At 42.7% G+C, this 66,781-nt stretch overlaps 1 protein-coding gene across 1 annotated transcript; it reads right to left on the bottom strand.

Annotated features, from left to right (window-relative positions):
* Positions 1–39,166: 39,166 nt before the first annotated feature.
* Positions 39,167–66,453, bottom strand: TMEM143 (transmembrane protein 143). The gene is made up of 8 exons (XM_075276797.1): positions 66,419–66,453; positions 50,121–50,341; positions 47,496–47,603; positions 45,214–45,411; positions 44,506–44,642; positions 43,992–44,271; positions 41,466–41,655; positions 39,167–40,305 (listed from the first exon to the last, which is right to left on the bottom strand). Exons 2-8 carry the CDS (start codon positions 50,316–50,318, stop codon positions 40,133–40,135), a joined length of 1,284 nt encoding a protein of 427 aa, XP_075132898.1. The 5' UTR covers positions 50,319–50,341; positions 66,419–66,453; the 3' UTR covers positions 39,167–40,132.
* Positions 66,454–66,781: the final 328 nt, after the last annotated feature.

Genomic DNA, 66,781 nt, shown 5'->3' with positions numbered 1-66,781 from the left:
TGCACAGTGACACCATCTGCAGCAAGATGATGCTGCAGCTCTTTGGAGGTGGTCTGTGGATTGTCCTTGACTGTTCTCACCATTCTTCTTCTCTGCCTTTCTGATATTTTTCTTGGCCTGCCACTTCTGGGCTTAACAAGAACTGTCCCTGTGGTCTTCCATTTCCTTACTATGTTCCTCACAGTGGAAACTGACAGGTTAAATCTCTGAGACAACGTTTTGTATCCTTCCCCTGAACAACTATGTTGAACAATCTTTGTTTTCAGATCATACTTTTGCACCGGTCAAATTTTGGTTTAATGCATATTGCACATTTTCTGTTAGTACAATAAACCTCATTTCAATCCTGAAATATTACTGTGTCCATCAGTTATTAGATATATCAAACTGAAATGGCTGTTGCAAACACCAAAATATTTAGAACAAAAAATGATTAAGATTAATAGGGGTGCCCAAACTTTTTCATAGGACTGTATATAGAATACAGAACAGAATACAGGGCCTTTCTATACACATATTAATTGTGGCTTTTTTACCCGTTGCAGCACTATTGAGACTTCTCTATTCCAGCAGATTATACACCCGCTGAAGTTGCTCATTCCAATGCGACCTCCACGCTTGTTGTTTGACATGTTGTTTTTAAATGTTTTTATGTGTTTGTGTTTTCCTGATACCATCATGTTTAATATTAAAAACTTTGTAACAATAAATTATTTAGATTTAATACAATTTTTTTGTGTTCATACAATGCTTTGAGCTTGGAGCTTTGAGTTCGTGTTGTGTATCTATGTGTTTTACCTAGTATTGAGATTGCTTTGGGTTTGCCATGGATTTACATAATTATTAGAGATGAGCGAACAGTGTTCTATCGAACTCATGTTCGATCCGATATTAGGCTGTTCGGCATGTTCGAATCGAATCGAACACCGCGTGGTAAAGTGCGCCATTACTCGATTCCCCTCTCACATTCCCTGGTGCCTTTTTTGCTCCAATAACAGCGCAGGGTAGGTGGGACAGGAACTACGACACCGGTGACGTTGGAAAAAAGTAGGAAAAACCCATTGGCTGCCGAAAACATGTGACCTCTGATTTAAAAGAACAGCGCCGCCCAGGTTCGCGTCATTCTGAGCTTGCAATTCACCAAGAACGGAGGCTTCAGTCCATTTAGCTAGGACTTAGATTCTGGGTAGGCAGGGACAGGCTAGGATAGGAAGGAGAAGACAACCAACAGCTCTTGTAAGAGCTAAATTCCAGGGAGAAGCTTGTCAGTGTAACGTGGCGCTGACGGGCTCAATTGCCGCAACCCAGCTTTCCCCGGATCATGAATGGAATACACTGACAGTGTATTCCCGTATACCCTATATATACACCCGATCCCCATTCCAATGGTGTGCCCCCCCACCTTCACCCCAGAAATACACTGCAAGTCCCCTAGCAATAGAATTGGGGCTATATACACCCACTATTTTTGCTACTGCCATATAGTGCCAGTTTCTGACTGGGAATTCAAAGAATATATTGGCGTTACAAATACCTTCAAGTCCTGCCACTGCCATATAGTGCCAGTTTCTGACTGGGAATTCAAAGAATATATTGGGGTTACAAATACACTCAAGTCCTGCCACTGCCATATAGTGCCAGTTTCTGACTGGGAATTCAAAGAATATATTGGTGTTACAAATACCTTCAAGTCCTGCCACTGCCATATAGTGCCAGTTTCTGACTGGGAATTCAAAGAATATATTGGTGTTACAAATACCTTCAAGTCCTGCCACTGCCATATAGTGCCAGTTTCTGACTGGGAATTCAAAGAATATATTGGTGTTACAAATACCTTCAAGTCCTGCCACTGCCATATAGTGCCAGTTTCTGACTGGGAATTCAAAGAATATATTGGGGTTACAAATACACTCATTTCTTGCTACTGCCATATAGTGCCATTGTCTGACTGGGAATTCAAAGAATATATTGGTGTTACAAATACCTTCAAGTCCTGCCACTGCCATATAGTGCCAGTTTCTGAGTGGAAATTCCCCAAATAATTTGGGGATTCAGTCACCCTACATCTCAGGTTCTTTCCATATTCACCCAGGTTGTCAGTGCTGCACCAGCTCGTTCCCAGACAGCTCGGCCCGAAAAACACATTACCTATATAGAGGATTTGGGCAATGAAGACAACATGTTCTAAATCTAATGTCTGCACCTTCTCCAGAATTAAAATGAAGGCAGCTATTAACTTTCAAATAGCACTGCACAAAGGAAGATCTTATCAGCTTGTCTCATGACATGCTACTAAGAAGTGTCATTTGTGTATCTTAATGTAAATATAGTTGTATAAGCTTGTTGGGTTTTAGGCACTGCCAAGTTATTTATTACTACCCGCTCCCTTATAATGATGATGCCAAAGTCACTGTGGGTGTTCAGAGCTCACAGCTTTGGTTGACATTTGTCTTGCTCTCTGTCGGTACCAGCTGTCTTTTTGGATACTGTAAAGTTATGTTGACTTTATTAACAGCTATGGAAGCTTTAGTCAGGTTGTGACTGTGTGTAACCCTAACAACATTAAGTGGGATACACATTAATAGTCAGTCTATGTACGCTTAGACCTAGACCGTGGTTCGAGGCTTGTAAAAATCCAGTATTATTTGTTCTCCATGATGTGAAATATGCGTTAGACTCTTGAAAAAGCAACCCAAGATGAAGTCAGCCATGTGTGCCAGTGTGTTACTTGGCATGCCTTTGCTGGCCCCAACTGTAAGGGTCACTCTCCATTTCCTCCATTTTCCACTCCCCTTCACACCATTTGTGGTGAAGCAATGGGATGCACTGAAGTGCACCCTCTAGCCTCGTGTGGGACAGGGACATCAGATGCCACTCCAACCCCCTCGTCTTCCTCCGCCAGCCAACGGTGCGAAGATGAGAGGAGTGTGCTCTGAATGTTTTCTGCCTAGCAGAGGCTAGTTCTCACTTACAAAAATGGCCCCACTTTGACCTGTATATCAGGCACAATGGTGTAGGTTTCAAAGAAACATGGCACCAACAAGTTGAAAACGTGGGTCATGTGTGGACCGTGTTTGAGTCTGGCAAGCTCCAGATCTGCTACCAGGTTCCAGCCATTATCACAGGTGCAAAAATGCCAGGTCCCAGGTGTAGCAGGGAAAAAAAAATGCCATCTCAGCCAGGATGGCATCCCTGACCTCGGAGGCACTGTGCTGTCTGTCCCCCAAGCTGATCAGCTTCAGCACGGCCTGCTGACATCTCCCCACGCCAGTGTTACAGCGTTTACCGCTAGTAGCTGGGGTGGAGGTTGCAGCGTCGTAGGGTTTCAGTCTACTCCTGCCATGAATTTTGGCCTGGGAGAGGAGATAGGCCACCCCAGTTTGCACCCGGGGACTAGACTCCACCACATTCACCCTGCCTGTCATTAAAGATAAGCACTGCAGCATCCCTGACCACAGGCGCTTGTCCATGTGTCGGTGGTCAAGTGGACCTTGCAGCAAAGCGCAGAACTCTGGGCCCGACTGATGTTATGGGACACATGCAGGTGCAAGGCAGGGACAGCACACCAAGAGAAGTAGTAACGGCTAGGCCCAGCATAGGGAGGTGCCCCAGCTGCCATCTGCTGACGGAAGGCCTGGGTATCCAGAAGCATAAACAAACACCAACATCTCCAGGGCCAGCAGTTTATCGATGAGGCTGTTAAAGGCTTGGGCATGGGGGTGGGTTGTGTTGTATTTCTGCCTGCAATGAAAAGCTTGGGAGATGTGGAGTGGCTGGGAAGAGGCGCATGATGGTGCAGGCCAAAAGGGCGCAGGAGGGTGAACTCCCCAATGTGTCAGAGATAGGTGTGTAGGTGTCCTTGCATCATATACTTGCACCATACTTGGCTTTGGAATTTAATTTTGTGCCAAAAAGTGGTTAAGACAGCGATCCCTCAGCTACTCCCGTTACACTGTCTATTGACAACTCCAGCACTGAAGTTACCATCTCTTAAAGTGGACCACCACTTCTGAGATCCCAAAGGAAGTAGGCAAGAGATGTGCAGTGCAGAAAAAAAGATGAGAAAATAAGTGTAGGCTGTAGAGCACAGAGGGATCGGAGAGGACAGAGCTGGTGTCGGCCAGGTATTCCCACAACATGCGCCTATACTTGTCCCTCCTGGTGACACTAGGCCCCTGAGTGGCAGTAATTTGTCCAGGGGGGCCATTAACGTGTTCCAGACCTAGGAATAAGTCTTCCAACAGGGTAGAGTTTTGCATGCCTTTGCTTCTACCCACTGTTTTTGCTGCTTAGCTTCCCTCCACATCTACACTGCTTTCGCCCCTAAGCATCACCCCAGTTTATGCATCTGCTTCTACCCTGTTTTTTTGTTGAATTAGCTTCCCTCCACATCTACACTGCTTTAGCCCCTAAACATCACCCCAGTTTATGCCTTTGCTTCTACCCAGGTTTTTTGTTGATTTAGCTTCCCTCTACATCTACACTGCTTTAGCCCCTAGACATCACCCCTGTCCATGTGGGGTCGGTGGCCTCGTCATCCACCAACTCCTCTTCCAATTACGCACTGCCCCCTTACTGCAAACCGCACATGACCACAGCTTGCCCTGATGGCAACTGTGTCTCATGATCCCCACTGAGGTCCAGACAAGTCGGTGGCGGGTCCAAAACCCCAAAATTGGAAGGAAATGGCGGATGCTGCAGTATTTCTAACACCTGTTCCTGGTGCTCGGGCCTGGTCTATGTTGTACCCTGCACCCTGCTTAACGCAGCTGCCATATCCGGAGTTGTGATGAGCGCATGCTAATGTTTTGTGTCCAGTGCAATGGATGGGATTTCACATAAGTCTGCCACCCATGGCCACTCATGGTTGAGCAACTGAGGGAGTTGACTTTGACGAACCCGAGGGTTTTGGAGTTGGAACTACATCAAAGGTCTGTGCTGCTCACACACTCTGCTCAACACATGATATGTTTAGTGCCAGCAGTGTGGAGACGTCGCACAACAGCCGTTGTTCCAGCAGGTACAGGCGTTGTAGGAGTGCATAGAGGCTAGCAGCGGCAACTATAGACTTTAAAAACTATCCGCACAAGCGCCACACTTTCACCAGTAGCTCAGGAACATTGGGGTATCTTTTTAAAAAGATTAGCAGCAATGAGTTAAAAATGTGGCCCAGGCATGGAATATGTTGTAGGCTGCCAAGCTACAGAGCCGATCCCAGGTTACGGCCATTATCACACATGACAACATGCCTAGGCCCAGGTGCAGTGGCAAAAACCACATTGCCGTCTCATCGAGGATGGCATGACTCACTTTGTAGGCAGTGTGCTGTCTGGCCCCGAAGCTGATGAGCTTCAGCATGGCCCGCTGACGTCTCCCCACACCAGTGTTGCAGCGTTTCCAGCTCGTAGCTGGGGTCAATCTAACAGCGGAGGAGGAGGAGGGTGGTGTTTCAGCCCTCCTCCCAGGAATGTTGTGTGGGGAGACAAGTCAGGAAAATTCTTGAAACAGGGGAGAGTTTTGCATCTTTGCCCTTGCTGCCTATGGACATCCCTTTGCCTCTAGCCACCATTTTCCCTGCTTTGCTTGCCTCCACATCCACACTGCTTTTGCCCCTAGACATCACCCCAGTCCATGCCTCTGCTTTTACCCCCAGTTTTTTATGCTTAGCTTCCCTCCACATCAACAATGCTTGCGCCCCTAAACATCACCCCAGTTTCTGCCTGTGCTTTTCCCCAGCTTTTTTTGTTGATTTAGCTTCCCTCCACATGCACACTGCTTTTGCCCCTAGACATCACCCCAGTCCATGCCTCTGCTTTTACCCCCAGTTTTTTATGCTTAGCTTGCCTCCACATCCACACTGCTTTTGCTCCTACACATTACCCCTATCCATGCCTGTGTCTCTAGCCATAACTCTGCCACCCATGGAAACTCATGGTGCAGAAACTTTGGGAGCTGACTTTGAGGAACCCTTGGGTTTTGTAGATGGAACTCCATCAAAGGTCTGTGCAGCTCACACACTCTGCTCAAGATATGGTATTGTAATGTTTCAGCGTGTGTGAATGACGGACAACAGCCTGTGTGTGGACAGATGTAGGACTTGCTAGAGTGTTTTTAGGCTAGCAGCGGCTAGTGTAGACTTGTGAAAGTGGGTGTCCAAGCACCGCACTTTCACCCTTAGCTCAGCTAATTTGGGGTATGATTTGAAAAATCGTTGCACCACGACATTGAACACGTGGGCCAGGCATGGAATGTGTTGGAGGCTGGCAAGCTCCAGAGCCCTCCAACAAGACAAAAAAAGCCTGGCCCCAGGGGCAGCGGGGATAAAAAAAAATTGCCATCTCATCCAGGATGGCATCCCTGACCTCAGAGGCAGCGTGCTGTCCGTCCCCCAAGCTGATGAGCTTCAGCACAGCCTGCTGACGTCTCCCCACACCAGTGTTGCAGCGTTTCCAGCTCGTAGCTGGGGTCAATCTAACAGCGGAGGAGGGTGGTGTTTCAGCCCTCCTCCCAGGAATGTTGTGTGGGGAGACACTGTGCCAAAATTGAAAGGTAGCGTCCCTGTCCGCATGCACTTGTCCATTCGTACCTGGTCACGTGGAACTCTTGGGCTAAGCGCTGAATTTAGGGACTGCCTCATGTTTGGGGGAAAGTGCTGGTGTGGACGGCACAGTGCAGTGGCGCAGTAGACACTCTGCCCAAAAAGGGCAGAGTGTCCCCCAGCCGGGACTCCAACATCTCCTGGGCCAGATTTCTTGAGATGAGGCCGTTGAAGCCTTGGGCATGTGGGTGGGTTGCGCTGTACTTTAGCATGAAATGAAAGGCCTGGGAGATGGGGAGTTGCTGGGAAGAGGCGCATGATGGCACGGGCAAAAGGAGAAGTGGCAGGAAAAGGGGAGGATGAGGGTGAACTCCCCAAAGTGTCAGAGGCAGATGTGGAGGTGTCCTGACTGCTGGTCTGGACTGCAGCGCCAGCCCTGTCAACAGTGGGAGAGGCAGTGGCCGCAAGGCCAAACGACGATTATCCTGCGCTTGCTCTCACCCACTGAGCCCAGGGCTTGCCTTCCAAATGATGGCACCCGCAAGAGGTGGTGAGATTCCTCTCTGCAGATCTCCAACCCATCTTGGACTTGCAAAGTGCACTAAATTTGTCATGTAACTGACATGTATATGATGAGTCTATCCATTGTCTGTTCATTTTGGTGAAAGTCAGCCTGTCAGCTGACAGACAGCTGTGCTTGTCAGTGATGATGCCACCGGCTGCTTGAACCCCCAGTTTTTGCTGCTTAGCTTGCCTCCACATCCACACTGCTTTTGCCCCTACACATCACCCCTATCCATGCCTGTGCCTCTAGCTATAAGTCTGCCACCCATGGAAACTCATGGTGCAGAAAGTGAGGGAGCTGACTCTGAGGAACCCTTGGGTTTTGTAGATGGTACTCCATCAAAGGTCTCTGCTGCTCACACACCCTGCTCAACATACGGTATCTAGGGTTTGAGCGTGTGGTGACCTCGCACAACAGTAGGTGCTTCAGGCAGATGTAGGCCTTGCTGGAGTGTATTGCGGCTAGCTCCAGGTACTGTAGACTTGGGAAAGTGGGTGTCCAAGTGCCGCACTTTCACCCTTATCTCTGCTAATTTGGGGTATGTTTTTAAAAATCGTTGCACCACTACATTGAACACGTGGGCAGGCATGGAACGTGTTGGAGGCTGGCAAGCTCCAGAGCCCTCCAACAAGACAAAAAAGCCTGGCCCCAGGGGCAGCGGGGATAAACAAATTGCCATCTCATCCAGGATGGCATCCCTGACCTCAGAGGCAGTGTGCTGTCCGTCCCCCAAGCTGATGAGCTTCAGCCCGGCCTGCTGATGTCTCCCCACATCAGTGTTGCAGCGTTTCCAGCTCGTAGCTGGGGTCAATCTAACAGCGGAAGAGGAGGGTGGTGTTTCAGCCCTCCTCCCAGGAATGTTGTGTGGGGAGACAAGTCAGTCTACCACATTTTGCGACCCGGTCCATGCCTCAAGTACATTCAACCACTGTGCCAAGATTAAAAGTTAGCGTCCCTTTCCGCATGCACTTGTCCATTCATAGCTGGTCACGTGGAACTTTTGGGCAAAGCGCTGAACTTAGGGACCGCCTCATGTTTGGGGAAAAGTGCTGGTGTGGACGGCACAGTGAGGTGGCGCAGTAGCCAGCAGGCCCAAAAAGGTGTCGGTGGTCAAGTGGACCTTGCAGCAAAGCGCGGAACTAAGGGCCCACCTGATGTTGAGTGACACGTGCTGGTGCAAGGCGGGGACGCCACACCGGGAGAAGTTGTGACGGCTAGGGACGGCATAGTGAGGTGCCACAGTTGCCATCAGGTCCGGGAAGGCGGGAGTTTCAACAAGCCGGAACGCCAACATCTCCTGGGCCAGCAGTTTAGCGATGTTGGTGTTCTAGGCTTGCGTGGGTGGGTGGGTGGTTAGCGGTGTATTTCTGCCGGCGCTCCAATGTCTGAGAGATGGTGGGTTGTTGTAAAGAAGCGCCTGATGGTGCCTTTAATGGTGCAGGAGAAGGAGATAAGACAGAAACAGGGGAGGATGAGGGAGAAGTCAACAAAGTGGCGGAGGCAGATGAAGTGATGTCCTGGCTCGTCCTCTGGAGTGCATCACCAGCACTGTGAGCAGAGGCAGTGGCATGAACGGCGGGCGACGTTTGTCCTGCCGTTGCTGCCTGCCACTGATTCCAGTGCTTGGATTCCAAATGACGGTGCATTGAAGTGGTGGACAGGTTGCTCTTCTCAGGGCCCCTACTCGATTTCGAGAGGCAAATTGTGTAGACGACACTATATCTGTCCTCGGCGCATTCCTTGAAAAAACTCTACACCTTCGAGAAACGTGCCCTCGATGGGGGAGTTTTTCTGGGCTGGGTACAAAAGGGAACATCTTCGGACATTCCGGGTCTGGCCTGGCTTCGGCGAAGTTGTTGACCTCTGCCTCTAGCTACCCTTTTTGGTGCTGCACCTGCCTCAACATCCACACTACTTTCCCAGCTTGACATCCGCCTTGTCCAGGTGGGGTCGGTGTCCTCGTCGTCCACCACCTCCTCTTCCAACTCCTGTCTCGCCTCCTCCTCCTGCACAATGCGCATGTCAACTGGCTGCCCTGACAGCAACTGCATCTCATCGTCGTCGATGAGGGTGGGTTGCTGGTCATCCGCCACCAAATCGACCGGAGATGGAGGAGACTCTAGTGTTTGAGCATCTGGACACAGATACTCGTCTGTTAGGTCCGTGGAATCGCGAAATGGAGGGGCAGGTTGCGGTACAGTCAAAGGAAGGGAGAACAGCTCTGGGAAGCAGGGACAGTTGGGGTTATTGTTCTGGGAAGATTGAGAATTTTGGGTGGAAGGAGGACAAGACTGTTGGGTAAGAGGAGGAGAGGAGGTAGAGGCTGACTGGCTGGTGGACAATGTGCTTTAAGCGTTATCCGACAGCCATTGCAAGACCTGTTCCTGGTTCTCGGGCCTACTAAGGCTACTAAGGTTAATGTTGAACTTTTGTGCAAAGCGCAGAACTTAGTGCCCGCCTGATGTTAAGGGACACACGCTGGTACAAGGCTCAACTCACCCTAAGGGCCAAAAACACTGCTGGTGCAAGGCTCTACTCATGCCAAGGGCCTCAATCTCTACTGGTAGCTCAGCTTAAGGTCCTGTAACTTTGTTTGGAAGGGCTCATGTTAAGGGCTAGAAAAGTCAATTTTGGAAGGTCTTACCACATCACACACACACACACACACACACACACACACACACACACAATGACAGTTGTGGGTGAGGACTAAAGGATTTCCCATTGCCTATTTAATCTGTGGTTGATAGAGGTTTTTTTGAATGTGGAAAGTGTGTAGTTGTTAGGCTGTGATAGTGGGGTAATAGAGGGTCTTTGGTGTGTTAGATGCCCCCAGACATGCTTCCCCTGCTGTCCCAGTGTCATTCCAGAGGTGTTGGCATCATTTCCTGGGGTGTCATAGTGGACTTGGTGACCCTCCAGACACAGATTTGGGTTTCCCCCTTAACGAGTATATGTTCCCCATAGACTATAATGGGGTTCGAAACCCGTTCGAACACACGAACAGTGAGCGGCTGTTCGAATCGAATTTCGAACCTCGAACATTTTAGTGTTCGCTCATCTCTAATAATTATGACTATTTCTAATCCTACCATCTGCAAATGCCTCCATATGTACAGTATATATATATATATTTTAGTAAAAGATAAAACCTGGTTAGTTAAATGTTTATAAGCATAGCATTATTGAATTAAAGGAAATTTGTTATTTTAGTTTTCATTTAACCATATGGATGGATATGAATTGTGTCCCCAGTTCTGAACAGAGCGGGAATGGGCAGCGTGTTACACTGGGGGCCTCCATATGTTGCAGCATATGTGCAGGTGTCACTGCATGACACATACATAGATGCTATATGTCGTACATAGCTCATAGGAAAGCAGAGGCTACTGTAAACCCTAACTCCAATGCTTGAGCCATAGTAGCTGTAAACTATGCATGTTCAATGACACACACAGCTCACAAAAATGGTGGAATGCTAGGGGTTGGCAATTTTAGTATGAAACCCAGAAGCCAGTGCCCTGAATGCAGGAATGATGACCTAAGTGCAGAAGAGAGAGAAGACTGTACTGCTGGGTCTGTGAAGACACTACAGCAGATGGAACAGGAGGATGGAGCTCCAAGGAACTTCAGGGCATGGGTTTCCATAGCTGAACATCTGTATGCAGGCTTTACAACACCAATCATAATACATGAAGTATCAGAAGGAAAGGTGTAAAGCACTTCAACAGCATTAGTGATAATCATGTCCCTATAATGCTCTTATTTGGAGTTATTTGTTCTTTATACTCCCATGCATATATTTTGTTTTCATAGATATCTGGCTGAATCACCATTGTTAGTGGTGCTCATACTCATTCCTCCCAGTATAGTATTAATGCATGTTGTATAGAGATGAGCGAACACTAAAATGTTCGAGGTTCGAAATGCGAATCGAACAGCCGCTCACTGTTCGTGTGTTCGAACGGGTTTTGAACCCCATTATAGTCTATAGGGAACATATACTCGTTAAGGGGGAAACCCAAATCCGTGTCTGGAGGGTCACCAAGTCCACTATGACACCCCAGGAAATGATGCCAACACCTCTGGAATACAACTGGGACAGCAGGGGAAGCATGTCTGGGGGCATCTAACACACCAAAGACCCTCTATTACCCCAACATCACAGCCTAACAACTACACACTTTACACACTCAATACCACCTCTCAGACAGTAGGAAAACACCTGGAGTGAGAAGAGCATGTCACCAGCAGTGAATTTGGCCCTTGTAGTAAGTTGAGGGTGGCACCAACATTTGTTTTGAAAATCAGGGTGGATTGAGCCTCTAACCAGCAGAGTTTGGGCAAATTCATGGTGGAGGGAGCCTCTAAAAACCCCAGTTTGGACCAATTCATGGTGGGGGGAGCCTCTAAAAACCCCAGTTTGGACCAATTCATGGTGGAGGGAGCCTCTAAACAGCCAAAATTTGGGAAATTCATGGTGGAGGGAGCCTCTAAAAACACCAGTTTGGACCAATTCATGGTAAAGGGAGCCTCTAAACAGCCCAGTTTGGCCAAATTCATGGTGGAGGGAGCCTCTAACCAGCCCAGTTTGGACCAATTCATGGTGGAGGGAGCCTCTAACCAGCCCAGTTTGGACCAATTCATGGTGGAGGGAGCCTCTAAAAACCCCAGTTTGGCCCAATTCATGGTGGAGGGAGCCTCTAAACAGCCAAGTTTTGGGAAATTCATGGTGGAGGGAGCCTCTAAAAACCCCAGTTTGGACCAATTCATGGTGGAGGGAGCCTCTAACCAGCCCAGTTTGGACCAATTCATGGTGGAGGGAGCCTCTAAAAACCCCAGTTTGGACCATTTCATGGTGGAGGGAGCCTCTAACCAGCCCAGTTTAGACCAATTCATGGTGGAGGGAGCCTCTAAAAACCCCAGTTTGGCCAAATTCATGGTGGAGGGAGCCTCTAAACAGCCAAGTTTTGGACCAATTCATGGTGGAGGGAGCCTCTAACCAGCCCAGTTTGGACCAATTCATGGTGGAGGGAGCCTCTAAACAGCCAAGTTTTGGGAAATTCATGGTGGAGGGAGCCTCTAAAAACCCCAGTTTGGGCAAATTCATGGTGGAGGGAGCCTCTAAAAACCCCAGTTTGGACCAATTCATGGTGGAGGGAGCTTCTAAAAACCCCAGTTTGGCCAAATTCATGGTGGAGGGAGCCTCTAACCAGCCCAGTTTGGACCAATTCATGGTGGAGGGAGCCTCTAAAAACCCCAGTTTGGACCAATTCATGGTGGAGGGAGCCTCTAAACAGCCAAGCTATGGGAAGTTCATGGTGGAGGGAGCCTCTAACCAGCCCAGTTTGGACCAATTCATGGTGGAGGGAGCCTCTAAAAACCCCAGTTTGGACCAATTCATGGTGGAGGGAGCCTCTAACCAGCCCAGTTTGGACCAATTCATGGTGGAGGGAGCCTCTAAACAGCCAAGTTTTGGGAAATTCATGGTGGAGGGAGCCTCTAAAAACCCCAGTTTGGACCAATTCATGGTGGAGGGAGCCTCTAAACAGCCAAGCTATGGGAAGTTCATGGTGGAGGGAACCTCTAAAAACCCCAGTTTGGACCAATTCATGGTGGAGGGAGCCTCTAACCAGCCCAGTTTGGACCAATTCATGGTGGAGGGAGCCTCTAACCAGCCCAGTTTGGCCCAATTCATGGTGGAGGGAGCCTCTAAACAGCCAAGTTTTGGGAAATTCATGGTGGAGGGAGCCTCTAAAAACCCCAGTTTGGACCAATTCATGGTGGAGGGAGCCTCTAACCAGCCCAGTTTGGACCAATTCATGGTGGAGGGAGCCTCTAAACAGCCCAGTTTGGACCAATTCATGGTGGAGGAAGCCTCTAAAAACCCCAGTTTGGACCATTTCATGGTGGAGGGAGCCTCTAACCAGCCCAGTTTAGACCAATTCATGGTGGAGGGAGCCTCTAAAAACCCCAGTTTGGCCAAATTCATGGTGGAGGGAGCCTCTAAACAATCAAGTTTTGGACCAATTCATGGTGGAGGGAGCCTCTAACCAGCCCAGTTTGGACCAATTCATGGTGGAGGGAACCTCTAACCAGCCCAGTTTGGACCAATTCATGGTGGAGGGAGCCTCTAAACAGCTAAGTTTTGGGAAATTCATGGTGGAGGGAGCCTCTAAAAACCCCAGTTTGGGCAAATTCATGGTGGAGGGAGCCTCTAAAAAACCCCGTTTGGACCAATTCATGGTGGAGGGAGCCTCTAAAAACCCCAGTTTGGCCAAATTCATGGTGGAGGGAGCCTCTAACCAGCCCAGTTTGGACCAATTCATGGTGGAGGGAGCCTCTAAACAGCCAAGCTATGGGAAGTTCATGGTGGAGGGAGCCTCTAACCAGCCCAGTTTGGACCAATTCATGGTGGAGGGAGCCTCTAAAAACTCCAGTTTGGCCAAATTCATGGTGGAGGGAGCCTCTAACCAGCCCAGTTTGGACCAAATCATGGTGGAGGGAGCCTCTAAACAGCCAAGTTTTGGGAAATTCATGGTGGAGGGAGCCTCTAAAAACCCCAGTTTGGACCAATTCATGGTGGAGGGAGCCTCTAAACAGCCAAGCTATGGGAAGTTCATGGTGGAGAGAGCCTCTAAAAACCCCAGTTTGGACCAATTCATGGTGGAGGGAGCCTCTAACCAGCCCAGTTTGGACCAATTCATGGTGGAGGGAGCCTCTAAACAGCCAAGTTTTGGGAAATTCATGGTGGAGGGAGCCTCTAAAAACCCCAGTTTGGAGCAATTCATGGTGGAGGGAGCCTCTAAACAGCCCAGTTTGGACCAATTCATGGTGGAGGGAGCCTCTAAAAACCCCAGTTTGGCCAAATTCATGGTGGAGGGAGCCTCTAACCAGCCCAGTTTGGACCAATTCATGGTGGAGGTAGCCTCTAAAAACCCCAATTTGGCCAAATTCATGGTGGAGGGAGCCTCTAAAAACCCCAGTTTGGGCAAATTCATGGTGGAGGGAGCCTCTAACCAGCCAAGTTTTGGGAAATTCATGGTGGAGGGAGCCTCTAATCAGCCCAGTTTGGGCAAATTCATGGTGGAGGGAGCCTCTAACCAGCAGAGTTGTGGGAAATCAGGGTGGAGGGAGCCTCTAACCAGCAGAGTTGTGGGAAATCAGGGTGGAGGGAGCCTCTAACCAGCAGAGTTGTGGGAAATCAGGGTGGAGGGAGCCTCTAACCAGCAGAGTTGGGGGAAATCAGGGTGGAGGGAGCCTCTAACCAGCAGAGTTGGGGGAAATCAGGGTGGAGGGAGCCTAGTATTAGCAGAATTGTGCAACGCTTATGGTGGATGAGTATGAGGATGCGGAGGAATTGGAGAGGTTGAGCACAGACATGGAGTTTCATGTTGGGGTGCTTTACACAGGTGGGCACGAAAATGAAGGCTCTATCCAGTGGTGGTTCATTTTTATCAAAGTGAGCCGGTCGGCACTCTCAGCTGACAGACGGGTGCGCTTGTCAGTGATGATGCCACCGGCTGCACTGAACACCCTCTCAGATAGGATGCTGGCGGCAGGACAGCACCTCCAAGGCATATAGGGCAAGTTCAAGCCACAGGTCCAACTTCAACACCCAATACGTGTAGGGCGCAGAGGGGTCGGAGAGGACAGGGCTGTGGTCGGAAAGGTATTCCCGCAACATGCGCCTATACTTCTCACGCATGGTGACACTAGGACCCTCCGTGGTGGCACTTTGGCGAGGGGGTGCCATCAAGGTGTCCCAGACCTTAGACAGTGTGCCCCTCGTTTGTGTGGACCGGTGAGAACTTGGTCACCTACTGGAGGAACTGCCCTCCCTGCCGCCAACGTCACATGCTGGAAACATCTCCATCATATTCTGCACCAATTGCTTGTGGCAAGCATTGATGCGATTGGCCCTCCCCTCTACCGGAATAAAAGACGAGATGTTGTTTTTATACCGGGGGTCAAGGATAGCAAAGATCCAGTACTGGTTGTCCTCCATGATTTTGACAATACGCTTGTCGGTTGTAAAGCACCCCAACATGAACTCAGCCATGTCTGCCACAGTGTTAGTTGGCATGACTCCTCTGGCCCCACCGGAAAGTTCAATCTCCATTTCCTCCTCATCGTCCATGTCTACCCATCCGCGCTGCAACAATGGGACGATTCGAAGTTGCCCGGAAGCCTCCTGTATCACCATCACATCATCGGACAACTCTTCTTCTTCCTCCTCCTCCTCCATTAAACGCGATGAAGCGGACAGATGTGTGAACCTACTCTCCAGCTTTGACGGATCGGATGCTATCCCTGACTCCTCTGTGTGATCTGAGTTATCCCTGATGTCAATCAGGGATTCTCTCAGAACACACAAGAGCGGGATTGTAAGGCTCACCATCGCATCCTCAGAGCTCACCCTCCTTGTGGACTCCTCAAACACCCGTAGGATGTCACAAAGGTCTCTCATCCATGGCCACTCATGGATGAGAAACTGAGGCAGCTGACTTTGTGGCACCCTAGGGTTTTGTAGCTGGTATTCCATCAAAGGTCTCTGCTGCTCAACCACTCTATTCAACATCTGAAACGTTGAGTTCCAGCGTGTGGGGACGTCGCACAAAAGCCGGTGTTGTGGCACATGCAGGGGTTGCTGGAAAGATTTTAAGCTAGCAGCGGCTACTGTCGACTTGCGAAAGTGGGCGCACATGCGCCGCACTTTCACCAGTAGCTCTGGAACATTGGGGTAGCTCTTTAGAAAACGTTGCACCACTAGGCTGAAGACGTGGGCCAGGCATGGAACATGTTGGAGTCCGGCAAGCTCCAGAGCTGCTACCAGGTTCCGGCCGTTATCACAAACGACCATGCCTGGGCCCAGGTGCAGCGGCTCAAACCATATTGCTCACCTCGGAGGCAGTGTGCTGTCTGTCCCCCAAGCTGATCAGCTTCAGCACGGCCTGCTGACGTCTACCAACGCCAGTGCTGCAACGTTTCCAACTCGTAGCTGGGGTCAATCTAACAGCGGAGGAGGAGGCGGTGGCGGAGGAGGAGGTGGTGGAGGAGGAGGAGGAAGGGGGTGTTCTTCTCGTGTCCCTGCCAGGAATGTTAGGCGGGGAGACGAGGTACACCGGGCCAGTTTGGGAAGCTGTCCCAGCCTCAACTACATTCACCCAGTGTGCCGTCAGTGAAATGTAGCGTCCCTGTCCGCATGCACTTGTCCACGCGTCAGTGGTCAAGTGGACCTTTGTGCAAAGCGCGGAACTAAGGGCCCGCCTGATGTTGAGTGACACGTGCTGGTGCAAGGTGGGGATGGCACACCGGGAGAAGTAGTGACGGCTAGGGACGGCATAGCGAGGTGCCGCAGTTGCCATCAGGTCCAGGAAGGTGGGAGTTTCAACAAGCCGGAACTCCAACATCTCCGGGGCCAGCAGTTTAGCGATGTTGGCGTTCAAGGCTTGCGCGTGTGGGTGGTTAGCGGTGTATTTCTGCCGCCGCTCCAATGTCTGAGAGATGGTGGGTTGTTGTAAAGAAGCGCCTGATGGTGCCTTTGATGGTGCAGGAGAAGGAGATAAGACAGGAAGAGGGGAGGATGAGGAAGAAGTCAACAAAGTGGCGGAGGCAGATGAAGTGGTGTCCTGGCTCGTCCTCTGGAGTGCATCGCCAGCACAGTCAGCAGTGGCAGTGGCGGAGGCAGTGGCGTGAACGGCTGGCGGCCTTTGTCCTGCCGTTGCTGCCTGCCACTGATTCCAGTGCTTGGATTCCAAATGACGGCGCATTGAAGTGGTGGACAGGTTGCTCTTCCCAGAGCCCCTAATCAATTTCGAGAGGCAAATTGTGCAGACAACACTATATCTGTCCTCGGCGCATTCCTTGAAAAAACTCCACACCTTCGAGAAACGTGCCCTCAAGGTGGGAGTTTTTCGGGGCTGGGTACGAACTGGAACATCTTGGGAGATTCCGGGTGTGGCCTGGCTTCGCCTAAGCTGCTGACCTCTGCTTCTGCCTCTAGCTACCCTTTTTGGTGCTGCACTTGCCTCAACATCCACACTACTTTCCCCGCTTGACATCCCCCCTGTCCAGGTCGGGTCAGTGTCCTCATCATCCACCACTTCCTCTTCCAACTCCTGTCTCATCTCCTCCTCCCGCACAATGCGTCAACTGGATGCCCTGACGGCAACTGCGTCACATCGTCGTCGATGAGGGTGGGTTGCTGGTCATCCACCACCAAATCGAACGGAGATGGAGGAGACTCTAGTGTTTGAGCATCTGGACACAGATGCTCCTCTGTTAGGTCCGTGGAATCGCGAAATGGAGGGGCAGGTTGAGGGACAATGAAAGGAGCGGAGAACAGCTCTGGGGAGCAGGGACAGTTGGGGTTATTGTTCTGTGAAGCTTGGGAATTTTGGGAGGAAGGAGGACAAGACTGTTGGGTAATAGGAGGAGAGGAGGCAGAGCCTGACTGGCTGCTGGACAATGTGCTGTAAGCGTTATCCGACAGCCATTGCAAGACCTGTTCCTGGTTCTCGGGCCTACTAAGTTTTGTACCCTGCAGTTTAGTTAATGTGGCAAGCAACCCTGGCACTGTGGAGTGGCACAATGCTTGCTGCCCCACAGGAGTAGGCACGGGACGCCCTGTGGCTTCACTGCTACCTTGCTCCCCAGAACCATTCCCCCGACCTCGCCCACGGCCTCGTCCACGTCCCTTTCCGGGAGCCTTGCGCATTTTGAATTCCCAGTCAGAAACTGGCACTATATGTCAGTGGCAGGACTTGAAGGTATTTGTAACCCCAGTATATTCTTTGAATTCCCAGTCAGACAATGGCACTATATGGCAGTAGCAAGAAATGAGGGTATTTGTAACCCCAATATATTCTTTGAATTCCCAGTCAGAAACTGGCACTATATGGCAGTGGCAGGACTTGAAGGTATTTGTAACCCCAATACATTCTTTGAATTCCCAGTCAGAAACTGGCACTATATGTCAGTGGCAGGACTTGAAGGTATTTGTAACCCCAATATATTCTTTGAATTCCCAGTCAGACAATGGCACTATATGTCAGTGGCAGGACTTGAAGGTATTTGTAACCCCAATATATTCTTTGAATTCCCAGTCAGACAATGGCACTATATGGCAGTAGCAAGAAATGAGGGTATTTGTAACCCCAATATATTCTTTGAATTCCCAGTCAGAAACTGGCACTATATGGCAGTGGCAGGACTTGAAGGTATTTGTAACCCCAATATATTCTTTGAATTCCCAGTCAGACAATGGCACTATATGGCAGTGGCAGGACTTGAAGGTATTTGTAACCCCAATATATTCTTTGAATTCCCAGTCAGACAATGGCACTATATGGCAGTAGCAAGAAATGAGGGTATTTGTAACCACAATATATTCTTTGAATTCCCAGTCAGACAATGGCACTATATGGCAGTGGCAGGACTTGAAGGTATTTGTAACCCCAATATATTCTTTGAATTCCCAGTCAGACAATGGCACTATATGGCAGTGGCAGGACTTGAAGGTATTTGTAACCCCAATATATTCTTTGAATTCCCAGTCAGAAACTAGCACTATATGTCAGTGGCAGGACTTGAAGGTGTTTGTAACCCCAATATATTCTTTGAATTCCCAGTCAGACAATGACACTATATGGCAGTAGCAAGAAATGAGGGTATTTGTAACCCCAATATATTCTTGGAATTCCCAGTCAGACAATGGCACTATATGGCAGTAGCAAGAAATGAGGGTATTTATAACCCCAATATATTCTTGGAATTCCCAGTCAGACAATGGCACTATATGGCAGTAGCAAAAATAGTGGGTGTATATATCCCCAATTCTATTGCTAGGGGACTTGCAGGGTATTTCTGGGGTGAAGGTGGGGGGGCACACCGTTGGAACGGGGATCGGGGGTGTATATATAGGGTGTACGGGAATACACTGTCAGTGTATTCCATTCAGGATCCGGGGAACGCTGGGTTGCGGCGATTGAGCCCGTCAGTGCCACGTTACACTGACAAGCTTCTCCCTGGAATTTAGCTCTTAGAAGAGCTGTTGGTTGTCTTCTCCTTCCTATCCTAGCCTGTCCCTGCCTACCCAGAATCTGATCCCTAGCTAAGTGGACTGAAACCTCCGTTCTTGGTGAATTGCAAGTTCAGAATGACGCGAACCTGGGCGGCGCTGTTCTTTTAAATTAGAGGTCACATGTTTTCGGCAGCCAATGGTTTTTTCCTACTTTTTTCAACGTCACCTGTGTCGTAGTTCCTGTCCCACCTACCCTGCGCTGTTATTGGAGCAAAAAAGGCGCCAGGGAAGGTGGGAGGGGAATCAAGTAATGGCGCACTTTACCACGCGGTGTTCAATTCGATTCGAACATGCCGAACAGCCTAATATCCGATCGAACATGAGTTCGATAGAACACTGTTCGCTCATCTCTAATGTTGTATGTTAAGGCTAAGGCCTCACTGGGCAGAAACGCAGCAAAAAAAAAAACAAAAAAAAACGCAGCATTAAAAACTGCAGAGAAGACTCTTCGTTTTCTGTCGTGAAAAAAAAAAAGCACATGTACAGTTTTGCATGTATCACATTGAAAGCAATGCGGTAAAAAGCCTCCCATTGATTTCAATGGGTAGCGCACGTATGCCGGCACCCATTCAAGTCAATGGGAGCTGGTTTTTACACGCTCATTCTGAACGACTTTTTACGCTCAGAATGAGCGGAGCGTAACTCCGTGTGAAGGCTCTCTTGTGCCGCAGAAATTCATGAGTTTTCTGTTGAGTTTTTCATCGCGTTTTTGCTGTCATCTTGCCCTAGCCTCAACCAAGCAAAACAGTGAGTTTTTGTCTGCGGATTTTGATGCTTTTCCGCAGCGTTTCTGTGGAGTTTCCGCAGCACATTTATCATGCTGCGTTTTTGCTGCGGTTTCCACACTTTCCATAGAAATCTATAGATGGAAAAACTTAGCGTTTCCGCAATCATAATTGACATGCTGCATTTTTCAAAGTTTGTATGTGTATTTGTATGTGTTAATTGGCTCTCCAACACCGATTCCAGCACAGTTGGAAATTTCCCCCTTGGGCCCACCATTCCCCAGGAATCAGTGCAGTTAGTTTTGGTATCTGATATGAAATTTAGGCTATCATCAGGTGGGTGGGGCCAGGAAGGAGCATGTACAGAGCTCAGATACTGTCTACTTTTAAATGAACGGTGTCAGAAAGCTCTGCCCATTTGACTGCTCTGGCCCCAAACCATCCACTTAACAGAACAAGCCTAATTGGCTTATCAGGTACTAAAACTAAATACAGTGCCCTCTCACAATTACGGTAAACCAGTGAAAAAGTTCTAACTACTCTGAAATCATGAAATGTGACTAAGGACACATAGAGATGAAATTGTTGGAGGTTGTGAACCGTCTTTTTTAAGCTTCAGGTGGGGAGGGGGGGGATTTAATCTGTTTGAACAGGAACCTAGGTACACTTCTATTCCAAGATCAGAATGGAAATCTTAAGTCATTATGTTAATAACAATAATACATTACTTTGTCTACATAGTCTTTATTGAACAGAATAATACACATTGGAAACACAGTTGACTATGGCAGACCAACTATTTTTTTTTAATATCTGCAATAGTTTTTATGCATGATGCCTTTTGGTTTGGTCAAATACTCAATGGGGGCACAGGAAAAACTATGCTCGATATTTTATTATTTCATTAATATGGGAGACAATATAATTTACTTCATTTCATTGAAACAGTCAATAATTTACAGACCATATTTGGGTTTAGCAACCAGTCATAGCTGCCCATGACACAATTTGCTTGAGGACATAACCCATGAATGCAAAACTATTGTCCTATAAATACCTTAAAGAGGCACCTTCTAAAAATAAAGCAGCATTGTAAAGAAGCCAAGTGTCTATTAAAAGGCTCCTTTCTTGGGGAAGGATTGGTAGCTGGGGAAAACCAAACAAGACATAGAGAAGGTGCGATCCATCTTCTGTTATGCTGCTAGGATAACTGATATCAAACTGAAGGTTTTCTCCCATAGTTCGGGGCTTTTGGTTGAATTATACATTTTATTATTTTAACAGAATTAAAGCTTTGTTATATTGTTTCCCAGACTGGTCCTCACTTATAATGTGCATTTGGATCTGATGTCTATTAAAACTCATGAAAAAATATATTTTTCACATCCAGTTAAGAAAAAAAAAAAAAAAAGAGGTCAAATTCAGTGAAAAAGGTCACCTGGATGCCAAAATGCAATTGTCTAGCAACAGACTGTGAAAAACAGACAGCACATAGATCTCATTCAAGTGTTATGTTTTTCACAGACTCATTGATTGCAATGGGCATGTGCTGAAAGAAAACGTTAAATATAGCACAGGCTTCATTTTTTTTCTACTGAACAGATAGTGAAAAACAAAACAAAAGTCTGAGCAAATATCAACCAATAGGTCCATGATCAGCCCATGATCTGAAAAAACTGACTGATGTATGAATAAACTCCGTGTGAGTGACGGTGTGACTAATCGCCAGCAGTAACTGGGATTGGAACCTGTGAAGATCCTGTACTGAATGTCTCAAGAATTGAGATTGTGACTTTGCAGCATACAGACAGGCATATTAATCTTAGGTCAGTATGAGATCACATGACCCAACTGAAGCAAAGATCCCACAAATTTTCAGATAGCAAAGAATAATTAAATAAGGTAATGCTAACTAAGTTGATACATAATAAAGGAAGAAAAAAAATATATAATCGGAGTGATGTTTTAATGTTAGATTATCCCCTTCAAGACATAGTGTCGCATTAAATAGGACCTTTCACCACCTCCACCAGTTCAAGCTCTTTCCAAGCCTTAATATATGTTCCTCCACAGATTTCAGAATAATTGGAATTTTTTCTCTAGCCCCCACTGTTTCTGAGTGCTCAGTGCAGTTAGTCTTGGTGCATTATATGCTAACTGGACTTTAATGTCAAATGGGTGAAGAAAAGAAGGAGCAGGAAAGGGGCATAACCAGGGGCATAACTACCAGAGTAGGTAGCAGCGATAGCCGCTGCCAGAAGGCCCAGGACATTAGGGAGCCCAGCAAGCCCTTAGTTATTTATTTTTTAATAAGTCGTTACCAGCTGGAGTAACTCCAGCAGGTAACGGGCCCTATTATTTACCAATCCTCATTCCTGCTCACAGCCGCCTGCACTTCCCCTTCTGTAGAGGTGGCTGTGAGCAAGAGCCGCGATCGGTAAGTAAGGCCATGGGCCTGCAAACCCTACAAACACAGCTATTATTATAGTCAGGGGTCTTTTCGAATATAATGATCAGAGGGATAGGAGAGTTGAGGGAACATAAAAAACAATGTTACTTACCTCTCCTGCACTCTGGCAGGCTTTGGGCCTACTTGGTGACGTCCTAGACGTCACATTGGCTGGGTTTGCGTCCTTATGCATCGCAAGCCTGGCTTAAGTGACGTCTCTTCCAACATCAGCAGGGAGTATGCCAGAGACTTTTGTTGATTGTTTTATATAAGACCTAGGGAAAAGGGGTGACTCATTGATTGATTTACATTTTTCATGTTTTTTGTTACATTTATTTTAGTCCTTCTAGGGGTTTGATTGCTCATACAATGTACCGCAATATTTCTGTATTGAAGTATATTACATATGCACTGCTCAAAAAAAATAAAGGGAACACTTAAGTAACACAATGTAACTCCAAGTCATTGACACTGAGGCAATACTGAATGTGAATGAAAGGAGAAAATGCATCTCGCCGTTTGTTATGCATGGAGGTACGCCACACGGTAGCACGTGGAAGGGAAGGCGCGACACTGGGCGTTTGATAGTTTGCTGGAATAATTTGCATGTGCAATGTCTCATTTGCAAATCCCTTACAGTACCAATACAATGGAAACCTCCTAAAAGTGACCCCATTTTGGAAAATACACCAAAAAAAGTATTTATCAAGCATTGAGCATTTTGTTCCCACAGCCATTCCACAGATTTTATTAACATTGCCATCAGTGGTGAACCTCGCCTCTCTGCTGCCTGAGGCAGACGATCAAAAGACCCCCCCCCCCCCCGATTGTCCTCCTCAGACAGTAGTGTGTGTGGGGGGGTGTTGGCGGTAACGATACAATAGATACAATGCAGTAATATTCACAGGGGACGTCTTCCCACATTTCCCGTCTCTTCCCTTTGGGCCGCCATGACCACTTCCTCCAGCTGTGACTTGACTCTGTGAAGTTTGAAACACAGACATCTTTGACTCCTCACTTCTCCACGCACCCAACCCCTATATATATATATATATATATATATATATATATATATATATATATATATATATATATATATACCACAGCGGCCCCTGCAACCTACACTCACTGGCCACTTTATTAGGTACACCTGTCCAACTGCTCGTTAACACTTAATTTCTAATCAGCCAATCACATGGCGGCAACTCAGTGCATTTAGGCATGTAGACATGGTCAAGACAATCTCCTGCAGTTCAAACCGAGCATCAGTATGGGGAAGAAAGGTGATTTGAGTGCCTTTGAACGTGGCATGGTTGTTGGTGCCAGAAGGGCTGGTCTGAGTATTTCAGAAACTGCTGATCTACTGGGATTTTCACGCACAACCATCTCTAGGGTTTACAGAGAATGGTCCGAAAAAGAAAAAACATCCAGTGAGCGGCAGTTCTGTGGGCGGAAATGCGTTGTTGATGCCAGAGGTCAGAGGAGAATGGCCAGACTGGTTCGAGCTGATAGAAAGGCAACAGTGACTCAAATAGCCACCCGTTACAACCAAGGTAGCCAGAAGAGCATCTCTGAACGCACAGTACGTCGAACTTTGAGGCAGATGGGCTACAGCAGCAGAAGACCACACCGGGTGCCACTCCTTTCAGCTAAGAACAGGAAACTGAGGCTACAATTTGCACAAGCTCATCGAAATTGGACAATTGAAGATTGGAAAAACGTTGCCTGGTCTGATGAGTCTTGATTTCTGCTGCGACATTCGGATGGTAGGGTCAGAATTTGGCGTCAACAACATGAAAGCATGGATCCATCCTGCCTTGTATCAACGGTTCAGGCTGGTGGTGGTGGTGGTGTCATGGTGTGAGGAATATTTTCTTGGCACTCTTTGGGCCCCTTGGTACCAATTGAGCATCGTTGCAACGCCAAAGCCTACCTGAGTATTGTTGCTGACCATGTCCATCCCTTTATGACCACAATGTACCCAACATCTGATGGCTACTTTCAGCAGGATAATGCGCCATGTCATAAAGCTGGAATCATCTCAGACTGGTTTCTTGAACATGACAATGAGTTCACTGTACTCCAATGGCCTCCACAGTCACCAGATCTCAATCCAATAGAGCATCTTTGGGATGTGGTGGAACAGGAGATTCGCATCATGAATGTGCAGCCGACAAATCTGCGGCAACTGTGTGATGCCATCATGTCAATATGGACCAAAATCTCTGAGGAATGCTTCCAGCACCTTGTTGAATCTATGCCACGAAGAATTGAAGCAGTTCTGAAGGCAAAAGGGGGTCCAACCCGTTACTAGCATGGTGTACCTAATAAAGTGGCCGGTGAGTGTATATTATGCCCTACAGTGGCACAATAGACTGTGGGGTATAATAGAGATTGCAGGGGGGATGCTGTGGGGCGTAGTAGAGGTTACAGGGGCCACAGTGGACCCTTCAAGCTCTTTTATGCCCCACAGTTGCACACCCATGAACTATTATTATACTCGGGGGTCTTTTCAGACCCCCGAGTATAATAATCGGAGCCCCAGGGGAGATGAGGGAACGTAATAAACAGTTTTACTCACCTCTCCAGGACCCAATATCAATCTTAGCAGGATATGGTAATGCCCAGACATCACGTGGTCTGGGATATTACCATATAGGCCCAAAGCCTGTGGTAGCAGTAACAGCCTGTTGCCCTACAGGCCCAAAGCCTGTGCTAGCAGTAACAGGCTATTACTACTAGCACAGGCTTCGGGCCTATATCGTACTGCTAGCACATTCTTTGGGCCTATATGGTAATATCCCAGACCACGTGAAATCTGGGCATTACCATATAGGCCCGAAGCCTCTTAGGAGTAACATCAGATCCTGGAGAGGTGAGTAAGATTGTTTATTATGTTCTTTCATCTCCCCTGGGGCTCTGATTATTATACTCGAGTCTGAAAAGACCCCTGAGTATAATAATAGTGGTAGTGGGATCGCGGCCTGGCCTATTCACTACCGCTTGCCATGGCCTATAGTACAAGGGGAAGCGGGGGCGGCAGTGAACAGGTCTGGAGAGGTTGGCAAATAGGCCGCTACCTGCTGGGGATACTCCAGCAGGTAGCGGTCTATTCTAAAACAAACAAACATAAAGTTCTCATACTTACCGACCTTGATGCTGATGCTGCTCCCACTGCCGCAACCTCTTCTCCTGGAGACGTCTGCGTATCAGTGTAGGCGGCGTGATGACACCGCCTACACTGATACGTAGACGCCTGAACCAGCGCAAGAGCGGCAGCTTTCCTGCGCGGGTTCGAAGAAAAAAAAGTAAAAAAAATAAAAATATCGCCCGGGCTGCCGCCCGCATCCAGTCTGCCGCCCGAGGCGGGTGCCTCACCTCGCCTCATTAGAGGTGCGGCGCTGACTGACATGTGTAAATGAAAAATTACTAAAATGTCACTTTATCCCCAAAGTTTCTATTTTACACAAGTTGTTAAAGGTTAAAAAAGCACCCTGCAGTTTCTCAAAGAATTTCTCATGAAGATGGCAGTACGTCATATGTGGTCATAATCTGCTGTATGATAGGGCATGGAATGGAAAGAGCGCTATTTGGCTTTTGGAGGGCAGATTTTGCTGGAAAAGATTTTGAATGCCATATTGCATTTACAAAGCCTTTAGAGTACCAATACAATGTACACCCCCAAAAAGTGCCTCTGTTTTGGAAACTAATTTCATCACAGAATTTATCAAGGGGTATAGTGAGCATTGTGACGCCACAGTTGTTTCACAGATTTTATTGACATTGAGATGTGAAAATGAAAAATTACTTTTTTTCCCAATTAAACATGAATTTAGCTGCAAATTTTTCATTTTCACAAGACAATAAAGAAGAAAAATAACCCCACTGGGTGTTACACAATTTCTTCTAAACACAGAAATTCTTCATATGTGGTTGTAGAATGCTGTATGGGTACATGGTGGGGCTCAAAATGGAAAGACTGCTATTTGGCTTTTCAAGGGCAGATTTTGCTGGAATAGTTTTGGGTGCCATGTCATATTTAGGGAGCCAATAAAGAACCAAAAAAACAGATGCAATGGAAATCCCTAAAAAGTGACCCCATTTTTGGAAACTACACCCCTCATAAATTTTAATCAAGGAGCATGTTCAGCATTTTGACCCTGTACCTGTATAGTAGGTTTTATTAGCATTTTGACATTGTGAGAAGGTGACAGGCAGAGTGCTGGAGTCCAGATATATCAGCCCCAGGTGTCTGACATATGTGGGGTCAATATTGGGTAACGTGTCAGGGGATTCCACTTTACTGGCATTTCAGGAACTCTGTAAAAGTGGCATGGTGTCCAAACATTAAACCATCTAAATCTGTGCTCCAAAAAACAAATAGAGCTCCTTCCCTCCTGAGTCCAGCTGTGCCCAAACAGCAGTTTATAAATAATAATAATAATAATAATTACATTATTCTTATTACAACAATACTTAATTTATATTGTTTTTTATGTGCTTATGTTTTTCAATTGCATTTTCTGTGAGGCATAACCTTTGTATTTTTTTGTTGACAAAGTTATTTGAGGGCTCATTTTTTGCAGGGTTAGCTTTGCTTTTTATTGGTACTGTGGGATACATATGACTTTTTGATCCTTTTTATAGCATATTTTGTGATGCGAGATAAATGAAATATCATTGCTTCCAGCATTTTTTTTTATTTTTTACCACGCTCACCGTGTCGGCTGATTTCTAAATATGTATTATTTTTATTCTTTTTGTTATAATTTATTTTATAAAAAAAAAGAAGCATTTTTGGAGCTTTGTTCATTTATTTTTTTAACACACTTTATTTTACTCTTATTTTTATCTCTGGTTCAGTATTACATACTGCAATACATGTATACTAAAGTGGAAAAGTGTCATGGTGTCCAAACATTAAGCCATCTAAATCTGCGCTCCAAAAACCAAATAGAGCTCCTTCCCTTCTATGTCCAGATGCATAGGCTGACTTCCGTTCAACTCGGCAGGATCAACCATGTATGTGGTTTCCAGGCAGCCCAGGGTCACTGTTCAGACTCAGAGTCGGTACTCTCCAAACTCACCACAGGGGGCTGATGGGGATATTAGAGCAGAAGAACCTCTTAAATGCTGCAGTCATGTTTTACTGCAGCATCTAAACTGGTTAAAACCACTAGTCTCAGCTGAGCAGGGTTTTAGCTGTCAGTTATAGCTAACACCCTTTCCGGAAGCTGCCCATGTTTAGCTAAAACCCCTTCTGTTTAGCTGCCCTGTATTTGTAGTGTTCCTAGATCTCCTATATTATGTTCTCTTGGGCTTTTCACAGCTATTTTCTATTTTACAGTTACTCCTGGCAGAATTACCTACAGAAAAAAACAAACAGTAGTAGTAGCAGTAATAATGGATAGGGGAACCAAGAACCAGAAGTTCGTGTTGGATCTGCGCTCGCTGGTGAAGGAATGATGAGGAAACCAGATGGTCCAATGAGATTATTTTATTATGGTATAGCACAACGCGTTTCGGGCCACTACGGGCCCTTTTTCAAGCACAAACGAAACTCTTGACACGTCAGGCCAGATGCATCGTGCTATACCATAATAAAATAAACTCATTGGACCATCTGGTTTCCGCATCATTCCTTCACCAGCGAGTGCAGATCCAACACGAACTTCTGGTTCTTGGTTCCCATTTCTCTCCGTTATTCGGTGTATTGTTGCCTCTGCTGCCACTCCCACCTGCATTTCCAACCAAACGTATATAGAGGTTGTGACTGTTCACAACCTCCTCAGGTGAGAGGCCAACTGGTTTTTCTTTTCACCACCTATTTCACTTTAATGCTGAACTAACATAACTACTACACTCAGAGCGCTTGGTGTCTCTCTTTTGTGTTGTACAATAATGGATAGGGGAGGGAGACTGACTGTTCCTTATTGCAGATGCCTACAGCCTGTGAGAGGAAAGGAAAAAGTTCTGTGGCCAAAATGGGAATATAACCATCAGAAAAACTGATAGTACACCATGCATGAAAGCTTATAAAGTCATAGAACAGATTGATCCTGCAGATATTTCAACATTTCATGAAAATTCAATTCCCTTTAGGTTGACACATCATGTGCCAGAAATGTGTCAGAATTTTTGGGAATTTTATAAAGTAATCTAAGACATCAAATAGGTGGTATAAAGTTCTCTCACAGATCATACACTGTGACTCCAAGATCATACACATAGGATTCCAAGAAATGCCAAATGCCCACATACTGAATGGTCAGAAGATCAGTGGAAGCAAGTCACTTAGAATGATTAAAGGGGTTGTCCAGAGTTAAGATTTTTATGGGCCCCCATACCAATCAGATGTACAGAGTTTCTCCCAGCAAGCATCCTATACACCGTGTAGGGCCCGAAGTAGAAGGCTATATAGTGACTTGGTGGCATCACTGCAGCTCCTCTATGACTGATCAATAGTATATCCCTTTAGGAAATCTGGTGCATGGTTTGAAAAACATTGTATGAAATATAAGGCAATTATTGTGGTGTAGTGTATATTTATTGCAGCACATATTTGTATTACATATGTTTGTATTAAATTCAGAATTTAAGTAATATATCAACATTTGCATTTAATGAAATATCACAAATCTACAAAGTTGAAAAGCATGGAAAAGCGTGAAAAAGGTCTACAATTTTGGCCACCACTGTACGTGTTTATTTATTCTTTTTAGATATTTGGTTATCTCCAAGCAGTCAGCAATGCAGAATTGTGCTTGTGAAAATGAAGTGTGCTCAATAAAGGAATTGTGAAGGAAGATACAGTTGTTTATTTCATAGAGTGTCACTCACCTCATCCATAGGTTCTGACTGGTATAGTGGTTCACTACCTTTGAAGTGACTAAGCTGCAATACAGCAGAACTCTATAAATAATTGTAACTTAATAAAATATTCTTACAATAAATATTTACAATGTAGAAGTATTTTCTTTGACACATGAAAAATAAAGTAAAGCAATATTTAAAATATATATCAATATATTAACAGGTGAGTTATTGTCTAATTTAACATCATAAATAAAAAAAAAAAGAATAAACTTCATACACTATAACTGCAGTTAATTTCTTATAGTCGCTGTAAATTACATGCATGAATCTCTTCTTCTTTGAAGCATGAATGAAAATACCTCACAATATCCACTGCGCTCCGTGTAGTGTTCAGTCACCATCACAAACTTGCCTCCAGCGTGATTGATAGGTTCATCCTTTAAAAATAAATATTTTTTGTGTAGTCTAATAGGTTAGAAATTTGTTCTGCAAAGCTTGAAAGAGAAAAGAAGACTCACTGAAGTGTTCCTTGCTGGCGCATTTAGCAACACTAGTCAGACCATGAAATCTGAGGCAGATGGAGTGACTGAAGATTGCAGATTAATAAAGCTCTAGAACATTTCTAGCAGACATGCCTAGTATATAGTCAGACCTAGAGTCTAGTGGTAAATATTTGCCAGGAGAAATAGCAAGAATATTGGGATGTGAAATACATAATTCTCAGTCTCTTTCAATGGAGTTGTTTAGGGTCACATTCGTCAGTGCTAGCGTACTGTATGTGAAAAATATAACAAAGTATACAATATATGAAAAAAAGTAATAATGTTAATAGCAAAAAATACTAATCAGGTTTCTCTATGAAAATATTTCTTCACTGTATAAATTATTGTTTTTAATAGTGTTAAAGACGAGCAGTTAGTTCTCATGAATGGCTGCTCTAGCAAGTAATAAAATGGCATACAGTAAACCAACAATAATGAGGCATTTTTTTCTTAGAAGTTTGTTGTGCAGTTATTCCTTTTGGAAATGTACGAGTAAAAGAACCCAGGTAGTACTACCACCACAATGTCAACTCAGTCAAGGTGCGTACACAGCACAATATCCTTGGCATTGACGAGGTACAGTCCTATGAAAAAGTTTGGGCACCCCTGTTAATCTTAATCGTTTTTAGTTCTAAATATTTTGGTCAGTAAAAAGTAGTTAGGAGTATTCAAATAAAATGATAAGGGTACCAACATTTTTGCACCGGTCAAATTTTGGTTTAATGCATATTGCACATTTTCTGTAAGTACAATAAACCTCATTTCAATCCTGAAATATTACTGTGTCCATCAGTTATTAGATATATCAAACTGAAATGGCTGCTGCAAACACCAATATATTTAGAACTAAAAATGATTAAGATTAATAGGGGTGCCCAAACTTTTTCATAGGACTGTAAATAAGCAAGTGCAATGTAAGCAAGTGCAAATGTAAAAAGAAAGTGCTGAACAAGTGTATACATATATATTTATTCATTATTACTAATATAAATAGGGTATGGAAATCTCAATATATCAGTCATATACCATATATACTCGAGTATAAGCCGACCTGAATATAAGCCGAGGCCCCTAATTTTACCATAAAAAACTGAGAAAACTTATTGACTCGAGTATAAGCCTAGGGGGGGAAATGCAGCAGCTACTGGAAAATTTCAAAAATTAAAATGGTCAGAGTTTTTGGGTGCAGTAGGTGCTGGGAAAGGGGAGGAGGTGTTTTGGTTGTCTGTCTGCCCGCCCCTTCCCTGAGGACTGTTTTTTTTCCCCCCACCTGGAATTTAGCCTGGCTGAATATAGGGTATCTGCAGGGCTCCTATTAACCCCTTCCCGACAGAACAGGAGCACTGCAGATCCCCTATATTCAGTAGACCGGGCACTTTCAGACACAGGGATACCTAATGTGTATGTGTTTCACAGTCATTTTCTACTTTTATATGTATTCTAGGGAAAGAAGTAGAGATGAGCGAGTACTGTTCGGATCAGCCGATCCGAACAGCACGCTCGCATAGAAATGAATGGACGTAGCCGGCACGTGGAGGGTTAAGCGACCGACCACCGTCAAAGTGGAAGTACCAGGTGCATCCATTCATTTCTATGGAGCGTGCTGTTCGGATCGGCTGATCCGAACAGTACTCGCTCATCTCTAGAAAGGAGTGATTTACAACTCATTTATTATTTTTTTTTTTTAAGCTTCTTCTTTTTTTCACTATTTTATGGGAGATTCTATACATTACTATTGTGACTGGTCATGGAACTCGAAAACAAAATAAAAATTAATAAAAAATTTTTTTTTTTCTTTTTTTGCTTGACTCGAGTATAAGCCGAGGGGGGCTTTTTCAGCACAAAAACTGTGCTTAAAAACTCGGCTTATACTTGAGTATATACGGTACATTTTTTTCGGCTAATAGTAAAAAAAAAATCTTTCAAACCAATCTAAGGACAGGGGATCACTTTATGTATTTGTGCAGGCCCGTGCAAATCCAAATCATGCTCATGATACACCTATATCCACCAATAGGTCCACATTACTATGTTGTTTACAAGGATGCTATAATAAGGAACGTGCTCCAACAGTTTGTCCACAATATGATGTTAACGTAATAAAGACTGTGTCCCAACAATTTGACTGCAATAGTAGTAGTAATAGTAGTAATAAGTTGGTAATATAATCATTAACATGTCCACCAGTTTTTTCCACAATATAGCAACAGAGTATAGCTCAGATCTCCCAAACTGAACAAACAGACATACGGTGTATACAATATTTCTAATAACTCACTAGGTTAAACAGCAGTCACCACTCTCTCCTCTTCACATGAGCACTAAGTCTCCTTCATTTTATACAACACATATCAAACACCAACATACGCTATGGCTTTTGGCATGTTCAGAAAGAAGTTAGTCTCACTTCAGATGCCATCTCATGCATTGTATGTCGCACTAAGGGCTAGTTCACATGGGGGCAGGGAGGCAGATTTTGACAGCGGATTTCGCCTCAAAATCTGCCTCCATACAATGGTGATCTATGGAGACTGCTAGCTTTCGTTTTTCTGCTAGCAGTTTTTTGATGCTAGCAGAAAAAAGAAGCGACATGACCTTTCTTCAGGCGGATTACGCCTGAGGAAAGCAATAGAAGTGAATGGGAGGCGAAAAACGCGTCACATTTTTGACGCGTTTTTTTTTTACAGTCCATTCACTTTTAGGGGAGGGGAAAACCGCCTGGCATTTTCTGGAGCAGTTTTTACCAAAAACTGCTCCAGAAAACGCTACAAAAAAATGCCTCAAGGTCAAAAAACTGCTTTTTAATTAGGAAGTGGTTTTTTTCAGGACCAAAATAAGCCAGGTGTTTTTTATATGTGAACTTCTACTGGGAGCAATAAATCAGTGCACACACTCAATAGTACCAATGTCTTCTACTGATATCTTCTTTATTTCTAATCTTTAGTGGTGACCAATAAGAGATAATAAACACAGCAAAATTTATCTAAACTCTCTATAACCAAAATGTTCTATAGCCAGACACACTTCAAAGGAACATTGTGCTTCTTTCTCAGTGGCAGTACACAGTATATAAGTGGGTCCCCCACTTCCTTTACTTATTTTCTATTTTTAGGTATTCCTAAATCCTGTACTGGTTTGGCTGTATATCCCATTATATACTGGTCAATATTAGAGATGAGCGAGTAGTGTTCGATCGAGTAGGTGTTCGATCGAATACTACGGTATTCGAAATACTCGTCCTCATCGAACACTACTAGCTGTTCGAAGTTTAAGGTTCGATGCTATACATTCTGCCAATCAACGCTGGTTCTTCTCTTACCTTTAGAAGTCTTCTCCATGCAGTGTCCCCGCGGCGTCTTCTGGCTGGAATTCACTCTGCCTAGGCATCCGGCCTAGGCAGAGCCAACTGCGCATGCGCGGGCATGCCCGCAGAGCTGACCGCGCATGTGCAGTCGGCTCTGCCTAGGCCCCGATGCCTAAGCAGAGTGAATTCCACCCGGAAGACGCCGCGGGGGCGCCGCGCCGGGAGAAGACTTCAAGGAGAATCCAGCCCAACCGTCACTCGTGGACTTGGTAAGTATAATTTTATCGAATTTTGCATACCCCCATTTCCCCCATAGACTATAATGGGGTTTGAAATCCGTTCAAACAGTCGAACAGTGTGCGGCTGTTCGAATCGGATTTCGAACCTCGGACATTTTAGTGTTCGCTCATCTCTAGTCAATATCATAATCATCATTTCGTTACGTAATTGAAAGTACAAAATGTGAAAAACAGTTAAATATTTAGATAAGAAAAATTTAAATCAAGGTCCTTAATACCCTTTATTAAAAAAAAAAAAAAAAAAAAAGCTTCTCCTATTAAATACCAAACCAATCCATTTATGCATTACTCTAGGGTTCAGTGATTTAATATGATATACTAGACTCTGTCCTTGACATCTTTATAATTAGATCCCCTCTTGCTAATCTTAACAGAATGTTATGCTAAAAAAATCCCTGGGAGTACAAGTTATGGAAATCTTTAAACTGTTGTTACAATGAATATTTATTCCTATTCTAATGTTCTATCCTATATATTGTTTTTCTGCAAGTGCATTCCACCAGGTATATCACATTTCCATGGTTACATGTTAATAGATCTTCAATTTTCTATTCATAAACTTTTACTGCAGATTGAATATTTTCAGTTTTCCTTAGGAATGTAGTAATCTTACAAATATTACAATTCCCAGATCTATAAAAGCCTTCTACATTTAGCCAGATTATTAAACTCAGGTTCTGTGATGTTTTATGAACCATAGGAGCCACTTTAAGACTCAAGTTTGGTGCTATAATAAAACCCCAATGGCAAAAAATTTTGGGACACTGTAAAATGTAAATAAAACAAGTATAGAATAACCTGGTAATCTCATATAACCATATTTTACTCTAAATATAACATAAAACACATGGCAGAAGTTGAAAGTTAGACATTGCTCCATTTAATTAGAGAAAAAAATAACTCACTTAGAAATTAATAGCATCAACACATCTCAGAAAAGCTGGGATAGAGGGGCCACACGGTGGCTCAGTGGTTAGCACTGCAGCCTTGCAGCGCTGGAGTCCTGGTGTTCAAATCCCGCCAAGGGCAAAAAACCATCTGCAAGGAGTTTGTATGTTCTCCCCGTGTTTGCATGGATTTCCATCCCTTATTCCAAAAAAGACATACTGATAGGGAAAAAATGTACATTGTGAGCTCTGTGTGGGGCTCACAATCTACATTTAAAAAAAAAAAAAAAAAAAGCTGGGATAGGATTATGTCTACCATTGTGTAGCATCCCCTTCTTTTGACAACAGTCTGTAAACATCTGGGAAGTGAAGATGTCAATTGCTGGAGTTTTGGGAGAAGACTGTAGTTCCATTCATGTTTGATCCTAGGTTCACACTAGTGTTGGTTGGTCATTGCTCTGGTCTGTTGGAGGACCAAAAGAAAGTCAAGTGGCCTGCTAAAATAGTGGTTACGTACAGAGCCCGATGGACCCCATTGACTATAATGGGGTCCATCAAGTGACCGTTGTTTTAAAACTGAAAGCAGTGGACAAAAAAGCTGTGCGTGCAGAACTTTTTCTTCTAATGAATTCAGGCAGGCATTGCTTCAGAGTCTCCTACAGAGACAAGTGTGAATGATACCTGATGTAAGATTCAACAGTCCTGGGTCTTTTTTTTTCACTATTTTTTGGGGGATTATAACGTACCAAATGTTTTTTTTTAATCAATGAAAAGTCTGGACTGCAGTCTGGTTTTTTCTTCTGTGAAGCCAATCTATTATGATAAATGCAGGATCTGGTTTAGCATTGTCTTGCTGAAATATGCAAGGCCTTCCCTGAAAGAGACGTTGTGTAGATTTAAGCAAATGATGTTCTAAAACCTACCTACCTATGTGTTACTTAGCATCAATAGTGTTTCATGATGTGTAAGATGCCTATGCCATAGGCACCAATTGAAACCCATTCCATAAGAGATACCGGCAACCTGTTGCCATTTTAATGTAAAAAACAATAATTGTAAGCTGACTGATGCCGTTCTCAGAATACTCACTGATCAGCTTTTAGTGCTTTGCTATTTTTCTGTAAATAGTTTTTTGCTTTTATTAAATTAAATTTAAAACAATACACCCAGACTCAGAATTGTTGCCAGTCACTATTAAGAAATGTGCAGTAAAATAACTGGAAAAAACAGAACAGGGGATAGGCTAACAAAGGGAAAAAGGTAACACTTGCACAAGTACTAACAATAAGAATGTGGATGGCAACAGCAACACTATTTCTGGTCTTCACAGCCCTGCCAGTACCTGCAGTGTTGTCATACTTCCCGAGAATAAAGATGTTTTTGAAAGCAATGAGCCACAAATGTTGAGTTCTGTAGGTACTCCCTCTTAACATATAACTTACCATGCTGTCTTTCTGTAATATTAACCATGTCTTCTTCACCGACTTCCCTTTTTGAGGAGTTTCCAGTGTTTTCGGATGTAGAGGAGTAATAGGTGGAAGACATGAGTGTTGGTGGAGGTAGTAGCGGCAGGGGGTGTGCTACTTATAGTAGTGTTGAATAATAAAACGAGAATAAAATAAACAACCCCACCATTGCTTCTTCCAATACCAATCTTTGAATGGAATTTTGGGATAACTTTTGGATCATTTTTCATCACTTTCAAATAGGCTCACAGCCACAAATTTGTCTCCCAACTAACAAGCCTGTAACATTTACAAGTCATTAAAAAGGATTAAGTTTTCTACAAAACCGTTGCTTTTTGATATATATCCACCATATGTGTATAAAAAACCCATAGGCAATAACCTTTACCTTATAAAAGGTAAGTGTTTTAAATGTTATAAAGAGTAAAAGTGAGTGACAAAGCAGTGTATGGTTAAACTTGTAATTTGTAGCCACCGGTTACCATATGTTTTTCCATAGACATACATGTCACTTTCACTTTATCATAAGTTTGGTTGTGTTTACCTTAGAGAGCTAGAGATAGATTGGTTCGTAGAACCCATGACACTGCTAGACACTATGATTTATGCATTTAAGTTGTGATTCATACCAAACTTCTTTCATCTGAAACTAATTTGGGTCTTGATCCACCCGAACCAAAACAAATCACAGTATTAATAAATTCTATGAAACACCCATGGGGTCAAAATATTCACTATAGTCCTTTCCTCCCTTTGGTGCCTTGCAGTATGCATGAACAGTGGTTACATCCACATTTGTGGCATTTCCATACCTGGGAAATATTGATTAATTAAATGTGGGATTAATTTTCTCCTCATTTGGGTCATTCAACTAATTTGTGTTTTTTTTTTTTTTTTTTAATGTTATATCCAGGAAAATATAAATAAAATAGGAGGAAAAAGGTATCTGTTTTTCACTTCTTTTTTTATTTTTATAAATCTAGTAGCATAAAGTGCTACTAAAACAATTTTTTTAAATAGTTTTTCCTCTCCATTACAGTAATTTTTATTTTGTATTGTGTCATCGAGGTTGTGGCTAGAACCTGTGATAAGTGCATCTTATTAAGGAATATTATTTTATTTTTTTAATTATTTTACTTTAATTTTTAAGTTCATAATAGACCTTTGGGAACATCTGATCACAGTTCCTTTTTGATGGGGGAGCTGACGTAACTGGTGCTGGTATATATAGCCCCAGTTGCAGTCTCCTGCCCATAACTATAGAGCTAATCTGGGTTCTGTAGGACCCAGCAGCTATAACAGCCTCTGATCCTGGCAGATCACTTGACTGCTGGGACCAAAGGGAGCCGCATCATGGTGACTCCCATAGCTTTGTACACAGTGCTCATTGAGCGCTGTGTACACAGCGATCGGGAAGGCAAGGAAGGTACTAAATGTTCCCTGCCTTCTCTAGGGAAGCTGCGGCTGTAGGTACATATAACTTCTCGCTTCTGCAGCTGCTTGATTCCGTGCAGCTGCTTATAACAGTAAAGATGTTCCAGTACTTTCTTGCAGAACAGGACAACCACTCTCTAGACGTATATACCCAATGGGTGGTCCAAAAGTGGTTAACTGTTGCATACTCTCTTGCTTCTTTTTTGATGCATTATGGCACCATTTGGAAAAAAATATAATTTATTAACATTTTAAAAAACAGCAAAGTTGCCATAGCTTATTAAATTATAAACTTTGTACTGTTTTTGTGGGATGAACTGTAGTTTTTTTTTGGGACCATTTTGGGGTATACACAACTTTATGATTAAATTCAGCTCAGATCTATGCTGTTTTTGGAATGCCAAAAAAAAGCCAAGGGAGAATTCTAACCATTGGGATGGGAGAATAGATGGGAGACCGGGGGCGCAAAATTATGATACGCTGGATAGTACAGGGAGGTCCTTGGTCCTAAATAGGATATATGCGGTGTGGATTATAGCCTACATGCATACCTAGTGAGAGAGACCCAAATCCACTCTCCATGACAGAATGGTAGTGGAGTACTTTTAATGTTGAATATCCTAACGTTTAATCATAATATTGATGTGCCGCTGGTATGCTCATTGAGTGTTTGTTCTCCTGACATCCCCTAATGAACACCCATTGAGCCAGGCTATATCCCTGAAACATTGGGAATAGCGATGTCCTGTGTGCTTTAGTTCATGACTTACCGTTCTTCTAGGATCCACTACAGTCAGCGTACGTTCTTGTTCACAGGCAGTGAAGCGCGTCTCTAAGTTCTCGCGCATGCGCGAGATCCCGCAGCTTACCGCCCGACAATACCAGTCACGCCCCCGTCTGGAGGTCCGTCTCCCCGCTGCTCAGCCATTGGAGCATGGGGAAGGAGGCGTGACAGAGGGAGGCGGTACTTCGCGGCTCTCCAGACTATTTAGAGCCGGAATCTTCAAGCGGGCAGCGTCGATCCTTATTAAGTAGCGGGGCCAACCCTCATGGTCCCGTGAACTGCGGTTTTTACCGCACTTGTCTATATCATTTAGCGATTGTGCCATATTATCGTGCCTCTTGATAAACCATAGGGGGAAACGCGTCGAGGTCTGAATGAGGTTTTATTAGAGTTTAGGGAAACTAAATAGATGTGGTCCTTGGCTGTGCTGTCTGCCCTTGGGATCGACGGGGCAGGTCCTTATTAGCAATTGAATGCAGGACCAATACTGCTACCCCTACTCTCACTGAACTTCAAGTTTTATTTATTTATTTATCTTTCGAGATAGAGTGGGTTGGATGTTCACACTTAGAGTAGCAGGACAATGTGGCTGATCTTTACCAGCAAATAGAGGGGACTGGATGGTGGTCAAAATACTGTCCTGGCAAGTGCATAAATGCTACATCACCTTCTCTCTCTCTAATTGTTACTTTATTGAAGGGGTCTACGCTTTTATATATATTAGAATAAAAGTTATATTTTAATGGAATAGGGAAACATTTCAGTTTATTCTGATTAATGATAAAGTAGGAAGAGAGCAGCTTAATAAACATATCTTCTTAATATAGATATATCACAAAGTTTTCTATATTGAAATGCTATTTATTTATGAAATGTTGTTTACAACTGCAGATACGCTTTAGGTAGATTTTGGATAAAGTTAATATTTCACTTTTACAGTTACTCTTCTCCTAGAAAGTACTTCTAGGCTTCATCTGCTGTATGATGTCACTCCACTATTTTAATTTTTTATCTATTTCTGTCTGCTTACATAGCCATAATGGAGATTGATTTTTGTTTAGTCAGAAGATAACTTTTATGGATCTTATTGAAATACAGCTCAATACAGTGTGCATAGGGTGGTCTGAGAAGCATGTGGCCATTTTACAGAAATAAAGAAGTGGCTGGGAGTCAGAGGACCAATGAGAGACAAATAAAAAAAAGAGGACACAATGTATTTTATATATGCATTATGCATTTATTGTAAAATTGTTATAGTGAACTATAGGGTTGTTTTAGGTGCAACATAGTTTTTCATCTATGTTTCAATAAATCTAATTGTAGCCGGAGTTCTTGTTTTCCTGATACAGAACTACAAATACTACAATTAAATGATAAAATTATGCCAGCACTAAGGGGTGATGAGAAACTTAATGCAAAGTGTTCTACTGTAGATTTTGATGAAAAAGCTTAGCCTAGTTGGGAAAAACAGATCTAACCAATTTATGGTTGGTGAAAGGATTTGGAGTTCTGTAACAAAGACACAAAGAGATCCAACTCAACTGCTTTACAGAGGACCGTTCATGTCTCCCGACGTCGGCAGCATTATATATACTACTAGAAAGCTGACAGTGTGCTGAATACAGCTTTCAGCTTTGCCTGTATGCACCCCATTGCCAGAGATATTGCTGCCGTTAGTTTGGCACAGATATCCCTCCACTGTCAGAAGGGCAGACCATACAGCCTAGAGACATCGTTGGGCTGTGAAAAAATTCTCCCTCCCCTGACAGCAGTCTTCCATAGCCTTGTACTGTCACATTCCTCACAGACCAGCGATGACAGTGGAGGCATACTGGTGCTGAAACTAACAGCACCGATATCCCTGGTAAAGGGGGGCACATACCAATACAAGTAGAGAAAGGGCTGAATTTAGTGCACTGTCAGTATATATTGCCACTGATGTCAGAGGACATGAAAGGTTCATTATAAGGACCTTTCATTTTTAATTGTAAGAAATCAATCAGGACAGTCACTGTAAACTCACACTGCATCATAGAGTTCCTGTGGCTTTAAATAGGTTCATTTTCAATATAAATGAATAAATAAAGAAAGAAAACAAACAATCTGGGAGCGCTTCTCAATATACAGTATATAAAACATGCAGTATATTTACACAGACATTTAATTCCCAAAACACAGCAGTAATATTCTGATTTGCAACACACGCTCAATACATTCACACTACTCATATACTTGTCTTCAGCTGTGCATCTTTACAACATGCTCTTTGGAAGATCTTGTGCTTTCTTCTTTTCTCTTCAAATTCTTCAAATTCTCAAGTGCTCGTTCTGCTGAAAATGTGATCTCTAATCCAGCTTTTGATTGCAGCCAGGATTCAACATGCGTTTTGATCTTTAACGTTATTTCTGGGTCTTGTCAGAAGCATACAAGAAACAGGCATCATTTTTGTAAATTCCAATCAACAATTTAATAAATCTTAGCACATTTAAAACCACAGTGTTAGCAATTTTGCACCGAAAACTAACCAACATAATGTAAAGAATATATTGATGCTTTACTCAATATGACATGTATAGACGGCCACTTTTTGCAGTATATATAAGCTTTGTGTTATTAAAAGGGTTGTCCAGGAATTGAATCAACCCACGCTGAGGTCAGGGGAGGTGATAAAAAAAAAACCCTGAAAAAACCCAAAGTACACTCATCTGTACCCAGCTCTTCATTGTCTGCCACTGTTGTCCTGCACCCCACGTGGCTACTAAGACCAATCAGAAGCCTCAAGTAGTCGTTTGATAGAGAGTGGGTGAAGTCACTCACATACATCACTAGTTCATCACGGAATCCAAGTTAGTATAATTTAAACTTTTTTTTTTTTTTTTTTTAACTCCCTCTTGGACAACCTCTTTAGGCCAGGGCCCCACATTGCACATTACATGCAAAGTACAGAAAGTGCACAATACCTGCATATAACAGTAACTGCAAAGTGGATGGGATTCTGGCTAATCCCATCCACACATTGTAGAAAATAACCCACAGCAGAACTGCAGTGATTTAAAAAATGCTCGCGTGCGTAAATCGCAGCATATCAATTACACCTATGGAAACGCAGGTGGTTACCTATAGGTATAATAATCTCTGTGGACTTTCTGTGAGTGCTGCGAAAAAACAATGCGATGTGTTTCCGCCACGGTCGTTTCCACAGCCTTAGAGGACCAATTAGTTTTATTTACATAGGAACACAGAAGATTAAGAGCAGAAAAAGATCACATAATTCTTCTAGCCCTAATGCTCACAGTAGAGCAACTAAAAGGTGGTATACATGTAGACTACACAGTCTAAACATATGTCAGATTTAACATGCAGTATCAGTCACTGTGATAAATCTGGTACATTTTCAGACTGCCTGTATAGTTTACACTGTCCATTAATAAAATTGTGCCATGGTCTCAAGAAATTGTTCGTAAACTACAAAGAACTAGACCCACTAGATTACAATGGTGGTATTCTCATTAGAGGACCATGAACAAAAAAGTGCAGTTGAGATCTGTGTTCGATTTTGGGAGACACCCACCTGTTTTATCTCCATCACATAATATATTAAGTTGCTTCAGAAAGCTGTGAGCCAAGATGACTTCTTTGGCATGTTCTTCTTGAGCTCTTACAATAAGGGCACCGAGCAGTTCAGAGTTGTTGGAAGTGCTTCTGTAATACAGCATGTGAGCCAGTTCAAGTGAATGAGCTTTCCTTCTCTGAGCAAATACCTGTGAATGAAAGATATAAACAATTACTGCAACTCCGAGCAGACTGCAGTGTTTAGTGGTATTTTACATTCAAAACCTTCCTGCTGCAACCATTTTCATTTTGTACTCCCCACCTTTTAAATCCTTTTTTTTTTTTTAATTTATTTATTTTTTGTTTATAAAGAGATATCAGGGTTAATTTTAGCAGAAAAATTTGTACTTCGCAATGGTACCATTTAATTTTCCATATGGTGTACCTGGCAAGCTGAAAAAAATTGACAATAGAGTAAAATTATAGAAAAAATACATTATTTTCTTTTGGGTTTCATTTTTATGGCATTCACTATGAGACGTTATTCTGTCACAGGAATTTTTTGGCATTAAAGGGGGAAGACAAAGCTTTTTGAACAGCCCAGGGTACCCTTAATCTGTCCCTGTGTTGCTCTGTTAGCAGAAGGTTACAGAATAGTGGTTACAGAACTCATAAACCTAATGTGAGCAGAAACATAAATAAATAGATTCTAAATGACTGTGTATCAACGTGTCACTCAAGTCAAATGGAATAAGGTTCATCTCAATTGTGGTCAGCCTGCCAAAATGACCAAAGGGTGCTGCAATAACTCAGAGGAAGCCACAAAACATCTAAAACAGGTTAAAGTTCAAGATTCCATGGAAAGAAAAAATAGACAATAAAAATAAGAGTTAATCTGTTTCATTACTGGCTGGGGTTACTCAATAGGGTGCTTAAAAATATTTTTGTCTTTTTGATTTAAGATAAGGAAAGAGGTCTAATCCAAGAGACCAGCAACAACTAAATTCAAAAATTAATATTTGTCATGATGATTTACATACATTTGAAAAATAATTGTAAATACGATAAAATTTACAATATAAAATCATGTCATTACATGTCAGATCTAATGATTTCAAGTATTCATTTCAATTTGTCCTAAAATACATCAAAGTTATTTGGGATGATGTTCTTTGGACTGATGAGACAAAAGTCCAACACTTGACAAGAATTGCATCAAACCAACAGCCAGACATAGTAAGTATGAATGATACGGCACTAAGTATTGGATGCATATAATAATACAAAGAAAGAATTTGTCACTCTTAAGTATTTAGCACGCAATACACTCCAAAATTTAATAACTCTAGATCAGGTTTAGGCAACCTTTTTTGTTCGGCGTGCTGATTTAAATGAAAAAAAATATCACAGAGGAGGTCCTTGGTTCGTCACCCACCCCTACCCCACAATAATTGTATGGCTGACAACCCCTATACTAAAGTCATATACCACAAACCATAATACAAAAGTGCTGCCACAAGTTGCTTCAGGACACATGCGTTTACTGCTATTTCCTGGGATGCACCTGTACTTTCCCATTAGAAGCAATGAAAGTACAAGTGCAACCCCCAATTCGTGGTAAATGTATGTATTAAAAAGCACCGTATGGCAGCACCTTATGGTTTAAACACACTATGTATCTGGATGCAAAAACACACCTTTACATGGAATGATGTCCCATAGCCACCCCTCCACAAGGTATAATAATCCAACTTTAATAATAATCCAATTTTTGACATTCACTAGCTATTATTATACTGTGGGGTCTCTTCAGAGAACGGAGCAGCTTCGGAGCACAGGGAAGGGGAGTAACATTTTTTATGTTTCATCACCTCCCCTGGGGCTCCGCTTATTATATTTTGGTGCCTGAAAAGACCCCACAGTATAATAATAGAAATTTAGCTTTGGTGACGACTCGGGCTGCCCGTGCCAGGGAAATAAGCCTTGCGTGCAGTCGGGGGGTGCCGATGCCTGATCTAGACAAACATTGATGTTTTGGTCTGTTTGATCTTCATCACACATCAGATGGCATCCAGAGGAGTGATGTATACAAATAAGTATCACAGAAAAGTCTGGTGGCTGAGGAGCTACTAAACTAATAGTGGCTAAGTTTTCTAAACTATTCATTGTGTAAATCTATTAGCCTCATTCAGAAGGACTCAGTCACTTTGGTAAAAACTGTGTTGAAGAAGCACATAAGTACATGCTGGAATGCTTATAGTTAAACACCCATGCAGACACAGTAAAGCTGTGTACAAAGTGTTCACGTACGCAAATTGTGTGGCTGTTTAACTAGTTGCATCACATGGATAAGGAGACCACAGATCACATATGAAGTAACACTTTTTTAGTTACAGTTATCGCAACAGATAAGTAATAATAGTAAGTAAATATACATCATTCGTACGCCTTCACTACGATTACAAGAACTAGAGAAGTGAAGAACTAACATGGTAAACCCATTTAGTTGGAACAAATGTAAGACAGTTTAGTTTTGTCTTCTTACCTTCCACGTTCGAAATGTCATAAATCCAGCAAATAAGAACAGCAGGAAAGACGTTCCAATCTTCAGGTCTGTAAGGACCACCATTCCAACATTGACAAACACAATTCCTCCACTCACCAACAGCATAGTATTAAGTAATGTGCGGTCAATGCTTGAAGTTCGGACCTTTACCACAGGAAGCAGTTGCTCCAGTCCTTCTAAAGGTATGTCCTTGAAACACTTTAACACCATATGAGATTGTTTAGGACGAGCTGCCATCAGGACTCTCTTAAAGTAACGCCTATTCACAAAATAATATTATATTACAAATATGGTACTACATATTCATACAAGCATAATAAGCATGGAAAGGAAATATTACAAATAGCAAAACAGTCTAATCTGAGGTTCATCGTGTGCTCCAAAAAAAAACTTACAAAACAACTTACATAGTACATCACATGCATTTTACTTTATATTTTGCAGCATTCTATATTTACATTGTATATGATGAGCACCCAGAAACAAGTCTTGCCTTGCTGGTGGGGTGTGAGGAGTTCTGGAGAACCAAGAAACTTGAGGATTAGTGCTCATCTGCCAGGCAAGTGGTCCTAATCTCTGTCCAAGAGCCCAATACCGGATATATTCATATTTGTCAAGATTTACATGCACCTGAAAAATAAATTGTACATGACAAACATTAACAAGGAATCAGGTCATGAAATGTCAGCAGTCTCTGACATCGTGATGGTTCATGGTCATATGGATGTAAATGATTGTCATTGATGGATTCTGGTGATTTATCATGGAGTTCATCAGCATTCCATCTAAGTTTTTCTTATTTCCGACGGCACAAATGCTATTCCTGCAATCAAAAGTGATGAGAGCTGCAAAGGATGCTCTGAATACAGATGTGAACAGATCCTTTTAATTTTGCAAATGCCTAACTGTGACCTTAAAAGAATACTTATGGATGGACTTTATTTTTTGCAGTTTGGAAGGCTGATGCTCCAGTATGTTGTATTACAGCAGGGTGTGGGATTGTAAGGAGGCTGGAAACTGCTGCAAACTTCAAAAAAACATAGCAAAAACTTCAACACAATCCTCAGAAAGTGTTCAGCTATTAACATGCGTTTAAAGCAAATAACCCAAAGTACAAACAATGCTCATAAGATGATAGTTTGGAATTAAATAATTATCTGCATTTTATATTCACAAATATTGAAAAGATCAATTCTATTACCTGCACCCCATCCTGAGGATGATGTACTATTAGCGCATATGCCAAGGCATCCTCTGACAAAATATTGAAATTTCCCTGATCCAAAATAGGTTCTAAATGATCCAGTACTTCCTTCTCTCTGGCCAGTTTCTCCAAGTCTGAAAGGCCTGTAGTTTCAAACAGGGCATCACGGTCAGGATTAATAGGATCATACAAGACCTAAGAGAGACAAATGATATTGCAAGCAACAATCTAAATCGTTTATTACAATTAAATAGTGACAGGGAAAGTATCTGAAGATCACATTTCCATAAAATACCTCTACCTAGATCTCATCCAGGGAAAGTTGGATGAGCAAAGGTGTAGTTAGCAGGGTGTAGTGGTGTTTGGCCAGCGAACCCCTGGACCACCCTAAAGACATAGCACTTTCATTTGAAAGTGCTATGTCTTTAGGGTGGTCCAGGGGTTCGCTGCCCAAACACCACTACACCCTGCTAACTACACCTTTGCTCATCCAACTTTCCCTGATGAAGTGATGAAGATGGAAGCCGTTAGCATCTGCTAGTGATGGCTGCAGCTTCTTGCAGACATGTTGCATTGGGTTGCAGGTAAGCAGAGAACAGCAGAGAGCTCCGGGGGAGCAAGGTTTGGCATGTATGATTTGTTTTTTCATTTACATGACACAACTACTGTGGGTGTGCCTGCTGTAGACCACTACTCCCTGTTGCAGGGCCACTTGGGATCATCAGAAAAAGATCGTTGGAGTCTGGCACCTGGTACCACTGCTGATCAGTTGTTTGAAGGGGCCACAATGTTTGTATGAAGGCTATGACCATGTCACTATTTACATTGCACACAGTTTCATTGCGACTGCATTGTCATTATAGCCCCATAACATTTACTTTTATGGGGAGACTGTATAGTATGCTATAGAACAGATAAAACAGATGGTATGCGATGTAAACAGAGAAGTTGTCACAGCACTTGCACAAGTGCCGCAGTCCTTGCAAACAACCAAGGTCTCAGGTTCTTAACCTCCACTGATCTTATATAGAGGGCATTATTAATAAAGAAAGCACACAGGGGCACTACATATTTAAGGGGGCACACCACAGGAGGTATTATTAACTGGGGAGCACACAAGGGAATAACTAATTTAAAGATGAGCATGGAGTTTATTACTCATTTCATATCATTCATTTCAGTCATTCTTTTTATAACATAATTGGGGGTAGCAGCAAGATGGAAACTTTGTGTGGGTGAGGACAGTTTGGTTCGGATGCCTGGAAAAGTGAGGTTTCCAAGATGTCTGTATTATAAACTTTGGTCTTGTATGTCAGGTCCAGATGGAAGAGATGGGAAAAGTGAAAACTTACAGTAAAAAACATCAACTGTAATGCAGTTTTTAGAATTCAGAGCTACACCACTGTGGGTGAGACATAGGTATCCTCAGCAAGGTAAGTTGTGCTGAGGTTACTTGGCGAGTTCAGTCTATTAACCCCTTCCCACTTTTCGCCATACTGTTACATTCCGCTGAGCGTACAGTTACTCCTTTGGAACTAGCTGCCGGCCTTTAAAATCTGACTCTGCAGATAAAGCACCAGATGCTGTGACCAATAGGGATCACGGCATCCGGGAGGTTTGGGCTCAAGGTTATGGGATTTCCATGGTATGCCATGTCAAGTTAAAAAAAAAAAAAAAAAGTTAGAAAGTTAGCTAAAGAAGCTAAAAGTATAAAAAAAAAAACTAAAAAAAAGTTTTAAAAAAAACCACCATCTTTTAATGAAAAAACCCCCCACATAAATGCAAAAAAAGAGCCCTTCCATATCTCTGTCAATTAAACAGTGAAAAAAGTTACGGTGACGGTAATCATAGGAAAAATGTTACATTTTTAAAAAATGACGTTTTATTACTAAACCATGTCATTTTTAATGCTAAGTGAACACCATAGGAACAAAATGCAAAAAATGGAATTGTGGATTTTTTCACATGGACCCACCAAAGATGTTAATTATGACTAACCAAAACATAAAAATATATTTACCCCAAAATAGTTCCAAATGAAAGTGCAACTTTTCACGCAAAGAATAAGTCCTCACTTAGCTATGTCAACCAAAAATAAATAAATAAATTATGAGTTTTAGAAAGGAAAATATGAGAAAAGTCAAGAATTAAGATAGAAACTACCCTAGGTCCTTAAGGGGTTAAAGTCTTCTCCAAAAGGTTTGGACACTAAACAAAATTCAACTACTGTAATGTGGAAAAGGTGCTACATTTTGGGAGGTATAAGGAACACTACTCACTTGAAGTTCCTGCAGGACAGAGTGGTAAGGTTGAAGGAGGGAGACTTCCAGTTGTTTCACAAAAGAAAGGAAGGACTGCTTTTCAGCCTCATTAGATGAGTGGAATTCCTGCAAAGTAAAGTGGACAGTGTGGTGCTTTTATTGAGCAAGCAATAAACTAACTTAAAGGGGCTCTATCATTGGGAAAAGTCATTTTTAGCTAATTACATCCTTGCATAGCCTTTAGAAAAGCTATTTCACACGTACCTTTTGTATGCAAATTGCCTCTTGTAGTCTTTGAATAAGTCAGTTTTTATTCATATGCTAATTAGCCTTCTCTGTGTACTCTGGACGTGTCTGCTATTCTCTTTGTATGAGAGGAGGAGTGCACAAAGAGGAGTGCACGGTGAGACTTCTAGTGCACGGAGAAGGCTAATTAGCATATGAATAAAAATGGACTTATTCAAAAACTACTAAGGCGATTTATATATAAAACGTAAGTGTGAAATAGACTTTCTAAAGGCTATGCAATTATGTGCTTAGCTAAAAATGACTTTTCCCAATGATAGAGCTCCTGTAACGATAAGTGGAAAGAATTTTAGATGGGACTTGCTCACCATCTATTACACATTGTTTCTAGAAACTATTTGCTCTGGCCAAAAGATTATGGTCCAAAGTTGGCAAATCTCCTCAATCATACCCACATTACACCATACAGAAGAGTTTTCTAAAACGCACAACCTCTTAAGGGCCTGTTCAGACATCGAAAAACAAAGAGGACTTTGAAGCAGACGCCCTGGATTCTTCTTTATTTTCCAGCTCACTGCGTTGGAATGCTAATTCAGATCATTGGCAGTCTGCCGTGGCTTTCCTCCCCTGATTAGGACCAGATGAATGGGTCTCACGCTGGAGACTCCACAGCTGAATTCAAGCAGGAGGGTTATTTTTTCAGTGTCCTGTTTCTGATCTCTGCCTCCCATTGAAAATAATCAAAGACCAAATCAGATGGAACCTGCCATTGATTTTGGAGTGAAATTCACCAAAAAGTCAGCGACAAATTCCACCAAATTCCACCAGCCTTAGAGGTTTTCTGGTTTAGAGTAAAAACAAACAGTCTTGAAAAACTGAATATTATGTGAGCAACAGCATGCACTTACCAGTTTACTCCACCAGTCCAGCGATGGAGATCCATAGATCCACTATGGTGTTTATTGATACAAGACACTCACTGGGTCCCAACTGGTCCACATTTCCTGGTCATAGTCACATACAGGAAATCCTTGAAAATGCGTACTCAGCTGGTCACTGCGGTGATTTGCCTCAGCCATTGGTTGTCTAAGCAGGCATTTCCAGTGCATTGAGATGGGCCCAGACAGAGTTCAGCATCATAATAGCAGCAGCAAATTGTTAACGTAACACTGATTTTATTTTTTAGCCCAAGCTTCCCCTTCACTCAAAAATTGTATCCCACCAAACAAAACCTTTAAGATCTGAGACATGAAAATGTTTTAGTTTTAGCTTTCTTGCATTCCAGTTGAATTACTTTTTTTTTTCAAGGTTATGTGGATATTTGATACCTTCTTTTTGATGAAAGGTATATTTTTTTGAAACATATTCAAGTACATATATTATAGCATTTATTTTATGTTATTTTTTTGTTAAAATAGTGGAATCCATAAAAAGAGTACTGGCAGTCAAGGCTGTCAGTATCAAATCACAAGTTCTGGCGTTGGAGAATGTACGGCATCCTCTGTTTACACAGTGCTGAAAGCTTTCTGATATGCCAAGTATAATAACAGCCACTCTCTCTGGTAATTTGGGTATATTTCCAGTTTACAACATACCTAATGTAATGCAGACAGTGTTTGAAACTACTGTTGTTGCATCTTCAATACAAGTATATATGTATGCATGTATGTACTAATATACACACAAACACATACCGTATATACTCGAGTATAAACCGAATTTTTCAACCCAGTTTTTCAACCCCCCTCGGCTTATACTCGAGTCAGCAAAAAAATAAATACTTTTTTTTTTTTTTGGGGGGGGGGGTGGTCTATGACCAGCCACAATATTAATGTATAGAATCTCCGATAAAATAGTGCAAAAAAAAAAAAAAAAAAAAAAAAAAAAGATTTAAAAAAAATATATATATAAATAAAAGTTCTAAATCACTCCTTTCCCTAGAATACATACAAAAGTAGAAAATGACTGTGAATCACATTCACATTAGGTATCCTGTGTCTAAAAGTGCCCGGTCTACTGAATATAGGGTATCTGCAGTGCTCCTGTTCCGTCAGGGAGGGGTTAATAGGAGCACTGCAGATACCCTATATTCAGCCAGGCTGAATTCCACGTGGGGGAAGAAAAAACAGTCCTCAAGCCCAGGGAAGGGGCAGACAGACAACCAAAACACCCCCTCCCCTTCCCCAGCACCCAAAAACTCCGATTTTAATTTTTGAAATTTTCCAGTAGCTGCTGCATTTCCCCCCCTAGGCTTATACTCGAGTCAATAAGTTTTCCCAGTTTTTTGTGGTAAAATTAGGGGCCTCGGCTTATACTCGAGTATATACGGTATATACATACACAAAAAGTTAGTGAATCCATATACGTAAAACAGCAGAATCACTCTATTTTACTAACCTTGTATAAATGTTCCACAAGCTGATCTGTAGAAAATGGGATATATCTCTCTTGATACTGCACAGTCCAGTCCTTGGGTTCACTTGGTTTCCACATTTTTTTATATTCCGCCATTTTATCAGAAAGTGAGCCCATTGTACGGGCTAGTGAATTTCTCACCATAATGCCAGTTCTGAGTACCCCCAAGGCTATATACATCTTGCTGTAGGCCAAAAATGTCCCTAAGTAAATCAAAAGAAAAACATACATGAAGTCTTAACAAACAAACAACTGAATGCCACATGAGATCCTACTATTTGCATACAGGGATCTATAAACATAAGACTCATGACCAATGAGTGAGTGTTAAAAATTGTCAAAATGCTAAAGAAAATGTATCCTAACAATTTATGACAACATATTAGAATTAGACTTACTGTTACTGTTGCAACACAAGAGGTCAGGCTTCAATTTTAATAGGGACAGGAAAAAAAGAGCATTGGCAAATAAAACCCCACTGCCCCTTCCCTGCAGTTTATTGCAAATTACCAAAGGCATAGAAAAGGTTAAACATCTATGACATCATAAAAATACAGTATTTCCTTTTTTCTCTTTCACATGTAAGATGTTGTACAAAAAATGAAAAAATCTTATAAATAAAGAATAAAAAACAAAACAAAACAGTATTTCAAAGGGAGGGGGAAAAAGGATGTGGTCATGGAAGGTTTTTAAAGAAGACTAATTCTATTTTTTCAATTTACCCTTCAAGACAGCACCACAGGAGACAAAGATTTCTTTATTTTATTTTTTTTTGTGGGGGAAGAGAGGCAATGGCAACAAGAACAAGATTCTCAGGAATGGTTTTCGACAAATATCTAATATTGAGATACTGGAAATATAGGATATTGGCTCAAAAGGAGATCCCGGTTTGGAAAAGGGGATTTCTTTCTTTAAATAATAGTCTGTAGGCAGCCACAAATAATCTCTTAGCCCATATACGAGAGGCTCTTAGAACGAACTAAGAACCGAAATTTGGACCTCAAGGATGCTTAAACTCTTAAAATCTTTTCATGACTTGATTGTAAATTTTGTGATCTAAAATGTGTAATACATTAAAATAAACCACACGGGGCTTGTCATTGTTACATCAATGTTTTGTACACTATGCAGTAGATGACATTAGTGACATCCTTTTCAGCAGCGTCTGAATAACTGCATCCTATAGGATCCTAGCTTTTTAATATACAGTAGAGGCTTCTGAAGACAGGTTTCAGACTTTGAGTATTTGGATAAAGCATTGGGACTTGAGATCATAGATCTTGAGAAGACTGAAGAAGACAAAGATCTGCTATTAGATTTAGGTTGTTCATCAGCCAGAATTTGAGTAAAACTGACTCATTTTGGAAATCACCATCACTGAAAACATTTGTGCTAGCACTGCCTCAATCCCTCTTGTTTGTATGTATAGCTACGGAGGTTATTGGATCTGGATGCCAAGGTGCTCCTCTCCTCATGTCCTGAAGTTGTAACCACTATTGCAGGTAAGTTTTGTCTGACTCGGTTCCACAAATCTTCTTGACCAAGGAGGACAAATCTGTTCCATTGGGACAGTATGTTTAATTTAAGATCCATGAATGACATATTGGAGCCCAGAATTAAAATATTATTACTATTGTCATCATATTTTTCTCACAGAGCAGATTCTTTATTATGGGATAGGAAAGACATATTTTAGGCTAGGTTCGTACTTGTGCTTGGCTCTTTGTCGTTTGGGTCCCCGGTAGGACATGAATGACAGGGAGCCCATCTGCTAAAACAATGGCTACCTGAAGACTCCATAGACCATAATGCTGGGTGTCCATTGGGTTTCTGCCATTTTTATACTGGAAACAGTGGAGAGCAAAGTCCTCTCTCTGGCAATTTTCGGCAGAATCTGCAGTGGAGTTGGAGACTCCGACACAGATGTCAACCTAGACTTAGTTAGAATCTAGGAGAACTTTCAGCAACTCTTTCTAACCATCGAGTTTCTGGACTAGGAGAAGTGAATAATGACCAAAAAATCTCTCCTATTCTGGAACGGGCAAAACTATTTGAGTATATAGAATACAGGGTTTTGTGCATTTTGATAGATAATTTGCAAGGTTGTTCCCCATTAGAATGCAGACATTGATGATCTTGCTTTGTTTGGTCTGGACCAGCAGGATATTCTTGCTATTTCCTGCTATAGGCTAAGGCCCCATGTAGCGAAACACACCTAAAAACCCTGTGTTTATTATTGTTTTTGCTGTGCTTTCCACTGTGGTTTTTCTTCCCTTATGAAATCTTAGGGAAAACGCAGCTTTTCCACAGCTGTTTTTTTTTTTTCCTTCCAGAAATTTGTGGATGGGATTAGCCAGAATCTCATTCACTATGTTGGTATTCTAAAATGTCATCCATGAGCTGACTATGCAGTGGTTGTGCTTCCACAGCCCCATTCATTCAGACTGGTAGCCTGGACACTGATCCACGGTCATTTGCAGGGGCCGACAGATGAATGGGTCAGTGTGCCATCAGAAAGAACCCAGATAGCACACTGACCTAGCCCACAGTCGTGCGCAAGGGGCCTTAGGGTAGGGTAATTTCAGCCTCCTGAATTTCCTTTATTCTTATTTCAGCCATGAAACTCTTCTCATGTGTTGGTTGCATTTACTTGCCTCCATCTTATGCCAACTCCTAGAAGTATACTTAACTATGATGCTAGGAGTCCCTGTCTCCCAGCAACATAATGTTCTGTAACGACAGTAGAAGGACAGATGCTGTGATTTTACTCCCTTGCTGTGCCTTCTATACGTTGAGACTCCAACTGCTTGAAGCATCTGTACGCTGATCTTGTGACACATTACCCCAATATTAACTTGAAGCAGAACAAAGGCAGATTTTTTTTTTTTTTTTAAAGAATTTCCACCTTGTAGTCTAATGGCAAAAATGTTTTCAAAGGAAAATACAGTTTTTGTTTCCCCCCACTCTAGCAACTTTCATGTCAACTTTTGGAATCTCCATCCATTTGATTTATGTCTTCTTCTAACCGGAATCTCTTTTTAAATTTCATCTAGAAAGGAAAAATCAATCAAGAGATTTACCCCTGTGGCACTACTTCTAGCAGCCATAAACCCACTATGATTTGGTCCTTTGAATTTTGCGCCAAAAAACAAACAAACAATCATTGAATTGTAGAGACCACTACTGAAATCAATCACTGCTGTTTTTCCTAGTAAGCATACAATTGGATCTGGTTGAACAAAACAGCCATAAATCTACCCAGCAAAGGTAGTCACTTACCTCTGGGTCTCAAACAGCGCAACATAATGTGCACAAGGTCAGCCCCGCCCTCATTGCAGCAAATGAGGTGTCCTGTACACCATATGAATCAAAATCAACTGAGAAACATGATGCACTTCACTAAAGGAACACCGACGGCATCGTTTCAATCATATCTATGTACACTTCCTCAGTATTAGGTCCCTCATCTGTTTCCCACAAAGTCAATGGTCTAGTCTGTAGCACCGCCTTCATCAGACATCTATAGTACAGAGCTATAACCCCACTGGGGCCCCCTCCTACATCTAAAATAAAGAGGCCGATGAGATATGCTGCAAGGATGTCTTCTTTCGCTGAGTGCCATATGCATGCCTTAATTGCAGCTTAAGGGGACATCTAAAAGAGCTGCCAGAAAATGTCCCACCCGTCTGCCCTCCTCGGGGTTTTTTTTAAAAAAAACACCTGATGCTTTAAAGATGTAGATAATTAAAAGTTAAACATATTTGCAAATATAAGTAATTAAACATTTTGCAGAGTTTTAAAGATTTTCTCTAAATATCTTGTGGTCACAGTCTGTTGTCTTGATCGGTTGCCAGTAGATACGACCATGAATGCAGGAACTTTCATGTCAGAAAATCAGCCATGATTTCTTTATTGTGGCCGGGATATCTGCTGATACATGTAGTGTCCCTGCCCGATAACCCAACTACAATAAGAAAATCATAGCTGGGTTCCTGACAAGTCCCAGACCATAGAAAGTTTCTGCATTAGTGGTCGTATCCATGGGCAACCGGTCAAGATAATCTTTCACCACTAAGAAAGTTAGCAAAAATCTTTAACACTTTGCAGAATTTTTTATTACTTATATTAGCAAAAATGTTTAACTTTTAATTATCTTCAAATATAGATATGATTATGTACATGGGAATACCCCTTTAATGAGCATCTGTTGAGCCAGGTGGGTCTGAGAATACCTGAGGCTTTCATCAGTAATAGGCTGCTGAAAAAAAACCTCTCCTGTGTCAAGTACCCCAAATATAAGCTGCTTCTCTAATTTTCTAGACAGAGTTTTCTTCTTAGCAGCGTCTTTAATGAGGACCCCTCAAACGGGGAGGCCTATCCATCATTGTGTTAAAAAAAAAAAAAAAAACATCCAAGAGAGTAGGAATCAGTGGCTTCCGGAGTAGGTCATCTATAACCCATGAAGCTGCTAGCCCATCTACAACTCCTCTAGAAGGTGAGTGATCTCAGGAGTCATGTCTGTCTCTGGTGGGTATTGTATTAATGGTTGATGGGGCTGAACAAAGTTTCCAAAAGCTCTATGCTTATCCAAGCCCAACATATTCCTATATATTTATTACAATTTGCGCTAATTTGGCATGAATTACCTTCAATCTACTTTAGTAACTGGCTTCCATAGACTTCAGTTCTGGCACACAAAGGCCAGAGTCTCTTAATAGTTCTGGCACATCTAACACCAGCTGAGGACTTGATCAAAAACTGGTGTTGGAAAATGATTATTAAACTTACCGGTAAACTGAGTTTCTCTATCCCCTGACAACACTACAAAGAGTGGAGGATCCACCTCCAAGGATAGGAAACCCGATCAGAACTTCTCTTGGCTTCAGTGTCACTACCAAGTTCAAAAAGGAGAAGATAGAAGAAACACCCAAAACCCAGTGCACATTGTGCAGAACACAACTTTTTTTTTGCCCAGTGTAGAAAAACATAGGGTGGGAATATACATGGTACTGTCATGGTAAATATAATCATCATTTTCCACCTCTCCGAAGACAGAGAGATATACCAGACAATAGAGAATCAGGGAGGGATAGCAGCCTGCAGAAAAACCTTATGACCAAAAAAAAAAGGGTTCAGTTAGTAGTGAATATGGTGTAGCACTTAGTTGTATCAATTCTTCCAGAGAGAAGTAGGGTCTCTACCCGTCAAATGTAGTAGTAATAGGGACTCGAAACTCCAGTTGCAAGTTAAATATTAATTCCTTTATCACTGATCCAGTGTAAAGGAAAATATATGTACCAAAACATAAAGTAGATTTATGAACGTTTTCGCCCAGAATGGCCTTCCTCAAACTCTACAAAGCATAAAGTATATCAAACAATTACAAACTGTATAAATGACAAGAAATACATAGTTGAAAAAGGTATATATTCAAACAGATCACAAAAATATCCACAATGTGTATCTGGTAAATATAGCAAAAATCACCCTTCCTAGGATGTACAGAAGATATAGACATTTTCTAATATAGAATTATTGTACAGTATTGAAATCATAAACAAGGTTAAGGAAAGTGACATGGATATAAATATTTTAAAGTATCACGCCTATCATGAATGTAAAAACTTGCATGAATACTCTACTAAAAGACTGTATTCTTGTACTCATAGAGAACCATCTATGTAGGAGATGGTAGTAGGCTACAAGTAAATACATGGAAATTCATAATATAAAATAAACATACAGAAGAATGTAACAGGTATACATAAATTAATGATGGGAGTATATATAACATGTTATAGGTAAAAGTATAGCAGACCTCCGCAGGGAAAAGAACTGCTACTGCTACAATGTCAGCGCTTTTTTTCTCTGCGGAGGTCCGCTATACTTTTACCTGTAACATGTTTTCTATATATATCCCCATCATTAATTTATGTATACTTATGTAGGTTTATTTTATATTATGAATTTCTATGTACAGTCCTATGAAAAAGTTTGGGCACCCCTATTAATCTTAATCATTTTTAGTTCTAAATATTTTGGTGTTTGCAGCAGCCATTTCAGTTTGATATATCTAATAACTGATGGACACAGTAATATTTCAGGATTGAAATGAGGTTTATTGTACTAACAGAAAATGTGCACTATGCAATAAACCAAAATTTGACCAGTGCAAAAGTATGGGCACCTCAACAGAAAAGTGACATTAATATTTAGTAGATCCTCCTTTTGCAAAGATAACAGCCTCTAGTCGCTTCCTGTAGCTTTTAATCAGTTCCTGGATGAAGGTATTTTGGACCATTCTTCTTTACAAAACAATTCAAGTTCAGTTAAGTTTGATGGTGGCCGAGCATGGACAGTCCGCTTCAAATCATCCGACAGATGTTCAATGATATTCAGGTCTGGGGACTGGGATGGCCATTCCAGAACATTGTAATTGTTCCTCTGCATGAATGCCTGAGGATTTGGAGCGTTGTTTTGGATTATTGTCTTGCTGACATATCCATCTCCGGCGTAACTTCAACTTCGTCACTGATTCTTGAACATTATTCTCAAGAATCTGCTGATACTGAGTGGAATCCATGTGACCCTCAACTTTAACAAGATTCCCGGTGCCGGCATTGGCCACACAGCCCCAAAGCATGATGGAACCTCCACCAAATTTTACAGTGGGTAGCAAGTGTTTTTCTTGGAATGCTGTTTCTTTTTGGACGCCATGCATAACGCCTTTTTTTTATAACCAAACAACTCAATCTTTGTTTCCAAAATGAAGTTGGCTTCTCCAAATGTGCTTTTGCATACCTCAGGCAACTCTATTTGTGGCGTACGTGCAGAAACGGCTTCTTTCTCATCACTCTCCCATACAGCTTATCCTTGTGCAAAGTGCGCTGTATTGCTGACTGATGCACAGTGACACCATCTGCAGCAAGATGATGCTGCAGCTCTTTGGAGGTGGTCTGTAGATTGTCCTTGACTGTTCTCACCATTCTTCTTCTCTGCCTTTCTGATATTTTTCTTGGCCTGCCACTTCTGGGCTTAACAAGAACTGTCCCTGTGGTCTTCCATTTCCTTACTATGTTCCTCACAGTGGAAACTGACAGGTTCAATCTCTGAGACAACTTTTTGTATCCTTCCCCTGAACAACTATGTTGAACAATCTTTGTTTTCAGATCATTTGAGAGTTGTTTTAAGTAGCCCATGATGCCACTCTTCAGAGGAGATTCAAATAGGAGAACAACTTGCAATTGGCCACCTTAAATACCTTTTCTCATGATTGGATAGATCTGGCTATGAAGTTCAAAGCTCAGTGAGGTTACAAAAACAATTTTGTGCTTCAGTAAGTCAGTAAAAAGTAGTTAGGAGTATTCAAATCAATAAAATGATAAGGGTGCCCATACTTTTGCACTGGTCAAATTTTGGTTTAATGCATATTGCACATTTTCTGTTAGTACAATAAACCTCATTTCAATCCTGAAATATTACTGTGTCCATCAGTTATTAGATATATCAAACTGAAATGGCTGTTGCAAACACCAAAATATTTAGAACTAAAAATGATTAAGATTAATAGGGGTGCCCAAACTTTTTCATAGGACTGTATTTGCTTGTAGCCTACTACCTCCTACTACTTATACGGTCCTGTACGTGTACAAGAATACAAATCTTTAGTTGTATATTCATGTAAGTTTTTACATTCATAATAGGTGTGATACTTAAAATATCTATGTCCATGTAATTTTCCTTAACCTTGTTTATTATTTCAATACTACACAACAATTCTACCGGTATATTAGAAAATGTATATATCTTCTGGAGATCCTGAGAAGGGTATTTTTTTATATACTTACCAGATAAACATTGTCAATATTTTTGTGATCTTTTTGAATATATACCTTTTTTTAAACTATTTATTTCTTGCCATTTATACAATTTGTAATTGTTTGCTGTACTTTGCGCTTTGTAGAGTCTGAGGAAGGCCATTCTGGCCGAAAACGTTCATAAGTCTCTACTTTGTTTGCAAGTTTCTGTACATATCTTTTCCTTTACACTGGATCGGTGATAAATGAAGAAACAAATATTTAACTCACAACTGGAGTTTGAAGTCTCTGTTACTACTACAAAAGAGTTCAGAGACACCCAAATTCCAACCTGTAGGGCTTAAAGAAAGTTGACTGAGATGACCAGACTGCAGCTCTGATCGATAGGTACATGCCTCTTCTTGGCCCAATAAGTGGCTACAGATCGAGAAGAATGAGCAGAGATGCTCAACGGACGGGAGAGCCCTTCAGATTGATAGGCTAAGGTAATGGCCTGTGTGACCCACTTACCAAGTGTGTCCTTACTAGCTGGGGAGTCTCTATGTTTCCCTGCAAACGACATGAAAAGGATTCTAGATTGTCTCCAGTCTTTATTAGGTTCCAGCTACTGTATTATGCACCTTCGGACATCCAGACAGTGAAACTCTGTTTCTTTGTCATCTTTGGGAATATCATAAAAGAAGGAAAGAATAATGTCCTCTGATCTATGAGACTGCGACACTACCTTGGGAGGGAACACAGGGCCAAGTCAGAGGATTACTGTTTTTGCCAAGATTTCTTTTCAAGGGGGAGAGGAAGATAAAGCATAAATGTACCCAATTCTGTGGGTTGAAGTAATTGCCACTAGGAAAACAGTCTTAAGGGATAATAGCTTAATAGGAATTCTATCTATAGGTACAAAAAGCCCATTGGATAGACCCTTTAAAACTACATTAAGATCCCAACTAAGAATACCACAAACTGATACTGTAATATTCCTGGAAATTGTTTTGGTAATACTCATTAACCAGGGATCATCAGCCAGCTTAGCCTGAAGCCACACACGAAGGGCCTTTCTACCTTCATAGTAGAAAGACAGAATATCCAGAACTTGTGAAACTCCAAGGTCAGGAATACAACTATCAGGTATATTCAGAAATCTGAGGTTTCCAGGTTTGAGGTTATAGGTTTTATAACCTTCAACACAGTGGAAATGACTGTCTGAAATTCTTCTGTTCTTTAGGATAGACCTTTCAGCATTGAGAGATGTAAACCCCTTATTTCTGGATGGTATACAGGCCCCCCGATGAGAAGGTCATTTAGTTCTGGTAGGAGCCATGGGTCTGTGAAAAACATCTGTAAGGGCTCGTTCACATCTGCGTTGTCCTCTCCGTTCTGTAGGTTTCCGTTTCAGAGCAGGAGACGGAAACCTGCAGGAGGCTCTCTCACCCATTCATTTGAGAAAGCTGTCCGGCCGTGAGCGGCGGTGAGCGTTTTGCGCTCTCCACCGCGAAACCGGGTTTTTTAATCCGGACACAGAGTCGGACATGCAGTACTCTGTGTCCGGATTAAAAAATCCGGTTTTGTGGCGGAGAGCATAAAACGCTCACGGCCGGACCCGGTCTGTGCTTTGCGTCTTCTGGCATGCAGAAGACAGAAAGCACAGAACGGAAGGCTGAACGCAGGTGTGAACCTAGCGTAACCAAGTAAACCAAGCTCTCCTGGGCCAACAAGGTACTATTAATATGACCCTTGTGCAGCTTCTTTCTTACTCTGGATAGTGTTGTTAGATTAGGGAGGGCGTAAGCCTGAGTCCAATTCCAGGGTTGGGCCAGAATCAGAGCCGTCTGGTTGTTCCGTTTATGGAACTTAGAATAGAACTTGTACATCATTCCTGTTGGTTTGGATAGTAAAGAATAAAGAAAAAGCATGTATACATGGAGGGAGACACTCAACCCAAAGTATATTGAAAAAGTAAACAATACAATGTTTATTAACAAAGAAGAAAAGGACAAATTTAAAAAACATAACACAAAGTAACTTAGGTCAGTTGGATGGGACGAGTTGAATTGTATGTTAATAGGTTAACAAATAAAAAATATAAATAAGGTAAATGCTGTAAAAATCCCACAGATCCACATAAAAAAAATAATAAAAAAATTATATATATATATATATATATATATATATATATATTTTGTGAGAGAGTGAAGTGTGTGGTCTGGGAAGACAGATATGTCCCAGTCAGGCAGCTAAAGGGTGTTTGGTAAAGATTCACACCAGGGAGGTCAGCTGACTAATCAGGCCCTAATGACAGTCTGAGTGTGAAGACTAGCAGAGTGGCACCACACAGACAGAGTTGAACTGTCCGGACAGGACCTCCAAAGCAGTTACTGTGCCACCCGTTGTTATTGCCAAGATGGGAGACTGGTACCCATTCTCCTGTATAGTCAGGGAAAAGTTTCCTTACGTTTAAGTTAGTTTTTTCAGCCGAGAAAGGTTTTATCTACCTGAGCGATTCCCCACAATATATATGTGTATATATATATATATATATATATATATATATATATATATATATATATATATACACACACACAGATAAGTCAGAAAATTCATCACATGCTATAAGGCACATTTACCAAGGTACCGTTCAGATCCATACTACAGGTTGCTAGTACCAAACGCGTATCGCCCTAGAAAGGGTTTCATCAGGGATAACATTCCCATCCAACTGACCTACTAGGTTACTTTGTGTTATGTTTTTAAGTGATTTTAAATTTGTCCTTTTCTTTTTTGTTAATAAATTATATATGGTTTACTTTTTCAATATACTTTGGGTTGAGAGTCTCCCTCCATGAATGTATGCTTTTTCTTTATTGTATGTTAGATTATTCTGCTTACAGAAGATGATCCCCATTAGATTGGTCTATACATAATAGTGGTGCCCACTCTAGCTTTCATTTACATCTTATGCCCAGTTCACATCTGCGTTCAGACCATTCCATTTCCCTCTCTGCATGAAAAATGCAAAGAGAAAAGTCCTGCAAGCAGCACTTTTCTCTCACGGCATTTTTCATATGGAAGCCACACAGACCCCATTATAGTCTATGGGGTTCGTGGGTTTCCTTAGGTAATCTATTTTTTTTTATGCATGTTACGTTTCTGTTCGGGGGGACGCTTGTGTGAGGCCTCCTTGTTGTATATGGCAGGCAAATACAACACGGAGTGCAGTTTTATTTTCCTTCTGTCCTACTGCAAGTATGCCGGCTGTAATAAGGCCTAGGGATGATGTGGCAGAGCTGAGGGAAATTCTTGGCTTCCTTGATAGAGTCCTTGCCATCTGATACACCTGCTAGTTTTTTTCTAGCAAAAAGAAAAGAGGGAAGGATGCCTTTTATTAGCATCCAGGGACTTGGCATCAAAAAAGCAATCCTTTGGCCTTATTTTTAAAGAATATCCATTTGCCATGCGTCTGAGTCCCATTTTTTCCGTTTTTTTTTTTTCTACAAAAAAAAAAATTCTAGAGCTAGGGGCTGTCTGTGGAAACATTTTCTTCTTATTTGCTGCCTTGGTCAGGAAATCATCCAAATCTGCTCCAAATACACATTCCCCTTCACAGGGTGGGGTACACAATATATTTTTGACGGTAAGTCACCAGACCAAGATTTGATCCAAATAGTGCTACAGGCAGAATTAGATTGCCGCTAGTCTAACTGCATGAGCAATAATGTCAGCAATAAACTGTGTACCCCTCCTAGGCATAAGGAAAGAAGACAAGACTTCTTCTCTGGGAGTTTTGTTCTTTAACTAGGATTCAATCTTATCTAATCATAAATGAAGCCATAGCTATATAACCACAATGGTGGATTTGAAGGAAGCAGCTGCTGCATCCCAAGAGTGTTTAAGGAAGCCATCAGCTTTTTTTTTTGGTCTGTAGGATCCCATGTCATCAAAAGAAAAGGGAACCTTTCCTAGATACTTTGGACCAGGACATCAAATCAAATAAAAAAAAGCTTTATTGGCACGTCCGAATAGATATTTGGCATTGCCAAAGCTAGTAAAGTGTGTGTGTGGGGGGGGGAGTTGGACTCGGGTGGGTGAGTGGTGGGGTGGGTGGTTTGGGGTATAACAGTCCATTTATTTTAGGGGGACAATCCCAGCATGCACTTCCTTCTGCAAAGGGATATTTCCTTTTCATGGATTTGGCAACATAACTTTACCCCTTTGGATATTTCCAGCGGATGGAAGCTCAGACATCTTAAGAGCTGCAAAAGAACTCCACACTTCCGTTTTAATCAAAGTTTTCATCTCCTCAAAAACAAAAGGAGGAGTCTTTGGACACAGTTCTTTGAATACAATTGTGATATTTTTTTTTTATTTGAGTATGCACAGGTTAACTTTTTCCTACCTAGGTTACATTTCCTTTCACTCTCTTTGGGTACTACTCTTCTGGAAGATTTTTTTGACAGCACTATCTTCCTAATGAATATAAGAAATGAGAGAGAAAGTTTTTGCAATCAACCATTGCGAGTCCAATTACCTATCCTGTAGACCGTCTTACATTAAACTGCATAACATGCCGGGGTCTGCAGGTGCCTCTGGAACTTCACTTCTGGCCTCATCAAACATGATGAAATGGTCACCAGGCCCAACACAAAGAAGCTCTTATTACTGCCAATAGGCTGCTTATCAGGCAGTGCGTATCAGGCATGTGAGACACACTCACACCTTACCTCCTTTAGCCTCCTTTGAAAAAGAAGGCTCTGGCACCACAGGTAACAATCTCCGCCCCCTGACAGCATCAGGCATTCTGCGGACCACATTTTCCCAATTTTTGGCCTCATTCCCTACACCAGTCTCCTGTGAGAGAAGGAACAACCCTACTAGCAGACATGAAACTAGGACTGGGGCCTAGAGTCTCCTCCTACAGAAAGGACAACGCCAAGCGGCATATAGTGCGATACTGCATATTACAAATAGTAGTAAAGGTGTGATGAGAACTGATGGGTGCACCTCACACAGGTGTTGGGTGACACTGTGGGAGAGATGCCACACCGGTAAGACAGGTGCTATCAGGGTATCAGGGTAACAATGTTAATGGTAACAGTGAATATTGTTACGATGTCCCCACCTGGTGCAGTTGTGAAAGGCACAACTACTTAGTAGACTTATCACACCTCACACCAATAGGTAAAGTTGTAGGGCCTCCCAGCGTCAGGACTTGTCAGGGCTCATTCACACGTGAACAAAGGGGCGAATTTTGACAGCGGATTTCACTTCAAAATCCACCCCTTTACAATGGTGGTCTATGCAGACTGCTGGGCTTCTTTTTTCCACTAGCTGCGGGCTGCTGCTAGCGGAGAAAAGAAGTGACATGTCCTTTCTTCAGGCGGAAGCCGCGGCGCGCTGGACCGCGGCTTCCGCCTAGCGGCAGTACCCTCCTATGTCGGCTCATTTATTTGAGCCGACATAGGAGGGGAAAGCCGCGACCGCGATGGTCGTGGCAGACGGGTTTTGACCAGAGAGAGACGCGGCTCGCCGCGGCTCTCTCTGTGTCAAAACCCGCGCGGGCGCCCCACATGTGAATTAGCCCTAATAGAGGATATCCACGCTTCTTTAGATGAATACTGTACTTTATTGAAAACTCTAGCCCTGTCCTCACCAGACAGAAAGAGCACGCGACCACATCCCTTGCTATCCTGGCACTGTTCCACACTACCGCTGTTTATAGCAAAGAGGAACACACACCACCCCTATTCAGCAGGGACCATGGCCACCATGCCAGAGAAAGCCATTATTACGAACTGGCTGCCCGTCCATTGCAGATAGCACCTGCTTAGCTGCTCCACCTGGAGAATTAGACTATAGAGGGTCAAATACAGGTAGTCCTCGACTTACGACATTGATCCGTTCTTGCGCGGCGTCGTAAACCGAATTTCGACGTAAGTCGGAAACCTACCATACCGACGCTGCGTAGGAACGGATCAACCCCCCCCCCCCCTTTAAAATAAAACCCTGAAACAGAATGTGAAACTTACCGTACGGTGCAGGGTGGGCAGGCGGGCATTCAGGCCTCCTCTTCCTCCGATGTTCCGTCCTCCTCCTGCGCTCGCAAGCCGATAATGGCCTGGGCGCATGCGCAGTAGCCGTAATAGAAGCATCATGATACTGCGCATGTGCCCTGGCCATTAACAGCTCGCGAGCGCCGGAGGAAGTGGTCAGGACATCGGAGGAAGAGGAGTCCTGAATGCCCGCCCGCCCACCCTGCACCGTACGGTAAGTTTCACATTCTGTTTCAGGGTTTTATTTTACAAGCTCACTTGTAACAGCAAGCTGCCAACATTGATTTTCCGCAGGCTAGTCCTTGCTAGCTGGGAGTGCTGGCAGTTTTCTGTTACAAGGGAGCTGTCGTAACCACGAAACGTCGTAACCCGAGACCGTCGGAACCCGAGGACTACCTGTAGACCCAACTATGACTGGTAGCCTGAGCACCCGCTGGTCCCAAGGTCTTAACAGATTAATGTCTTAAAGAGGACCTTTCACCATTTTGCACACAGGCAGTTCTATATACTGCTGGAAAGCTGACAGAGCGCTGAATTCAGCACACTGTCGGCTTTCCCGATCTGTGCCCGGTGTGAAGAGCTTACGGTCTGGTACCGTAGCTCTTCTATGGTCAGAAGGGCGTTTCTGACAGTTAGCCAGAGACGTCCTTCTTCACAGCACAGCCAATCGCGCTGTGCTGTAAGAGCCGGGAGGAACGCCCCCTCCCTCTGCTCGCAGTACTCGTCCATAGACGAACATTATCAGGGAGGGAGGGGGCGTTCCTCCCGGCTCTCACAGCACAGCGCGATTGGCTGTGCTGTGAAGAAGGACGTCTCTGGCTAACTGTCAGAAACGCCCTTCTGACCATAGAAGAGCTAAGGTACCAGACCATAAGCTCTTCACACCGGGCACAGATCGGGAAAGCTGACAGTGTGCTGAACTCAGCACACTGTAAGCTTTCTGGCAGTATATAGAGCTGCCAGTGTGCAAAATGGTGAAAGGTCCTCTTTAACAAGTCTCCTTTCTCCATGGACAGGAAACCACACTGAAGTCAGGAGGAGGTCTAGAAAGATTTAAAGGGTTTCCTGTCCTTGGAGGCAGATCCTCCTCTCTCTGTGGTTCTTTTATGGCAAAGGGGGAAATGCCAGGCCTTAACTCCCCTCCCCCCACACCATTTCAATAACATTAAACTAACAAATCATACACAACATTACAAATACCTAGATATTGTAAAGGCTTTAGCTGCACAATAGGGTTGGATGTAAAGGGCTGTTCGCAAGACCAAAAATGAAGAGCAATTGAGGTGGACTACAGATGAGTGGGGCTAATCTGCTGAGTGTCTCACACTGCGGCAAGATGGAGCAGAATGCTTACTGTTTCCGTACCCGGCTTCAGTCTCTGCTCCAGGAGTGTGAAAGACTGGTGGAAAGCATGCCAAGACACACCAAAACTGGGATTAAAAATCATGGTTATTCCACCAAGTATTGATTTCTGAACTTTACCTGAGCTAAAACATTAGTATTGTTGTTTCTAAGTGAATATGAACTTGTTTTTTTTTTTGCATTATTTGAGGTCTGACAGAACTACTGTTTCTTTTTTATTATTTTGACGATTTCTCATTTGCTGCAAATAAATACAAAATTTTTTGCTTTGAATTTCGGAGACATGTTATAAGTAGTTTATATAATAAAAGAACAATTTACATTTTACTCAAAAATATACCAATGAAGAGAAAAATCAGAGAAACTGAAAATTTTGCAGTGGTCTCTTAATTTTTTTCCAGATATATATATATATATATATATATATATATATATATATATATATATTACATATGTATATATATGTATACACACACACGGATATATATTACATCATTCAATCACAACGTGGAAAAGATAGAAAAATAGGACCATTGAAATACACAGCCATATAATGTAATAGCCAATGCACAATATGTATACAGGATTATAAACCAAGGATATATATATTCCACATAAATAGCTCTGTAGAAGCCTGTGGCTGGAGATTAGGACAATGTAGGTCTTGGCAGGATACCTAAAAGATAAAGATAAAAATCTACTATACTACAGGCAGTACACAGTATACTGGGACTCTACCAGAGGAGAAGCAAGTGACAAGCACAGACCTATACTAGGTATACAGGGGGAGACTGATCAGTGGAAGGGGAGACCCTGACTCCAGAGAAGCATACAGTATATCACAAGGAGTGAAGTCCAATGCCATCTAGTGTACTATAGGGGGAGTAACAGATTGTCACCTATAGTAAAGTCACCTATAGTAACAGTATTAGAGGCAGAGGCAAGTCTATGTACCATAGTAATGACTCCGCAGCCGCCAGGGGCTCTACAAACCACATAGAATAAGGACACATTAACCACAGTCTGGTAACAATAATAGTGAGTAATGGAAACTTACCAGGCTGAGGTAAATATGACAGCAATGACACGTGACGCCAGAGACTCAGGTTCCGGTATACAGAGGAAGCCCGTATACTGAGGGAGGGGGGGTCGCCATGGAGACAATAATAAGCGTCTACTAACGTCACTCTTCAGAGTCAGGCATGACACGCACTGAGCTGCCTATGTGTGCAGGGAGGGGTGAGGACAAGGGCAATGAGGAGGACGAGTGTGCAGGCACTGCAGCTATAGAAGGAGCACAGGCTCCAGCTATGGAAAACACCTCGGCTACATGCTCCTGTGTACACCAGCTCATGGAAATACAGCCAAACTGAAGGCAGGGGCCAAATGGACAGCCATAATCCAGCAGAAATGGCCCACT

Source organism: Leptodactylus fuscus, chromosome 6 (genome assembly GCF_031893055.1).
Source record: "Leptodactylus fuscus isolate aLepFus1 chromosome 6, aLepFus1.hap2, whole genome shotgun sequence".
NCBI classification, from domain to species: Eukaryota; Metazoa; Chordata; class Amphibia; order Anura; family Leptodactylidae; genus Leptodactylus; species Leptodactylus fuscus.
This window is presented reverse-complemented; position numbering and strand designations above follow the sequence as displayed.

What these genes read in the sequence shown, in the direction of transcription:
- TMEM143 (XM_075276797.1), bottom strand. Translation starts at nt 50,318, where the DNA reads ATGTATATAGCCTTGGGGGTACTCAGAACTGGCATTATGGTGAGAAAT. An exon ending in CTGTCCTGCAGGAACTTCAA is followed by an intron (nt 45,412 to 47,495) that starts GTGAGTAGTGTT and finishes TGTCTCTCTTAG; the next exon opens with GTCTTGTATGATCCTATTAA. An exon ending in TGACATTTCGAACGTGGAAG is followed by an intron (nt 41,656 to 43,991) that starts GTAAGAAGACAA and finishes TTTCATTCACAG; the next exon opens with GTATTTGCTCAGAGAAGGAA.